Genomic DNA, 67,390 nt, shown 5'->3' with positions numbered 1-67,390 from the left:
AGTCACGTGATGAAGTTATAAATGAATCTTTATTAGAAACAGGAAAACTTATCACGTGACAGCTTTGCTCACTAATGTAAACATGGTATATTCACATTAAATTAATAATGGTGTAAATAGTGAAACTATTGAAATGTATTTGTAGATTATTCCACACAAATACAATTAGGTAATGTCAAACGTTAACTTATAGCATTCTCATCAATCAGTTGTTTCATTGTGAGCAAGCTCGTCACATCATATACACAACAATGACAGTCCTATCGCGAGATAATTGCAGAACTGAGCCACACTTTAAAACAGTATTTTACGAGAACATCTAGCACTCATTTATCAGTGTGTTATGAATGAAGTTGTTTATTTGTCATTACTTTCAGTTCTTTTACTTATTTCAGATTTGACTACTCCTCTTACTTCTATCATTACTAATAAACCCATTGCAGCTTCTGCTACTGTCAGACCTACTTATGCTCCTACTAAGGTTACTTTCTTTACTAATACTACACCCCTTACTACTAATACTACTAAGGTATCTTATGCTACTGTGAGACCTACTTATGCTCCTACTAAGGTTACTTTCATTACTAATACTACACCCCTTACTACTAATACTACTAAGGTATCTTCTGCTACTGTGAGACCTACTTATACTCCTACTAAGGTTACTTTCTTTACTAATACTACACCCCTTCTAACAATACACCTGTTAAACTTGCTGCTACTTCTGTAAGCATGAACCAAAGCTTGCTTTTTTCCCCAGACATTCCTACCACTTCTTCATCAGCCGACATTCCTTCATCCGATGAGAACAATGTGAGCACAGGCATGATAGCAGGTATTATAAACGGTATAATATTGTTGGTAATATCAGTAATAATTACCGTATATTTTCGTAAAAAATATTTTAATCGGAATCGTACATTAGTTGAAACGGAAATGAATTCGCCGTTAGTTTATTCTAGGTCTTAAATATTCAAAAAAGAAGGAACAAACATAATATTATATACAATGGTGTATATGTATGTTAATTTGTTATAATAATTTCAGATTTATCGCGAGTGGGGGGATCTAGCACAGTCGATAATGCTCGCTTGAGGTGCCGAGGTTGCTGTGTTACAATGTAATGCATGTATAAAATCTCACATCAATAAAATAAAATAAAAGTTCGCATTCTAAATGTATTTTTAAAAGTAAATTAAAATATTTAGTAAGAACTAAAGCGTTTAACTTGATGATAAGTGACTGTCATTGAAGATTTTAAAAATTGCATTGGAAACAAAGAAGTGTTTTATTTAACAACCCACTCGACACATTTTATTTACGGTTATATTGGCGTCGGACTTATGGTTAAGGACCACACATATCTGGAGAAGGAAACCCGCTGCCGTCACACCATGGGCTACTCTTTTCGATAAGCCGAAAAGGATCTTTTATATGCACTTTTCCACAAACAGAACAGTACATACCACTGCCTTTCTTATACCAGTCGTGGTGCACTGGTTGGAACGGGAAAAAGCCCAATGTTAGACATCCGCCGAGGAGGATCGATCCTGCGACCCCAGCACCTCATTTTTGTTTCTTTCACCACAGTCAAGTGCACTGGTGTAATAATTTATAATGTTTAGAAGTTCTTTGGCCTAATTTTTATTAATGATTAAAGAAATGTTTAGTTCATAATGTCGATAGACCAATTACTTATTGAAAAATAATGTGTTGAATATGTTTACATTTTGCCAAAGCCGAGAGAGAGAAATATTGTGCTCGGAGCCACTACGAACTATACTCCGCTTGTTGCGTTAAAAGGTCAAGCGTTCTCTGGGAGAATGTCAGAATAATAAACAGCATATGTCCTCCCTTGATTCTTAAAGGAGACAACTCATATTATAACAGATGACCGTTGCGCTAACCAACAAACGAGTTCACACTAAAATAGACTGCTTATAACATAATTAATGATAGCAAAAATTATGACAATGATAAGGTTATCAAATTTGACCTACCATTTTGACTCGTACAATATGAATGAAACAAAAAGTAATTAATTGTGTTATCACAGCCATTGTCTAAATTAATAAAATAACACTATGAATTTTAAAATGTTGCAGTCGCCACACAATAGCTGCTAAGATTCTAAGACATTCCGCCAATACGTTCTATGAAACAACATTCAATGAAAACATAATAGCAATAAGAATTTTAAAAAATTAAATACTCACTAATCTTTAAAAGTCCCGTCGAAGGCGTGGTATCTGTTGTATACTTTCTGCTTGAATAATGGCTTCCACGATTGATTTCATTCGAGACACGTTCATACAAACTTCAATTTGCGAAGTTAAAAATTTAATTTTTAATTCTTCAATGTCTCTTTTGAAGATAAATTTGGTTTGACAAATTTTGACAGTTAATACCGCACAGTAATCAGAGACACTGTTCTTGAATGTAAATAATTCTTGAAGAAAATATATAAACAAATCGTTAATTTGACTTTTGACGTGAGGACAAATTGTTTCACTAACAGTATTCTGGTGAACTTTCAAACTGTAATCCGCACCATTTGAAGGAAATGTTATAGTAAAAGCCATGCAATACGTTTTATAGTCGCAAAATTCATGACATTCATGGTTTCTCATGTGTACTAAATTAGCAAAACAAAAAAAGAGAGAAGTGTTTCATAGAATTTATCAACAGGGTCGTATGGTTTACATATGGTATAATATCGCTCAATAAATTAAAGGATTATATGCCCGTATTGGCTAATGTTTGATGTCATAATGCATACTAAATATTAAAAGAACACTGCGGTAATACAGCTTGATGTATTTACTGTATTACAATGTCGCATGGGTGTGACGTGAGGTTATTTGAGTGTAATATGTATACAGTTGCGTAAATGAGTCTTTGGAATGAACATGTGGCCTCCTATGGGAGCGGGGCGTAGTCCAGTGGTAAAGCGCCCGCCAGATGCTCAGTCGGTGTGGGGTCGATCCCCGTCGGTGGGCCCCTTAGGCTATTTCTCGTCCCAGCCAGTGCACCACGACTGGTATACTACAGACCGTGGTATGTACTGTCCTGTCTGTGGGATGGTGCGTATACAATATCCCTTGCTTCTAATCGAAAAGAGTAGCCCATGGTGTGATGGCAGCGGGTTTACTTTCTCCATATCTGTGTGGTCCTTAACCATAAGTCCGATGCCATATAAACGTAAATAAAATGTGTTGAGTGCGTCGTTAAATAACACATCTCCTTCCTTCCTATGGTGGAATACACAGATGTGTTCTTCTGATCCCACTCCCAATGATAGGCAACTGCACAACGAGAGAGCAATACTCTGGTCTACATTTATGCTTGAAAGAATCAAAGAATCTCATTGGTAAATTTCAATTTTAAATTCATTGGTTCAGCTTGATATATTTACTGTATTACAATGTCGCGTGGGTGCAACGTGAGGTCATTTGACACAGGTCATTTGAGTATTCAATTTGAGGATATATTACACAGGTGTGTTCAATTTGAGGATATATTTACAAAGCGATATATTACACAGGTGTGTTCAATTTACACAGGTGTGTTCAATTTGAGGATATATTTACACAGGTGTGTTCAATTTGAGGATGTTCAATTTACACAGGTGTGTTCAATTTGAGGATATATTTACACAGGTGTGTTCAATTTGAGGAGGATGAGGATGAGAATGAGGATCTGTCTTGTAGGATAAAGTTTCTATCTACTGGTGATGGAATACTGTTACCTAACCACCATTCAGTTTTGCCGATTTCCATTATACAAATGGCTCAAATTTTCCATTAACCACCACCTGCCACAAATATTTAGTACCATCCAAAGAAAACAAATATCTGATCTTCATATTTCTGTTGTTTCGTCAGTATATTTGTATAAGTTATAGTGGCGGATCCAAAAAATCTATTTAGAAGGTATCCCAATGACATTTGGCCAAAGGCCACAAACGTTCCCGCTAGGATTCTTCGGATTGTCCAATGTAAAAAGAACCTAAGAAAAACAAAAGAAAAAATTAGGAGGGGGCCTTTACCCCCTCCCAGATCCGCTACTGAGCTAAATGAAACGGAAGATATAATTCGAATAATAACTTTAATCAAAGTTCATAGCTCTGATGTGTCAGCAAATTAATATGGTCTACGTCTACTCTTTTAATCACTGCAGATACAAATCAACCGAAGTTAAGTTTGTTTTGTTTAACACCAATAGAAAAAAGAAATGTTTTATTTAACGATGCACTCAACACATTGTATTTATATATATCGCGTCAGAACACCAATAGAACACATTGATTTATTCTTCATCGGCTATGGGATGTCAAATATTTGGTAATTTTTACATATATTCTTAGAGAGGAAACCCACATTTTCCCATTAGTAGCATGGGATATTTTATATGCAGCAATGTGTACCATTCCACAGACAGGATAGCGCATACTATGGTCATTGGCTAGAACGAGAAATAGCCCAATAGGCCCATTGATGGGGATCGATTCTAGACCATCAGGCGAGCGCTTTACTACTGGGCTATATCCCTCCCCATAAAAATAAAACCATACCAATGGACGTACTTATAGAGTGAGATGGCACAGGGACAACTGCCCACTCGTAGAACATATGAAATAAAACCATACTAATGGACGTACTTATAGAGTGAGATGGCACAGGGACAATTGCCCACTCGTAGAAAATATGAAAAAAAGGTTGTCTTTTAGTTTAAATGTGTCTTATTGCTAAGCTGGAGACCACTTCTTACTTTATTCTGCGGCCCAGCTATATTTAACAAGATACCGGTGAAGTACATGATACATCCGTCAAAAGTAGGTCGCGGTGATATAGTTATGGTATGCAGCACACCGCCACCACATGGTGTACTTGCATGCAAGGTTTAATGATCTTATACGAATTGATAAGGAAAATATGGCCTGACAACGATTTCTTTTCATGTGCAGTCATGCATGAAAAGTAGATCGCGGTGACCTAATTATGGTACCCGATACACCGCTGTAACAAGTTGTACTTGCATGCAAGGTTTGGTGATCCTATATGAATTGATGACAGATACGCTCCGAAATCGAAACGTTTCCAGACGGACGGACTGGCAGACGTACGAACAGACAACGCCAAAGACGTACGTGTAAAATGTAATGTGACATGCAGTTATCTACAATGTTAGCGTGACACAGACGAAAGGAGTGCTTTTCATCGCCCAGCTGTGGCGTGCTGTTTGAACAAGGTTTTACCTTCAGGAAAGGAATGTTTTGTTGTAACGATACCCCAGTACACGGTCTAATGTGTGGCCGTTACACGTAAGTGAGAGGGGGTTTTAAGATGCAGCTTTCCATAGCTAGTATGATATCACATACACATGGCGTTTGATATGCCAGTCGTGGAACTGAAAAATCAACTTGACAAGCGAGAAGTTAATCCCTATTATCAGGGCTGTCGTAATCAATAGGAAGTGGGGTTTGCACAGGCTCACTACTTTTACCACGTTTTAAAAAAAAATTGTTATTAAAAAACAACAGAAAGAAAGAAAAAACAAAAAGAAAGAAAAAAGAAACTTTACAACAACAACAAAAAAGCGTAAATAGAATAAATGCACGAAAAATACATCGGCTATTGGGTGTCAAACTATGGTAATGCAAATAAATAAAGTGATGATCAACATCAATATAAAAATTCAAGACTTAAACAAAAACAGTGTAAAGAACTGTGCAAAAACACAAATATCACAGAATTTTACGGATACTGAATCTTACTCAAAACTTCAATTTTGTGCTGTATTGGCCATTCTCAAAGAGAATGTTACACCCCTGCACCACGGTGAGGTTACAGCACACGCAGGGGCGTAAATAGACGTCAATAAGATATGACCCCCCCCACCCCCCCCCCCCCCCCCCCTCTCGAATCCTAAGTAAATTGCAGCTTTCAGTTATCAAGTCATGTTCTCCCCACTCAACCCTAGTTTTATTTCGTGCAACAAACATTTTTATTTTCCAAATATTACACTGTTGTATGGAATTGGTTCCAAGTGTGAATGTCAAACTGTAATGGAATTGGTTCCACTTGTGTGAATGTCAAACTGACAAGCATTTCATTTCAACTTATTTTCGTGGTTATATCCAATTAAGGTTCAAGCACGCTGTTCTGGGCACACACCTCAGCTATCTGGGCCGTCTGTCCAGGACAGTGGGTTAGTGGTTACTTGGTTAATGGTTAGTGAGAGAAAAGATGGTGTAGTTGCCTTACACCTACCCATTGAGCCCTTAAGAACTCGCTCTGGGTTGGAGCCGGCACCGGGCTGCGAACCCTGTACCTACCAGCCTGTAGTCCGATGGCTTAACCACCGAGGCAAGCAATTATTAATTAGGTTTCTTTACATGACTTAGCTAAATACCAGATTTTAAGTCTTGCAGTCTTTACTCTTTGTTACGACCATAACCCAGTGATTCGGGATCTTTTTTTCTGAAATGCATCTCGATCAAATAAGTCATCTAGTAATTTGCACATACGTAGGCTACTGTAATCAGTATTCACCATGTACCCGCTGATGACAGTTCGTAGATGCATCCCAGAGGCGCAACAACAAAAAAACTACATTTTGTAATAATTTGCTTTTAAATCAGAACCGGTCTCGGTGGCACAGTGGTTAAGCCATCGGACAGGGTTCGCAGCCCGGTATCGGCTCCAGCCCAGAGAAACAAAAACCACAAAAAAACCCACACACACACCAGCGGATACATGCAGGCTGTAGCGCTATCCTGTCTGTGGGATGGTGCATATAAAAGATCCCTTGCTACTAATGCGAACATGTAGAGGGTTTCATCTCTAATACTATACATGTATATAAAAATTACCAAATATTTGACATCCAATAGCCGATGATTAATAAATCAATGTGCTCTTGTGGTGTCGTTAAAAAAAAAAAAAAAAATGCTCTCACCCCCACCCAGCGTTGGAGAAAATCTTCACATTGGGGCAAAAACGATGGAGATGTTTGGCCTGAAAACGTTTATTTCCATCATTCCACACACAATATAATTAATAGCAATTCATGTAACAAGAGTACCGGTGAGATACATGATACGCTCAGGAGTTTGATGGAAAATCATATCTATCTATTTTTGCAATTGGATGGATGAACAGTTTGTTTTGGACCCACCACCATCCCAAGTTGTTCCTACATGTGGTTTGATGGTCCTGTATGCATCTGTATGCAAGATATGGTCCGGACAAGGAATAACTGTTATGTGCAGTAGACTGTCAAAAGTAGGTCACAGTGACATAATAATCGTACACGACACACCACCATTCCAAGTAGATAGGTGTATAAATATGTGTAGTGATTCGTTTGGAACCCTACAAAGCAGTTTGGTAGTAATGTAAATATGAATAAATGTTGTAAATTCAGATTCAGCCATTTTCGTTTAGTTTGGTAGGAAATCTGCCTGTCACCCTATAAACACGTGAGCTGGTCTGCCTGTCCTGAGATTTACAATGTGTTTGCTCTTGCTTCTTGAAAACATTCAGGAATATCATCCATGCACCAGAACAGTTTCGAATACCGTATAACCAGACAGTTTTGGTGAAAATATAAAACCTTAAAAGTGTGAAAATATCAACAAACTCTATGAAAAATATTCATAATATTGTTATCATTATAATAAACTGACAAGTTACCATATTTTATTTTCAAAGTAAACTATACAAATATGAATGAAACATGTCAAACTCAGATTACACACTAGATGTCATACAATCTTAATTGGCTTTATAAAAGAATCAAACACTCATTAGTTGTCTTGCTAAAACAGACATATTACGCAATCGGAAATGAGTGCTCCATTGTTTAACTGTAGCACCAGCGATATTCAATATGTTAAACCACAAAAACTCATTTCAGTTGCCAAACCTCAAAAATAAGAAAACTTTAAATTATTTTAGTCCTCAAACCATGAACATTTTAGACCACAAAAGGTTCTGGTTATATGGTACATGGAAAATGTTTACTGATAAGGATTAATTAGTGTTAACTTTATTTTGCCCAGACCTGGCTTTCTGCCAGAAAATAACTAGAGGGTATGTAATCAAAACGAATTTGGATCAGTTATGGGTTTGAAATTTGACACTACATTTCATTTACTTTGACAAATTTTAAACTGCAGTTCTCTTACTATAATCTTTCTGAAAATTAAAAAAATGTATCCATTAATTTCCAAGATTTCAGGGTATATAATTTCACCATTCGAACCTTCTGGCAGAAAGCCTGTCAACAAGTTTTAATCCTTTCAAAGCGTGGCAGCACACGGTACACCATCAATCAATTTGATCACGTTGTAGATGTGTTTCCTACGTCCCAGTATTAGTCGCACAGAGGCTTAGTCTAAGATATCCTTCACCCACAAAGTAGAACAGGTCAACATCAAATGTGAAATAACAAATGTATGTAAACACAACAACAACATATTGCCAAGGACACTCAGTCTGTTATTCCATTTATTATTTATCACAACTTGCAGTTGCTTGGTGACCGCGGAAAGGGAATAACATCTCTGATATTTGAAACACCAAGCAGAAACTGTAAATATCGCTCGAATCCCATTCCAAAACCGCCATGAGGTGCTGAACCAAACTTCCGCAAGTCAAGATACCTGAAAACATTTTTTTAAATACTATTGTGTGATGTCCAAAAATTGTATTTTACAAAATAGCATGAAATTATGTACATATTTCTCTTAAGCTTTTTGACAATAAGAGAAATTAGTGAATAAAGTCTGAAAACTATTGTTTACCTTACTGCATGAAATTATGTACAGATTTCTCTTAAAGATGCTTTGTCAAAGTTGCAATAATGTTGGTTCCCGTAAAAAATATTTATTAATTTTTAGTTTATAGCATTATATTTACACCTTCAGTTATATGTCTATAAAAACAATGACAATCAAATAATTCCATTTACTAGTAGAATTTGATATTTATTTTAGGGATGGGGGGGGGGGGGGGGGGGATCTTGACAGTGTGTCACACACATTACCCTGTAACTAGTGTTCTAGAGTTAATTACGGGAAAATTATGCGTGGGATCAATTAATTTGTAATTATTTATTACAAAAAACGAAAAGAAAGAAATGTTTTATTTAACGACGCACTCAACACATTTTATTTACGGTCAGACATATGGTTAAGAACCACACAGATATTGAGAGAGGAAACCTGCTGTCGCCACTTCATGGGCTACTCCTTTAAATTAGCAGCAAGGGATCTTTTATATGCACCATCCCAGACAGCCTTTGTTACACCAGTTGTGGAGCACTGGCTGGAATGAGAAATAGCCCAATGGGGCCACTGATGGGGATCGATCCTAGACCGACCATGCATCAAGCAAATGCTTTACCACTGGACTACCTCCCACCCTTTATTTATTAAAAATAAATGTGAAAATAACGAAATATTGTAGTTTGAACTTTGAAATAGGACCTTTTACAAGCTTTTTGTCAAGAAGAATACAGTCTGAAAAATATTGTTTATCGTACCATGTTATGCATGTAATTCTTTCACAAAACAAGAATTCTGTGTGCAGCCACCATAAAGGTTTTCAGTGCACTATAATGAACATCCACAGGTGCAACAAGAAACCAAGTTTCATTCACCTATGTTTCATAGTTTGTAAGAAATTGATCTAAAAAATTTAACATTAAATGGAAAAGTTGATTCTGTCACTGCTACTATGTCAGAAAGAGTAATACCTTTATCTTGTCCTTCTACTTCATAATGACGGAACAAAAATAAATCCCTGGGCCCAATTTCACAAAACCTAGTTTTGCACGTAAATGTAAATTTATAACTAATCCACAATTCTTATTACTACTAATAGTAAAACTAATATACATGTAGTTAGAAATATACATATATTTCAATTTCTTTTGTCCGTGTTCTTTTCCCACATATAGTTTTCCGGATTTAAAAAAACAAAATGTCTAAAGATATTAAGCTGAAATTTTGTGTAAGGCTTTATGAAATAGTTACTTATCATGTAATAGGTATCATATTCAATGTAATGAAAGTATGTGATGTTTTTTAGATCACATACTTTCAGAATTTGATAATATTGCAAATTAAATGTCAATTAATGAAATCGCTACCCTATATTTATTGACATATAAGCCAACGTACTACATCAACACTCCATGGAGAATTGACGTATGCATCAACAATGGTCAAACAAAAATATGTAAATAACAACTTTACAGAGAACAGAAAAACATCATGCATTAGTTTATTTTTGTGAAAGGATATCCGACATTGTTCCCATGCATTCAAAATAACACCGCATCACATATTCATACATCATTTGAATATCAAATGATGGCTGACTGAAATTAGAGTTGCATATATAGTTTACAAAAATATGTTGTATTCAGTTTGAGATTACATGATAAATAGATTATTATACGATTATAGTGTGTTGCAGTATTATCAATATCATATATTAGGAATGAAAATAATGTATTGTGCGAGCATAATACAATTTATATTCATAATATTGATATTGCTGATACTGAAACATACACATGTACTCTAGTAACAACGTCTATTTTCAAGTTTGTTTTTTATTTGAATTGACAGTTATGACCCTTGAACTATGGATACATAAAACATGTTTGGACCTGGTAAGGGACATGTATTTCTTTAGCAGTTCTCTTGTCATGTCATAGGGTTTAACGTGCACATTCAGAGCAAGCTGTTGTAGCGCACGCCTGTCGTGGGCACAAGTGCTTGTGGAGCAAGCTCTTTCGTCCAAGACAGAAAGTTGGGGGGGGGGGGGGGGGAAGGAGGGACCACCTGCACTGGCAAGTGCAAGGGAGCACCAGCAGTCCGACCGGGATTGGTAGCAGGCGGGGGTGGGTGGTGGTGCTATGGAATTTTTGATTTGAAGAATGGAGCAGTTAAAGGCTATGCCAAAGAGAAAAGGCTTGCGCAGTTTTTCTTTAGATTTGAAGGAATTTTGGCGCGAATTTTGACCTGGTAAGGTCAGTCTAAACGTGTAAAGGGTACAGTTCTCTCTCAAAAGGCTTGTTAAACATGGTTGGACCTGGTAAGGGACATGTATTTCTTTAGGTAAGGGACGTGTAGCAGTTCTCTCTCAGAAGGCTTGTTAAACATGGCTTGTTAAACATGGTTGGACCTGGTAAGGGACATGTATTTCTTTAGCAGTTCTCTCTCAGAAGGCTTGTTAAACATGGTTGGACCTGGTAAGGGACGTGTATTTCTTTAGCAGTTCTCTCTCAGAAGGCTTGTTAAACATGGTTGGACCTGGTAAGGGACGTGTATTTCTTTAGCAGTTCTCTCTCAGAAGGCTTGTTAAACATGGTTGGACCTGGTAAGGGACGTGTATTTCTTTAGCAGTTCTCTCTCAGAAGGCTTGTTAAATATGCTTTACAAACATGACTCACTATAATACAGACCTCACCATTTAAGGGGAACTGTCGCTCTCCATCATTCCCGAGATGTGCTCAATGAGAATAATGTTTTGCACCCCTAAGCATTTAAATGTATATTGTATCAATATGGTAACATCTTAACTAGCTCCTTATAATCATTCCCTTTCAGTTTGTTCACTTTGAGGTCTGTAATTCAAAAGACCTTTCTGAGAGTATTGTTAAAGCAATACATGTCCCCTACTTGGCCCAAATTGTTTTCGTATCTCTATGAAAAATGGGTAACTTGTTATGAACGTCAAACTTGATCTTTAACAGTATACGGAAAGGTTATAGACATAATTTCACCTCAATATCTCACGGTATTGTGAAAACACATCTGGAAAACTCTATGTGGGACAGACAGACAGCTGGATAGTTATAGACATAATTTCACCTCAATATCTCACGGTATTGTGAAAACACATCTGGAAAACTCTATGTGGGACAGACAGACAGCTGGATAGTTATACACATAATTTCACCTCAATATCTCACGGTATTGTGAAAACACATCTGGAAAACTCTATGTGAGACAGACAGACAGCTGGATAGTTATACACATAATTTCACCTCAATATCTCACGGTATTGTGAAAACACATCTGGAAAACTCTATGTGGGACAGACAGACAGCTGGATAGTTATACACATAATTTCACCTCAATATCTCACGGTATTGTGAAAACACATCTGGAAAACTCTATGTGGGACAGACAGACAGCTGGATAGTTATAGACATAATTTCACCTCAATATCTCACGGTATTGTGAAAACACATCTGGAAAACTCTTTGTGGGACAGACAGACAGCTGGATAGTTATAGACATAATTTCACCTCAATATCTCACGGTATTGTGAAAACACATCTGGAAAACTCTATGTGGGACAGACAGACAGCTGGATAGTTATAGACATAATTTCACCTCAATATCTCACGGTATTGTGAAAACACATCTGGAAAACTCTATGTGGGACAGACAGACAGCTGGATAGTTATAGACATAATTTCACCTCAATATCTCACGGTATTGTGAAAACACATCTGGAAAACTCTATGTGGGACAGACAGACAGCTGGATAGTTATAGACATAATTTCACCTCAATATCTCACGGTATTGTGAAAACACATCTGGAAAACTCTATGTGGGACAGACAGACAGCTGGATAGTTATACACATAATTTCACCTCAATATCTCACGGTATTGTGAAAACACATCTGGAAAACTCTATGTGGGACAGACAGACAGCTGGATAGTTATAGACATAATTTCACCTCAATATCTCACGGTATTGTGAAAACACATCTGGAAAACTCTATGTGGGACAGACAGACAGCTGGATAGATGGACACAGACAGACAGAGATGAAAAGTTATACACATAATTTCACCTCAATATCTCAAGGTATTGTGAAAACACATCTGGAAAACTCTATGTGGGACAGACAGACAGCTGGATAGATGGACACAGACAGACAGACAGAGATAAAACTGGTACATCCACTTAATGGAGACCATCTCACCAATCATAGTTTTCTCTCTTCTGGATGGAGTCCAGCTTGGAGTCGAGAACGCTGAATCGGTGCTCGCGAAGAGTTCCACCAATCAGCTCGCCAACTGATGGCACCAGCAGGTCAACTGCTGCCACCTAGTGGTAGGTTTTAAACAAATAAGTTATTACAGTCAGCAATACTTCAAATACATTATTATAGTCGGCAATACTTCATGTATGTTATTAGTCAGCAATACTTCAAATACATTATTACAGTCGGCAATACTTCAAATACGTTATTACAGTCGGCAGTACTTCATACACGTTATTACAGTCGGCAGTACTTCATACACGTTATTACAGTCGGCAGTACTTCATACACGTTATTACAGTCGGCAGTACTTCATACACGTTATTACAGTCGGCAGTACTTCATACACATTATTACAGTCGGCAGTACTTCATATACGTTATTCCCTAAGTTGCCATTTCAGGTTGTATCATTGTTTCGAAAATATTTAAACAAATTAATATTTTCAACTTTTTATGTTGTTGCATGATGTGGATTATGTTTTCCACGTATGATTAAATGAGTTTGTAGTGAAATGCTTATGAATCGTTCTAGAATAAACCACAGCTTATAAAATTAATGATTTCTTACTGTAATTATATGGGCAAGAAAAAGAATCAATCACTGTTGCGAGGTGTAGATATAGAGATTATTATATGAGCTTGTGTGTCATACTGATATTACGAAAGGAGTGTCAGGATTATTGTATTACCCTCGCTCTCGCATGGGTAATATATGAATCCCGACACAAGTTTTGTAAAATCAGTACGATTCACACGTGATTGTAATAATTTCTTTATTACCCACATTATCCAAAATATAATTTTTATGAATAACAAGCTAGGACCATGTCAAAACGTTTGAAACGTAACTAAAAAGAGACGACGAAACGACGTCATTTTCCGAAATGATGTCATTTTGATAAGCCTTTACACTGAGGAAGCCACATTAAGTTATGACATTGCTTCACAAAATTAAGTCATTCGTGGTACACGTGAAATCATTATGACATACGTGGGTCATACTGATTATATTTCCCTGAATATCTTGAACTATGTGGATAATAAAAGGCAATTCCTACACTCATAAAGAAACACTTTGTCCTTTGGGTTGGAATTGCCTTATCTACACCTCACAACAGTGATTCATTCTATTATTACAGCAACTTTTACACTGAACCACAAAGAAACATCTAAGGAATGAACATCCACTGCTTTATTTCCATTTTTTACAATAGGTACCCAAACTTTTAACCCACACATGTTTTGCTGTTACATTGTTTTAACCCTATCCATAACCCCATCCCTAAAGACGATGCTACATGGAGTGCCGTGTATGAGAATAGCTGACTGCATAGCAACTGTTGACATCATAATGCTGTCTTGTTACCACTGGCACTCCTATCAGTTAGTGTTGCCCTCACAGTGTGTTGGTGAACAATCTGTTGGTGAAATGTTGAGCCACGAGGATTTATGCCTTACTATACTAAATAACAACATACAGTTTGTTTTGTAAACAACAGATGCTTTTGTAATCCCTGTAATTAGTTTGATCATGGTGCATACACACACTGGATCTGAACATGGATACATCTATCTCTATATCCATATGTTTGATAAATCAGTAAAGATATTTTCAACATACAATTATTAGTTGTAAAAGGTCTGTTTGTAATTTTATTTAATGAATTTATCACTGTATAATATTTACAAATTTAGTATAAGATTGATTTGCTATGCTACACATGTTTATACATCAATGAATCAACAAAACATTACTAATAGTAGAGTTTATTTAGTTCAAAATACCCATAACTGTGTTTCTGATGTCCTTTCCATGACCAGTTTTACGTAATGATGTCCCATTTTCTGTAAAGTCAGTTTCTGCATTTTATCGAAGGTAAACATTCAATTTTTTAGTGACATCAGCAAATCAGGATCGCATAAATTATATAACGGTAAATTGTGTGTAATTATATAACAATAAAAGTAAAGTCTCTGTTTGAAACCAATCAACTCACAGTTTTGTCATCACTGTTCATCTTTGCGTAAAAAGGTTTGATTGAGGCTGGGAAGTCTGTTATGAAGACTGGAATCCCTCCAACAATGTGTGTTAAGTATTTCTCATGTTCCTTTTGGAAATCACAGCCCCACTGAAATATATCAAACATCAATGTGTGTTAAGTATTTCTCATGTTCCTTTTGGAAATCACAGCCCCACTGAAATATATCAAACATCAATGTGTGTTATTATTTGTCATGTTCCCATTGGAGATCACAGCCCCACTGAAATATATCAAACATCAATGTGTGTTACTACCTGTATGTGTCATGTTTCTTTTTGAGATCACAGCCCCACTGAAATATATTGAACATCAATGTGTGTTACTACCTGTATGTGTCTTGTTTCTTTTTGAGATCACAGCCCCACTGAAATATATCGAACATCAATGTGTGTTACTACCTGTATGTGTCATGTTTCTTTTGAAGATCACAGCCCCACTGAAATATATCAATCATCAATGTGTGTTAAGTGTTCCTCATGTGAATTTTTAAGATAACAGCCCATTCAAAAACAGTATTCAGTACAAAGTAAACAATATTCAACACATTAGTAGTGGGTTTCTCTTTTAAAACTCTAAATATCGGACACCAAGGAGCAGCTCATTTTCAAGGTTCAATCATCAAAGAAAGAATGAAAGAATGATTTTTCATTTAAAGGAAAAAAGAATGATGTTTTATTGAAAGAAAGAATGAGCTTTTATTTATAGAAGAAAGAATGTTGAAACTAAAGAAGGAAACAATAACAATATTTTATTAAAAGAAAGAATGGATTTTTTATTTTAAGTAGAAAGAATGAAATGTTTTATTTAAAGACTCACTCAACACATTTTTACTTATGGTTATATGGCATCATGATAACCAGAGGAAACCTGCTTCCGCCACTTCACAGGCTACTTCTTTTGATTAGAGCCCATTGGGCTATTTCTCGTTCCAGCCAGTGCTCCACAAATGGTGTAACAAAGGCTGTGGTATGTACTATCCTGTCTGTGGGATGGTGCATATAAAAGATCACTTGCTGCTAATCGAAAAGAGTAGCCTGTGAAGTGGCGATAGCGAGTTTCCTTTCTCAATATGTGTGGTCCGTAACCATATGTCCAACGCCATATAACCGTTAAAAAAATGTGTCAAGTGCGTAATTAAATCAAACATTTCCTTTTGATTAGCAGCAAGGGATAATATGTGTATTTATATGGACAGCTCACAACTTTTGTTGTACCAGTTGTGGAGCACTGGCTGGAATGAAAAATATCTCAATAAGCGACTAGATTGACTGCACATCAGGCATATGCTTTATCACTGGGCTACATATCCCAGCAAATCAAACAACTTGTTATTCTATAATATTTACTAACTTCTCATCCATATGGATCACAACACCATGTAGCGGTGACTAGTGAAATAAATATATTATGTTTTTAATGGTCAGACATGCAACAGAATTAAACTGATTAGGTTTAGTGTTGATATCACCGTCAAGACACGTACTGAAACTTTGAACTGAAAACTTGGATTGTTTATCTCCAGCTGATGAACTGCCTCTGTATAGGACATTCTGTAAATAAACAAAATGACAAACAAGTTACTATTAAAACAAATCTAACAATTGGTCTTATATACATACCTTGTTCTAGCCAGTGCACCACAAGCGGTATATCAAAAACTGTGGTATGGTGCATATAAAAGATCCCTTGCTACTAATGGAAAAATGTAGTGGGTTTCCTCTCTAAGACTATATGTCAAAATTACCAAATGTTTGACATCCAGTAACAGATGATTAATATACAATGTGCTCTAGTGGTGTTGTTAAACAAAACAAACTTTATATACATACATAATATTAAAAAAACCCAAATATAATTGTTTAAGCTTTCATTAGAATCAGAATTTATTTCACATTGTTTCTGAGATGTAATTATGAACACTGAATGTGTATGACAGTTTTGTTGCACACTAAATATAAGTACTGTCAATGGTTATGTATCCTAAAGCTAGGGTCAGACTACCAACTGCCAGCAGAAATTTGGCCAAATCGATGGTTGCGTTGTAATTTCCCCAACTTCCAACTTAAGAAGGGTGCACTCAGACAGACAACTGTGATAATGCGAACTCAGACTAGCAACAAATGTCGGGCCCCGATTCCTTTTTTGAACTGAATACGATGGCCGTCGTACAAGTTGTGAGAGCAGAAAGTTGGTAGTCTGAGCCTAACATAAGTTAGATATCTGGTGTTACCTTATTGTTAATGCTTACCTTTCAAATTTCTTTGACAAGGATTTCTCAACCACCTCCTGCAAATTAATTTACATTCATATTACCAACCTTTACAATAAAACACAAGACGTCTGTGGAATTAATGTCCTACATACCATAAACTGTTGTATTTTCTCATGTCTTTCTTTGATGTAACATAATTAGTCTTATTTAAAAACAAATTATATTAATTATTAAAAATGTAATTTAATTCATCATGTTTCATAAACATACACAACTCTGACCCACACAAATTTCATCGACATACTTATATAAACTCTATCAGCATCAAAATGTATTTATAAAGTACAAAGATGTAATGTGAGACTGAATGTCGGTAATGTGAGACTGAATGTTGGTAATGCGAGACTGAATGTTGGTAATGCAAGACAATATCAGTAATATGTCAATAATGTGAGACTAAATGTCAATAATTTAAGACTGAATGTCAGTAATGTCAGATTCAATATCAGTAACGTGAGACTGAATGTCAGTAATGTGAGACTGAATGTCAGTAATGTGAGACTGAATGATTGAATGTCAGTAATGTAAGACTGAATGTCAGTAATGTAAGACTGAATGTCAGTAATGTGAGACTGGATGTCAGTAATGTGAGATTTAATGTCAGTAATGTGAGACTGAATGTCAGAAATGTGAGACTGGATATCAGTAATGTGAGATTTAATGTCAGTAATGTGAGACTGAATGTCAGTAATGTGAGACTGAATGTTGGTAATGTGAGACCGAATGTTAGTAATGCGAGACAATATCAGTAATATGTCAGTAATGTGAGACTGAATATGAGTAATTTGAGATTAAATGTCAATAATTTAAGACTGAATGTCAGTAATGTGAGATTCAATGTCAGTAACATGAGACTGAATGTCAGTAATGTGAGACTGAATGATTGAATGTCAGTAATGTGAGACTGAATGTCAGAAATGTGAGACTGGATGTCAGTAATGTGAGATTGAATGTCAGTAATGTGAGACTGGATGTCAGTAATGTGAGATTGAATGTCAGTAATGTGAGATTTAATGTCTCTATAGATGAGTGTTTTGACTACTGTCCCTCTTTCCCATTAGTGTTGCTGTGATACCATATTTCTTTCCATCAGTTTAGTTTGTAAGAAACTGGGTCGTGTTTACATCTGGAGCCTGGTGCTTATAAAACTTTCAAGTTTAGACTCAAATCTCTAATAATGTCACACGCCTATAATTTGTATGGTGTTGCCACAGTGTTACCATGGTGTTAAAGTCTCAGACTCAATTGGAGTTTTGAGTCTAGACTCTAAAGTTTTAGAAAAACCAGGTGCCAGATGCAAACATTTGATAATTCTGACATCTACATCTATTCCATTAGGGATCTTTCATATGCACTTTCCCACCAGGCCCTAGTAAAGAATGGAAAAAGCAGGAGAAGAAACTTCTCCATTCCCAGAAGAAAGGGAAGAAATTTTATAACAATAGGGGAAGTGAACATTTATCGTAGGTTTTGTAATATTTCACCATGTTCCGCGATTATTTGGAAAATTTCCAAATTATACACATGGTTCTAAGCATAATATTTCAATATAAAATACTACTACTTCCGGTAACAAAATTTAAACAAAACAATTTAAGTTTAATTAAAAATGTGGTATTAATAAGTACCGTAGTTGATAATGTCTTGCTAAGTTAAAATGAAAGTAATAACTAGTATTTTCTGGCATTACTAAAATGAATGTGACTAAGAATTAACAATGCTACATGGATTACTGCAAACGGCACGACATGGGTCAGTGTACAGTCTGGCTACAAAGTAAAAACACGGACCGACAAGGTGCCAAGTGAGCTATGATACTAAACAAGTTTTTATTTTTAAATGAACAGCAAATAAGTACTCATGCCCCCAAAACACAATTAAAAAAATATTATTTTAAACTCTATGTATGTGAGTGTTCTCACCAAATGACTGGGTTCTGTTATGTGTTGATGGTAAAACTTGACATCGGCCAGTTCCAGTAGGTGTTGACCAGTTGTTTTTAACAAGTCTTCCATGATCTGTCAACAATGTAAACAGAAATCAATAAATAAATCAATAAATAAATGATATTTGAAGTGCAATGCTACGAGTCAATTATTGATTGGATACTTTACAACAATATTAAAACATATGAAAATTGTCAATTCAGAATGAAAACATGCCAAAATTAGTTCTAAATTAAAAAAAACATCCCCTATACCAACAGCAATATTTCTTATCCAGTGGCAAACAATTACGATTGGCAATTCATATTGCAGCTATGACAACTGCCATTGATGCTGTCATTAAGTTAAAGTCCTGTGGAAACAATTACCGGTATGCACAAAACCTGGTCATGTCTAAAATAAAACAGTCGTGATTCTTACCTCCATCAAATCATCCAGCTTTTCAATAAATGCGACTTCTGCTTCAATCATATAAAACTCAGACAGGTGGTGTCGTCCCCGGGAATTCTCGGCTCGAAATGTTGGACCAAAATTATACACTTTAGAAAGGGCACTGTCAAAAGCAAATATTATGGAATGTAAGTATTCTGTGAAATGTTTCAAAACACAACTAGAAATTAGTTTTTCAATGGTGGGAGGGGGGCTTGTGACTGGGAAAATATACGTTATAAAAAATGTTATCAATTTTAAAAACATCTGGCGAATTTTATTTTAATTTGGCAAAATAATTTTATATAATAATTGATATTTTGGTACAAAATAACTGGGTATCTATAAAATTTGGAAATTGAAATTTGGTGAAATTGCAACCAAAAAAAACCCCTGACATCTTATATAAAATATTTGATAAAGTATACAGACAATGTAAGAGAGATCACACAATAATGTGAGTAACACAGACAATTGTTTTTTAATGTTTCAAGATTTTTGTAAAGATTACAGAGATCGTGACAATGAAACAATATCCAAGATGTAAAATCACTTGTCAGTTTAGGTGGTATGACCAGAGAGATCCTAAAATTCAAAATAGATATCTATTAGTAATATATACTACTCAAAAGAATTTAAGGGTCAAACATTTATAACCAAATAAGTTTCAGAGTGTATTACATTGATGATGTAAACTACACCAATTTTTTATTTATTGTTCCATATTTACAAAACCCCACAAATAAACGTCACTGTATACAAGAAAGTCACATGACATGCTGTCAAAGTTGAAGGTTGTCAAACATGGATTTTACACATTAAAACATTCGTTTAATAGTGTGTGAACCACCCCTGGCGCGAATACACTCGACACATCGTTGCCTCATGCTGTTGATCAGACGTCTGAAGAACTCTTGGGGAATGGCCTGCCACTCTGCCATAAGAAGTTGACCCAGATCATGAAGGTTGGCCGGAGGGGCATGGTTATCCCGAACTCTCCTGCCTAATTCGTCCCAGGCGTTCTCTATTGGGGCCAAGTCAGGCGAATATGCTGGCCAATCCATCCTGGCGATACCTTGTTGTCTGAGAAAGTCTGTTACCACCCTGGCGTGGTGGGGTCTGGCATTGTCATCCTGCAGAACTGCCCCGCCGCCAATCTGCTGAAGGCCTGGGAGAACCAACGGCCGGATAATCTCATTCAGATAGCGGATTCCATTCAGATTGCCATCCACCACATAGAGGGGGGTCCTGTGGTGGATAGAGATGCCGCCCCACACCATGACGCTGCCACCACCGAACCGGTGACGTTGTCTAACATTAACGTCAGCGAAGCGCTCCCCAGGACGTGTAGACACGAACCCGACCGTCGTTGAACTGGAGACTAAACCTGGACTCATCAGTGAACATCACTCAACCCCACTGAACACATTGCCACAGCAGATGAAGCGTGCACCAGTGACATCTGGCCGTTCTGTGACATGGTAGGAGTGGTGGTCGAACAGCCTGGCGACAGCAGCGTAGATTATTGGCTCTCAGACGATTGCGTATGGTTTGATCAGACACTCGAGTTCCAGTCGCAGTCCGCAGATTGTCACGTAATCGGCGTGCAGTGGTTGTGCGTTGATGTAGAGCCATATTGGTGATGTAGCGGTCATCTCTATTTGTAGTGCTTTGGGGTCTTCCCGAACGTGGACGATTTCGAACAGAATTCGTTGCTTGGTACCGTTGCCACAGTCGGCCAACGACACTCTGACTGACACCAAGTCTCAGAGCAACATTTCTTTGCGTATTGCCATCCTGAAGCCAAGCAATAGCCCTTCCTCGATCTTCGATAGTCAGTTGAAGTCGTACCATTGTCGAATTTGGAGTGTGCACCGTACACGAACGCAAGCTCCAATTATACGGAAATTCAGCATTGGGAACATGGAATACACGTGCAAAGTGTGCAAATGAAGCGCTTTGTGAAAAAGCAAGTTATGGGCACTTAGCAGACCTTTCGCTTTCGCCCTAATTTACGTGCAAATGTAAGCATGTTTTCGCCATTAGAACTAGTCGACAATGTCAATGACAGTGGATTTTAATTCATTTATGGGTTGCTTAGACCCACTTTCGTCAAAATGGAACAATACCATGCGTGACATTATGGTCTAGCTAATATAATTGACATTAAAAAATAATGTCGAAAATATCGTCTGACCCTTAAATTCTTTTGAGTAGTATATATAATATGACTAATCTGTCATCACAATGTGGTGGACCCATTGGGCTATTTCTCGTTCCAGTCAGTGCACCAGGACTGGTATATCAAAGGCCATGGTATGTACCGGTACTACCCTGTCTGTGGGATGGTGCATATTAAAGATGCCTTGCTGCTAATTAAAAAGAGTAGCCCGTGAAGTGGTGACAGCGGGTTTCCTCTCTCAATATCTGTGTGGTCCTTAATCATATGTCTGACGCCATATAACCGTAAATAAAATGTGTTGAGAGCGTCGTTAAATAAAACATTATTTTCTTTCTTTCTACCATCCATCTTCAATCAATCAAAGACTTGTGTTTTAATGATTTGGGCGAACTGTGGCTAGATGTATCTAGAGGACAGAGTTTCCCCGTTTCAGATTTTGCTGATTCCATGGTTTTTGTTACCATTTTTCTAAAGTTTCCAATTAATGTCAAGTGACATTTTTAGATTTTGCTACAAATAATGTGAAATTCTCCTATACAAAATAATTATAATGGATATAATCAGAGTTGTATGAATGTAAATTAATTCTGTTGTTAGATAAATGTGTCACGTGATTCAGATATGTTTACGAATGAACAGTTAAAAACCTATCAAAATGGACAGTATCAGAAATCAGCTGCTGTGTAAGTAACCCAAAAATCAAATATATAGCCTCCAGGTACATCTTCATTTGAAGCTAAACTTATTTCACTATATTCAAATTGACAGTTCTTTGCATCAGAATCTGCATGTGAAAATGTTGCAAGTCTTTTATTAAATAATAGTAAATACATACCAAACTATAATAAAAAATTTTAACTGTATTTGAGCATGTTCAAACTAAAAATGCATGTTAAAATGAAATAATACTAAAACAAAACAAAGAGTGCTGGTGAGGTACATGATAAATGCCCGTCAAAAGGACACAATGACCTTGGTCCTAGTTATGGTATGCAACATATCGCCATCTAAACTTGTTCATAAGATACAAATGTACAATGTATGGCCCGTGAAGAATTTCCTATAATATGAAGTAATGTGTGAAAAATAGCTTGTGGTGACCTAGTTGTGGCACGCGACACAACGTCATCTCAAGTTGTACTTGCATGCAAGGTTTGAAGATATTATAAGAACTGATAAGAATGATATGCTCCAGAAACTAAATGTTTATAGATGGATGGACGGACAACACCACACCATAATACGACCTGTCAAAGACAGGTATTTACAAATCTGTAAAAATCGGAAATTCCATTTTGGTTACTGAGTATTCCGTGATTCCATCCATTTCTCAACAATCATGGAAAAACATTCTGTGTATATCAAGAATAAAGGCATTAAAAGGAGTAATACTATATAAATAATTCTGAATAAGAATAGAATTTACCTGGCCACAGTTTCCAAGTGAAGTTGTCCAGAAACAGTCAAGTAAGCTGGTTTGCCAAAAAAATATTTCTCAGATTCTTTGTCATCAGAAGTATGTGACGGGGTTAAGCTAGATGGCTGAAAAATTCAGATTCCTTGTCTTAATATTTAAATCTGAATATACATTATTACTTCCACATTTGGTTTACAGTCGAGAACCATAATTCATGATACCAAGTCAAGAATAGATGTTCAGGTTACCAGGAAACCCATTTCATTTGTAATTAATCATCGGCTATTGGATGTCAAACATTGGATAATTCACACATGTAGACTTAGAGGAAACCCATTTCATTTGTTTTATTAGTAACAAGAGATCTTTTATAGACATTTTTCCACAGACAGGACACCAAATAATAATGGCCTTTAATATGCCAATCGTAGGGCACTGGTTGAAATGGAAAAAAAGCCAATCAGAGAATAGCTCCACTGAGGGGATTCGATCCTACGAACCAAGCGTACGTTTTACCGACTAAGCCAAATCTCGTTCCACTACTAACACAAATTTATCTTTTGCTAATCACGAATATCTGAGACTACCCTTATAGCCGAGTAGTGGGGTCCATGACAATATGTTTGAACCATAACTAAATAACTAGATAACAAGAAAACCTAGAATTACTTCCTTGTAAAGTTTGACTGAAACTCACTTCTATCTGGAAAACTTCTCCTGCCCCCTCGCAGTCACTCGATGTCAGGATTGGAGTGTGTATAAAACAGTAGCCATGTTTCTACAAATAATCACACACCAAAGTCGGCTTAAATGGTCAATAATAGGAAATGTGCAAATGATGGCTTAATAGCCTAGATTTTGTTATGAACAAAGACAGACAAGGATGGCAAACAATGTTCAGTTCATAAGTTCAGGTCATATTAAAGCCACAGGATTTCATAGAAATTATTGTTTTCAGTAGTGTCTTGATATCTAGAATATTGGCAAAATCACTGAACCAAAAGTCAGTTACCCATTATCATGTAACATAATCTACTATTACGGGAACCATGATTTCTGAAATACAGTTTCTGATGGATTCCAGTGATCACAGAGCACAGAACTGAAAAGGTGTTCCCATAAAATTTGAAATCCTGTTCCTAGATATTATATAAAATTTGGACTTGAATGCAAAAATTAATATACAGCTAGAAAAATGCTAAATGCCCCAGTATTTTTCAACCATGGATGGTGGAACATGTTATCTTTCAAAACTAGACATTATCAAACCTTGAAAAATTAATGTTAACTGAAATTATTCATAATTGATACTTGGGTTTATTAAAGTCCTTGAAGTAAAAAGAGCAGACCTAATAGAACATAACTTAACAAAGCCTCCAAGTTATTAAAGGGACAGTCAACTCAAACAAGAGCCTTACGTGCTGGAAAGATGCATACCCAGACCACCAACACATACTGACACTTTAACAATCGAAAAACGCATAATTTTCGAGTTAATAAAAAAAACCATGATTATTCCTGCTAACTGGGGGCAGCCATTTTGTTTAAATTTTTGTGACGTCCAGTGGTATAGCTTGGGTCGAAGTGACGTCAGCTCTGTTCAACTCCTCTATGCATAGTGTAAACAAACGCTCTAATTTATGACTAGGCGCTTCACTTTCATCAACCTGACTTGTAAAACAACATAAATGACTTGATAGCATAATAAACTATTTAACTAAATATATTTCAATTTGCATCAATAGAACGAAATGGAGTTAATAGTAATTTTTTCTTTTAAAAAATCCAAAGAAAAAAAATGCATATTATTAGGCCTATTGGTAGAGTACGTTCAAGCAAAAACGACCACTCATGATACCCAAGTGATAATTTTCACTTCGTTGGGACTAATTGGTCAGTTTTGTCTTAATCAAGGGTTTAACACAATTACTTACAGTAATTAAGCAGGACGGCTGATAATGTCCATTACGATTTGAGGGGTGTCCGCGCGGTTATCACACAATACCCTATGATCTTAATAAAAGAGGCACGTCTTTTTAGTGTTTTAGTCACAGTGTGTGGGGACCATCTAAATATACACCTGCCAATCAAGAACCACAGGTACAGACCACGGAAAGACCAATTAACCAAGAAAACACTCCTATTATTATTTCAGTACGTGGGTTAACTTATGTACAAAACATAATACAGTTATTTCAACATTTTGACAATGGTGGTTTATTTTGTACTGAAAAATAATATATACTTGTTGCTGGCTTACTGGGATGGATATTGTTACAGAACATTGCGATGCATCTGCAAAAATCAGGTATGCTTTGTTTCTTCAGTTCGAAGACTAATTCCTGCTGTGACATGTTAGTTATTACATAACCACCAGCTTGCCAGAGGGCGTATTCACTGGGATGGTACAAAATGGCTGCGCCCATTATATATAATAGCCATCACATTTAACCATTTTATTAATTAACTATATGATTATACTTGCTGATGTTAAGCAATAATGTGCATTATATATCGTTGACTATGCATACCAGGCCAAATGCCTTAATTGTCCCTTCCTTTAAAACCAGCAAATCATTCATATGATATTACACAAAATGTCATTGTTACGCCACAGAATTATGTAAATCATGACACTGGTTGAGACACATTCATAAGGCTAAATGCTCGCTAGACTGGTTTCTGTGTGTATGTTGAATGAATGTGAGAGGAGAGTATAAGATGGAAACCAGTCAAATTGTTTGTAAATGCTGATCTGCTGTAACACACCACTGTGTGACAAAATCATGATGAATATTATAACAGGTCTATCGGAACTGTATTACCTGAAAGAAGTTGTGAACAGTGATGGTTGCTGTGTTTCTGATTCGCAGAAGAGCAGTCATCAAATTGGTTCTGGGTCGCAAGTGAGGATAACTCCGAGTGTAATCCAGTGGATGTCGTTTTCTAGCTTTGAATGGATACTCCTGAAAGTTTTTTTAAAGAAAAGCTTAATTACTGCATAAAAGTTACTCATTCCAAAGCATTATATTTATGGTATTATAGTAATATTGCATACAAAGCACTAAAAATACTATAAAACCTTTGTATTTAAAAATCTCTTTGAATCGACACAATAATAAACCAAACAAGTTGACTGTTTTTCTTCTGCCACAGCAATACCAAAACACTACTATCCTGGGTGAAAAAAACCATTCTAGTTTCCAGCGTTGGTAAGAACTAATTTATAAATGTCAGTAAAAGCATGTAACATGTTTGTTGATTACCACAGGATCACACTCCCCCAAAACGGTCAGTTTCTCTGCAATTAGTTCCACTTCCTGTCCGCTGTGTTTGCTCTTCACCAGTCGACCTTCCACGGAGACGCAGCTTCCATATGTAACATCGCTGAAATACAACAACGAAAAAATGTTACGACAGTGGGGACAAATTTCGTAATGCAGGGTTATGGTGCACCAATTAATTTAATAAACACGCTTGGCAAGTGTTGGCCAAATTTACGAAGCATGTTTTAATTAAAAATTGAAAGCCTGTTTTGTTTAACGACACCACTAGAGTGCATTGATTTATTAATCATCAGCTATTGGATGTCAAACATATGGTAATTCTGACATATAATGTAAGCTTAACTACATTTTTCCATTAGTAGCAAGTTACTAACAGACAGGATAGCACATACCACTACCTTTGATATAGAAGTTGTGGTGAATGGTCTGGAACAAGAACTGACCCAATAGGCCAACTGACGGGGATTGATACCAAATGGACTGTGCATCAGGTGAGTGCTTATCACTGGGCTATACATCCAGCATCCATATTTCTTAAATTCCAGTGTCCCATTTTACAAAACAATTTTAGCACTAAAATCACCATTAGCAGCTACTACCTTATGCACTTAAGGTACTTTTAGCACTAAGATCGCTTCATAAAATGGAGTCTTGGTGTTTAACTTTAAGCCTTGTAAAAACAAGTAGTTATACATGAGCAAGTCAACAACAAGCTTTGTAAATTCAGCTCTGTTTGTTTTACCAGGCTTATTTAATATTACTGGAGACATACTTGTTCAAAATATTTGGATCACACACGACTTGTAGAGACTGCATGGATGATCCATCAGACAGATGCAGAAAGATTGTGTCTTTGTGTTTTCTAACAGCCTTCAACCATCCCTGTAATAACAAAAAATATAGACTCTTGCTAGGTTATTCAGGGCTTCTAGAATTTTATTAAAATTCACTAGCCATGGGATCAGTGATTTTAAAAATGTACTAGCCATTATTAAAAATGTACTAGCCCTACTTTAAATAAATACCATTTTACTAGTAATAGTAATAATCAGGTATGTCACCTAAAGAGGGAGATTGAGCTTAAAAATCCTTAGATTGGGGTAGAAAGAGGGGGCAATTGATATTTGTATTTACAAACTATGTAAATGCAGCATTTGACAAGGGTTTTTTTCCACTAGCCGTCGGGCTAGTTATACTTATAGTAATTATTTACTAGCCCAACACTAACTATTACTAGCCATGGGAGTGGGACTACTATAATCTAGAAGCCCAGCTGTTATATCAAATACATGTATACATATATCATGATAAACAATTTGTACAGTGTATGATCACTAAAACTATGTGGTTTAGATGTTCCACACAACATTTTGAACGATACAAATAAAAACATCATTACACAATGTTATTCTGTTTCAATTTAATATATACAAACATTTTTGCTAAATATTCACATCGGTAAATGTACATGTACAGTGCATGGCTTTGGATTTAAACAAATCCACGTTCTGTATTTTCAGACACATTTACCGATTTAGAAAAATACCACATTTTTAATATACGGTATCTATTAATATTTACTATATACAGACACAAATATTTAAATAAAATTTGACCAATGCATCGAAATGACCTGACTATTGGGGCAAAACGACCAGTTTGGACGAATAAAGCTACCTGCAAATGTGGATAAGGACGAAACAAACTGATATCAAAAAAGTTTGTTTTATTTAACGACGCCTCTAGAGCACATAATGTCGGTGCGACGAGTTACCCAATACTACCCAATACTTACCCAATACTACCCAATACTACCCAATACCCAATACTTACCCAATACCACTACTAACCACTAAAAAAAAATTATAATTCTAATCTTGATGATATGGACAATTTTTATCACATTACTGTGATCAGAAAACATAAATTTTTGAAGCGTCTGCCAAATCAGGTACAAGACCTTTAGTCATTAGATATTATATATTTACATTACCAGTTTATTAGATGCAGTTTTTGAGTGGGCAAGTCTAAAAATATTTTTTAAAGATATTCTACAAATTTTAAAACTTTGATGAAAAAATTGAAATTACTTGTGATTGTGCTCAAAATTCACACCCCTCGTTATGTTCCCAAGACGCAAAGTGGGAGTGCGTTTTAAGCAAACATTCAATAAATAATATGTGATTTATTCAAATATGAATGATTGTTGTTGTTAATATCAATATGATCATTAAACATGTGTAACTAATAATAAGGTTTAGGGGTCCTTGCGTGATGATATAGTAGTTAGTAGTGGTATTGGATAAGTATTGGGTAGTATTGGGTAAGTATTGGGTAGTATTGGGTAAGTATTCTGTATTGGGTAGTATTGGGTAAATCGTCGCACCCCATAATGTCATCGATTTTTATCTTATCATCGGCTATATGACGTCAAACATATGGTCATTTTGACATATTTCTTCAGAGGAAACCCCCTGCCATCACATAGATTACTTTTTCTGATAAGCAACAAGGGTCTTTTATATGCACTTTTCCACATACAGGACAGCACATACCACAGCCTTTGATGAACCAGTTATGGACCGCTGGTTGGAACGGAAAATAACCCAAATTGTAAATGGGTCTACTGAGAAGGATCGACCAGACGACTGACTGCTCAAGCTACATCCCACTCCCGAACTGATATCATGCCACTTTATTATTATTATTCATTAAAAAGACCTGTGGCCAGTGTGGAAACGACTTCTGAACTATCACTAACCTTAACCTAAACCTGAATGAAGTGAATGCTGGAACATTCGTAAGTCTTGCCGAAAAAAGTTCAGGAACTAAAAAAATTATGGCTTTCATTGTAAGTATAGGTGTCAAAAACTTGCATAAGATTTATTAATATTATAAATATGATTTGTTATAACATAAATAAAATAGCCGAATGGGCCCAACCTCTATTTTCTGCACTTTATTGTCCGTGACAGTCGATAAAACACTTTCAACTGATTTACGGACTGTTGAATATCTGGAAAATGTACACCAATTGCTTTTCAAAAGTCTTCGAAATGATTTTTGTATATTTAAAGTGCAAAGTGTCATAATGGACGCAGACATGTTGAATTATGACTGTCCCGCAGACGTATTTGTCCATTTCCTTTCAGGTCCACTCTGGTTATTTAATGCATTAGATTATATTGGGTTTTTTAAACAAATACACCTTATTTTTTCAACAAAGCTATTAATAATGGTAGATAATTTTTAATTAACGTAATAGTAGTATTTCGATATAGGGTGGTCTATTTCCTGTTTTGTCCGGCACTATTGTCATGTGAAGGCCGTTTCTTCTTTCACAAAATGGGATGCTGTTTCAGCAATGATGATGAGAAAGATTTAGGAGTATGCAATTATTACTTGTCGGTTAATTAGGGCCAGAAGGTTTTTGAGTAATTTAATGTTTTTATTTAGACTGCATTCTCATAAAAAATCGTGATTGTATTTTATTTGGAAAGATAACGTTTGGCATTTTAGTCGGTGTCATCCCAGTCACCCAGTGAATCACTGTCACTGTGATTGCTAATGTCATGTTGTCCTTCCTCACTCAGCGTGTATTAGACACTTAGTTTTAAAGGGACATTCCTGAGTTTGCTGCAATGTTTAAGATGTTATCGACTAACAGAGACTTTTTAACGATTGTAATTGCATATCAAATATATTTTTCTGCATAAAATATTGGTGGCTCTATTATGTATCGTACCGTCATACAATTTCGATGGACATATGTTTTCGATACTTTGTTTGTAACTGCATGTATCGCGAGATTATGCGAGATATTACGTCACTATCAGCCTAAACATAAACAACGAAGTGTCTTTTACCTCACAATATTAAAAATGCTTCAAGTCAAGCTGCCAACTTTATGTTTTAATTATAATACCATAAATAGTGTGCATGTTATCAGTTTTTCGTAATGCAATATTTTGGTACTAATGAAATGCCTCACATAGCGAAATCCAGGTATCACAAATCCCTGCAAAGTTATCGTCTGCAACACTGACATCTGACTTGCCAAAGTTCGAAGATATACCATGTGATCATTACACTGAACAATAAAATTTATGGAAGGCTGGTTGGGTTACCTCTTATGTTATTCACAGCAAAGATCTTTTCGGTAATTTCTGATGGGGACATGTTTACATGTGCATTTACATTTACTACAAATAAAGGTGGTTTGGTGGAATTAGATTTTTTGAAAATATATAGTTCTGTATCTCTGTCAGAGTACTTAAGGTGACAGTCTGAATTTAGGTGTCGTTGATACGTATAACAAGAGGAGTAGACATTAACCTATGACGAAAACATAATGTAAATATGTTTTAAATGAACACTGTCTATTGGTCTGAAGATTATTCAATATTTTTTACAAGTTACAAACATTATATGATTTTATTTTCAAAAGAAGATTTTGATGTAAATTATTGCACGGAGTATAGATCCTTCACTGCCATAAAAAGGACAAAAATAGACAGCCAATGAAACTATCGAAAACATATGACGTTTGTGAAAATATAGCGGATACACCTGTACAACTTAGCAGCTAGTGTTTTTGGAGGAAAATTTGGTGTTCATGGGAAATTATCACTGTTTTTTTACAATAAACTAATGTGACTTGAGAAAGGTAAAGTAGTATTGTATGTACGAAGTATTGTTTTTATTATATTTAAATTTTTTGCTTATCGTATCGAAAACATATGACGCCAGGATATATTAAACATGTTTCTGATCCAGTGTTTCCTCCAGGATTTTTGTTCAGAGGTTTGGCAAAATAGTTTGTTGTTAACTGAGCCCCCAAAGGGTGCGAAAATGCTAGTGGAGTTGGGGGCATTCTCCCCAGTAATGTTTTTTTTAACTTCCAGTTGTTTTTAGATGCATTATCATTATGGAATACATGAAGGCGATTGAAGGTGTTACGTACACTTATAGAACAAGATATTTTAAGATAGATTTTAATATTATTACCCATATGGGCTCAAATATATGGGGTAATATTTTTTCGATCTCTGCACAGTGTGCAGATTGCTTCTACAGCCACTGATTGATTGGCTTAAAAATCACGATGTTTGGTTGGTTGCTTGCCATGATGGGAACTTCACTTTCATTCATATAATGTTTCCATTCATGAGTTGGATTACACATACGTTTTACGATCTACAAAGATTTACAAAAACAAATAGACTCATTTGTTTCGTAAACATGAAATGGTATATTTTCACAAGCAGCAGCTATAGTAATATATAAAAATAATTATTTTCAAATGCAAATACAGTTGTATTATTTTGTACTGTAAACATTTGGCTGTAAAAAGAACACCGTTATGCTATGGCGTCACTTACATTACATCATGTAATGCGCATAAGATTATATGACGTAATGGCAGATGGCTTTGTTGTAGACTGCAGAGGAATTTTTACATTAAAAATCAGTTAAAATTGACAATGGGTAATAAAGAGAATAGCCAACTTGCTATGAGGAGAACTTTACGAATTCTCTGTCCCTCGTGAATGAATGCTGTAAAACCGTCGCCAAAGGTTTGGGTTTACAACATTCAATCACTTGAGACAGTTAATTTATAATTCCTCGTGGCTCGTTAGTTATTCTCTAAATAATTTTTACTATTAAATATTTGCATAATGTCAAAACAATAATTTGAAAAAGAAGTATACAAGTATTAGACGAAGCACAAACACATAATACATATTACTGAATTACTGATTGTAATATGTATTATCTGTTATCTATCTATTTATCTAAAAGTAAAACCCCGGTCTTCTAGAATTAAAAAAAAATCCACTAACCATGGGATTGGTGATTTAAAAAAATTAATTATCCATGATTGAATAGTCATTAGCCCTACTTCTCTATGTATATCAGGGGTTCTAGAATAAAACAAATAAAAACTTCCCATACTGACCAGTCGATAAAAAATTTACTGGTCATGATAAAAAATTCACCTGCTAAATTGTAATCTCTCAGTGACTGATAAAACAAATAAAAGAAAGTAAATATTTTTTATATATGTAGGTACATTTTTAAATTTGAGTTAATTCATCATATATTGCACTTAAAAATAATATCGTCTGACCCTTAAATTCTTTTGAGTAGTATACATATTTGTGGAATACTAGTATATTTAGGACTACTAGCATTTGCATTTTATTTTTTTATATAATATCTGCGAATTAATCACAGAAGTGAACTCGTCCCTTTTTTAAATGGTTACAATTTTTACGGTCCCGGTAAAGAAATTCACGGGGTTGGTGCGGGGTCCTTCTGGCCCCTAGGGGAAACACTGTGATCATTCTAATATTTGTACTGGGTTAAATTTTGTTTTATTTCCCAAAATATATTTATATCGTACGTACAAAATTATTTGAAGACAAAATCCAGTTTGGGCTTCCTACAAATATTAAGACGACCAGAAACACATTGAATATACAGACACTGATATTCTAAACAAAAAAATATATTTAATATGAAAAAAATCAACTGACAGGTTGCTGACTAGTCAGTTCACCTTATTTGGTCAGAAATAATTAAGTATCCTGGACCTATCAAATTCTGTCCCATTTACAAGAAAATGCTACTGCGCATGTTCAATCCAATAACCGGATAAATTTAACGACATCATTGTTTACCTTGTCCAATACAAAGTAAAATAATAATAAAAATTTGGTAATTACTTACCTTTGTTGTCAACGAATGTAAAATTTCCACCAGGAAGTGAATATTTGTAATTTTTTTAACACCATCGAAATCCGTCCCATGTGAATGTTACAAACGTGGAATGCATGAAAGACTACAACCATAATAAAATTGATGGAACATATCACATGATTTACAACAGATTGTCAATGAAGCCAATGTAAATGAATTGCCGTATGAACATATATATATATATATATACACATTTTTGGTGAACATTGGTTGTCGACCAGCACCACTGTGTTCGAGACTAGAAAGTTCCCCTTGCATTTTTGTTCTTTAGAGTTTGTTTTGGATTTTTTGTAAACAGTCATTCCACTCTTAGAGCTTTTTAAGTAGACAATAAATTTTCATGAATATAGGAAAATGGGTGTCTTGTGCTGACAACTTTTGTAGGTGACTGAAAAAAGAAGTAAAAAATCTACTAATGTTGTTTTCCAATATCAATTGTGGATCTGACACAAACAGCCTTTACACACACACCCACTAAGAGTGTCAGTCATGTGACTTGTTACTAAATATAGACAAAACTCATGAAGACGACAGTCATTATACCGATCTGTCGAATCTAGTCTTCATTTATAAAGGTTTTAATATAATAGAATCACGAGTACTGTACATTGGGGAGAGGAAACAAAATCTTACCTTTTACCATCATCATTTTGATGTTGATCGATCAAGGCTTGGTTAGTTGATACATATGCAGTGGTATTAAAGTTTGTGCTTGCACAATGTGATTAGAGTGTGGAAGTGACATGGGACTGAATTCGATAGTTTAGGATATGTCCCTTGGCCACACAGTGGATCATCAAGTAACACTAACAGTAACACTCAGTTACACTGCATTTTAATATTTATAAAGCTCATAGGTGTTTTGTGTCGGAATGAACCGAACATCTACAGAATAAAACAGAAGTTTAGTCCTGTAATTCCAGATCCTGTCTTCTCTGTTAACTTTCCAACATTAGTGGCGGATTCCGAAAATCCATTTAGGGGGTCCAATGACTTGAGGTGGAATGCTAAAGGAACTTTGGGGGAGGTTTGGAGGGGGATTATAAAAAAAAAAATTGGGGGGGGGGCTGGATCCCATCACCCCACCCCCCACCCCCACCCCCGATCCTCCTCTGAACATATAAGCCTTTAAAATAACAAGCATCAAGATGGAGCACGTTTTACACAGAATATCCAAAATGTCTTGATTTTCCAAGGCAAAATGTAGACTAGTGATGATGGATTATGAAATTTAAAACTTCTATTGTTTTTATAGAACAAAATGTGTTAAAGGGTATAATTGTATTTAACTATCCCTCATCCTATCCTAACCCTAACAAATATTTTGAAAATATTGTTTTGGGGTAGCATAAGGAAGTCTTGCCAACACGAAAATTGGACATTGTTGACAGAAAAATGAGTGGTGCCCTAATTAGTTTACTATTGTGCCGTTTCCATACATTTTATTCTTACCTACCCAAAAGTGAAAATAACAGTGTATTAAGTCAGTGTCTTCAGAAAATGTATATCAAGTAATTTAAAAAAAGAAATTTATTGCAATCTCAACTCCACTATGAGTATGACGTTCTTCAGTGGAGCTTTTCTGATACTGATTTTTCTTTGAAGTCTTCTCAAAAAGTTTTGATCGTATAGCCCTGAAGCTTGGTATGATAATTCTCTGGGGTAGTCTTCACAAACTAATAGAGAATTATTTTGAAAAATTTTAACTTTTGAATTGCCAGTAAATGATTTTTAAAAAGAATGTAACCAGTGCTTTAGATCTCTCTAATTTGGGCACAACAGGGACTTTTGTCTATTCTGAGGAAGGTTGTTTTATTTGAGTACTGTCATTAACAGAGTTCTGTGTAAAGGTGTCAATATTCAGAAATGCATTTAAGTTATTTTAATCTAATTAAACAACATTTCAGTGGTTTTGAGTTTAAATATTTTAAGGTCAGCATTTTTGTACTTAATTTGGACATATATGTATTTTGATGCAATCTAAAGCCCTGTGTAACATTGAAAATTTAAAAGTTTATCTTCTAGAGTTTTTATGTACATAATAGTTCTAAAACTTGGTACAATGATTCTCTGTTGCTGTTTTCACAAACTAATAAGATATTTTGAAATTTTGTTTTAAATGTAAATTTAAATACAAATTTAACATTATGTGTTATTTATAAATTAATGAATTAATGATAAAATTGAAAATTAAATAGCAGAGCTCTATAGGCCTCTTGTTTTGGTCTTGGTTTTATTCTATCATCCATCAGCTTGTGATACTATTTGATTGTACGTGTAACTTACTTTTTTCAGGTTTCTAGCCCTAACGAACGCACACCCCTTCTTGATCCAGCAAGGACAGACCATATACAGCCAGTACCAGGGTAAACAAAATACATGTTTTTATTAAAACTTTTCAGACAAAATATTGCACATTGGTAAGCCATTTCAAATCAAATCTAGCATCTGTGGTGGATGGTGAAAACTGTTTCACTGTTCAATGTTAGCGTCTCCTACAGTGATTTTAAATTTCATCTGAGCTAGTGGCTGCTGGAGAAGCTGGCAAAAGACAGGCAGCAGTGGTGATCCCTGGTTACAGCCTTATGTGCTTCTCAGCATGAAGGGGATTAAGTAAAGTAAGTGAGATGATTGGGATGGTGTGGTCGCGAACAAGCTTCATTCTGTCAAGGAGTCTTGGGAAAGTGGCAGTCCTACAGGTGGTGCAGGAGGGATGAAATACATGTAGTATTGTTTGTGCCCGAATCGGCCATACATATTTGACTCATTCATTTATTTTAAAGAAGGACCCTCCTCCTCAGTGTGAACATTGTCAGTGTACACTGACTGCACTATATTTTGTTAGAGTGTGATCATCTGACGCCAACGAGAAATGATATATTTGGTGACAGAAATGTTTTGGAATCTTTGGTGGTCATTTTAGCTAAATGGACTGTTGTCTTGGCACTGGGATGAGTGTCTTCCCATGATATATTTTATAACCAAACCCTAATAAGTTAATACCAAAATAGAATCAAAGTTATAAAAAATGAAATTGTCAAATTAATGTGTGTGTATGTACATGTAAACACTTGGAATAATTCAGCATTAAAAACGTGCAGCCTCTAAATCGTCTAATAATTATATTTTCGATAAATTTCCGACCCTCTTAAAAGTTCACTTCCCAAGTTATAAAATAATATTTTGATTTTTAAAAGTTGACATATAGGTGAAGCTGTACAGTAAGATGATAAAAATGATAGGCAGTGGGTAAAAAAAAGAGAAGCCAATTGAAAGAGATTTCATACCATTTACATGAATTTGAATTTATTTATTTCTCTTGCATGCCTAAATATACAGGACCATTGTTATTAATATTATTTGTGACATGAAGCTATAGTATAATACTTAAGGATTGTCTGATATTTCTTTTGCATTCATCAGGGTATGAACAAAACAATTCATCGGCAAACTGCAATCAGTGAAGCCGTTCACACATAGGTTTACGCAGTATTATTTTTTTCATACCCACATGAACATAAAAAAAAAAACAGACAATCATTATAATTAAATTTAAATCATACACTGTAATTGCTAATAATAATGCTAAAAGTTCATATTTTATTTTGAATTACAATACCACTTAAGAAGACACAATTTACTAGAGCTGTAATGATACAGCGATAAAGTGTCAAATTGCGATACATCGATTCAGGATAGCTGTATCGCTATACAATATGATACAGCGATAAAGTGTCATATCGCGATACATCGATTCAGGATAGCTGTATCGCTATACAATATGATACAGCGATAAAGTGTCAAATCGCGATACATCGATTCAGGATAGCTGTATCGCTATACAATATGATACAGCGATAAAGTGTCATATCGCGATACATCGATTCAGGATAGCTGTATCGCTATACAATATGATACATTCACATTTTAATAATTTTTGGTAATAAATTTGAAGCAGAAATTGACACAGTAGAGCAATAAAAACGTAATTTCAATGTTCAGTTACTGGAATTTCCCAGCATTTGCTCAGGTGTCTATTAATAGTCCTCACCGTTGATATTGTCACATAAACCATACGTTTATTTTTAACTGCATCGAACAAGCATACGGTATTATGTTCATTTTTCTGAAGACTTCTCATTTGTATTTCGAAACATTTTAATTTTATTTTATTGTCAGGTGACAAACTAAACAGTTTAATTTCATTGATTGATTGATTGATATGAAAAGTTAAGTATCGCGACCCAAGTATCGGGATACATACATGTGTATTGTATCGTAATCTCCCGTTTCATTACAGCTCTACAATTTACCAATTTAGTGTGACGTCATCAGATATGAATTTCCCTGACGACATAATTTTTATGTTCATCAAGAAATTAACAAACTTGTGTTGCTACAACTGGACCAATGAGATGGCTTTATATTATAATGAATATAATAGAAATCTAATTATAAGAATTAATAATAATATTAGAATATATACTCTTCAAAAGAAGAAACGCAAAACCACATTGTCGTAACATTTGGAGAATTGATTTAATTATTGAATGGTGAGTCCGATAATTACCAAATGTTGCAGGATTGTTCACAATTCACTCTAGTCCATTGTGAGTAAGTGATAGGACACACCACCAAGGTCAAGGTCATCTGGAGTCAATACCAGGTGTGGCCTCCGCGTGTGTTGACAACTGCCTGGCACCGCCTGCCCATTGAAGCAACCAGAGTACGGATGACGTCGTGGGGGATGGTGGCCCACTCGGCCTGCAAGGCTGCTGCCAGCTCGGGCAGGGTCTGGGGCTGTGGTTGTCGCTGTCGGTCCAACTAGTCCCATAGATGCTCAATTGGGTTCAAATCCGGTGATATCGATGGCCAAGGAAGGACATTAATGTTGTTGTTCTGTAGGAAAGCCGTTGTGAGACGTGCTGTGTGAGGCCTGGCGTTGTCATGTTGGAACACTGCGTTGGCGTTGGCCATAACTGGAACGATGTGTGGCCGGAGGATCTGGTCAATGTAGCCCTGTGCATTCAGGTTGCCCTGCACGTGGACCAGGTCAGTTCTGCCAGTGTGTGAGATGGCTGCCCACACCATGACACTACCCCCGCCGAATCTGTCCACTTCCTGCACGCAGTTTGCTGCATAACGTTCACCACGACGCCTATACACGCGACATCTTCCATCATGACGTCAGTGCAGAAATCGGGACTCGTCACTGAACCACACCTGTCTCCATCGCAGTTGAGGCCATTGTCGATGAATCTGGCACCACTGCAGTCGGAGTCGACGGTGTTGTGGTGTTAAGATGACACCTCGAACTGGACGTCTGGCACGAATTCCTACCTCACGTAGGCGGTTCCGTACGGTCTGGTCAGATATCCTGCGCAAACCTGGTATTGCTGCGGCTGTGGAGGTGGCAGTAGTCAATCGTTCCCGAAGGTGGCGTACCCGGATGTAGCGGTCCTGCCCGGGGGTAGTGACCCGTGGTCGACCGGATCTAGGGAGGTCACGTGTTGATCCATGTTGCTGGTAACGGTCCCACAGTCTGGAGATGGTGCTTGGGGACACATGGAATGCCCTGGCAACGGCCGTTCTGGATTCGCCTGCGTCTAGTCGGCCGATGGCATTGTTTCTCTGCGGTTCACTGAGACGTGGCATGTCCTGGATTGTCAACTGTCGGCCAGATACAGAGGCCAGGCAAGCGAACACCCTGCACTTTTATACTGTCGGTGTTCATGTTGCACGTGCAGACAACGCACGTGCAGTGGTGACATGGTTTGCACGTGGCTGCGTTTTTGCGAATATTCACATTTTGGAACTTTATTGTACAGTAGCTGCGTTTTATCGAATGTAACCGTGGGAATGTGTTTGGGACATGCAATGACCTTATATTCACAAAGCATGAACCGGTAGGAAACATAAAATCGGAGTTATAACCCATTTGTACCCTTTTGCATTTCGTTTTTTGAAGAGTATATATAGCGTACATGTATGTTGTAAAATAGCATGTGTTTGGTATTATACTTACATTGTTATTATGAGTTATTTTCACACTTCTTTAATGATCTCCAAATCAGTTTTTAGTCTTCAGATAGTGTTGCACCTCTTGCTGTGTTCTGATTAAGTGATGTTATTTTGACATGTGCTAATTCACCTTTATTATATACACGTACATGGACTTTGAATATAAAAATGTATTTAATGGTACTGTACTAAAAGAAACACTGGCATTAGTGGGGTGGAGGGCATGGGGGTTGCCTCCCCCCACCTAACATGTATATTTTCTGTGACCCAATACTTATAGACATTGTGGCTGGCCAGTGGCACTAACCTAATATAAAACTCTGGCTACTTCAATGTTAAGACCTGACTGTTGTGAAGTGATCACGACACATGTAGACCTGTACAAAATGATCTGGTAGGACCTTGTTAAATAATGACCAGCAAACAAGGTGTAATCCCAAATCTGATATGTGTATATGATTTGAACTATTTTTAGCTTGAATTGTGCTGTCTTGGTCACCAGACCAGGAAGTTCTATTTAGTGCTTTATCAAGTTTGTATTTTCAGTTTTTCCATAGTTCACCTTTTAAAGAACTGAACTCTAAAGCTTTATCAAGTTTGTATTTTCAGTTTTTCCATAGTTCACCTTTTAAAGAACTGAACTCTAAAGCTTTATTACTACTGGTTACAATGTATATTATTATTATACATGTACTATTCAAGTGAAAAGCTAACATCTTCACATTGGTACCTTATACTGCAGGCATCGATCCATGTCGATTGGACTATTTCTTGTCCCAGCCAGTGCACCATGACTGGTGTATCAAAGGCTGTGGTATATGCTATCCTGTCTGTGGGATTGTGCATATAAAAGATCCCTTGCTACTAATGGAAAACTTTAGCGGGTTTCCTCTCTAAGACTATATGTTAAAATTACCAAATGTTTGATATCCAATAGCCAATGATTAATAAATCAATGTGCTCTAGTGGTGTCATTAAACAATTTTTTTTTTATTATTGCAGGCATACACATGGATCACCCTATGAACAGCCAGGAAAGAAAGGCGACGACCAGTCAGCTTTAAATAGAAGTTTACATCAGATGGCCAGGTTTGTCGGTCTTTATTATTTGTATGTCTAGACAATATTTGCTGATGGGGTACAACAGTACAGTCAAATTGAGATACAGCAAAACCATATTGCAATATAGTTGATAGTATTTAATATTTGTTTCTTTTTCAAATTAAGGCAGACTGTACTCAATAGTTAATCCTTGTCATAAGGTGGACGGGAGCTATTTACGAATAAGGGCCCATTTGATTATACATGGGCTTATTTCCAGTAAAATACGTTACAAGCAAAATAATGTGTACATATCAAGATATGTTGATGAAGCATTGTGGTATTGCGCAACACTAATTTGCTGTGACCAATCCAACTTGTAACAATTGTCTTTGTTATTCTTAGTTTTGAAAGCTATCTTTGAATAAAAGTGTTTTGTGTAATGCTAGCGATGTTCAGTTTATAATGCTTTCTATATTTTCAGAGATGTTGTGGACGTGAAGTCAGTGTTCAGTTTATAATGTTTCTATATTTTCAGAGATGTTGTGGACGTGACGTCAGTGTTCAGTTTATAATGCTTTCTATATTTTCAGAGATGATGTGGACGTGACGTCAGTGTTCAGTTTATAATGCTTGCCCTATTTTCAGAGAAGTTGTGGACATGACATCAATGTTCAGTTTATAATGCTTGCCCTATTTTCAGAGAAGTTGTGGACATGACATCAATGTTCAGTTTATAATGCTTGCCCTAATTTTCAGAGAAGTGACGTGAAGTCAGTGTTCAGTTTATAATGCTTGCCCTATTTTCAGAGATGTTGTGGACGTGACGTCAGATTCCCAGCCGCTAGAACAACCAGAATACCACGACAGAGCGAGACAGTACAGGTGAGATTTCACCATGACGGTGTTTGATTATATATCAGCAGGGATTGAAATTAGCTGCAGTATGAATTGTTATACATCAGCGACTTTACCGATGTCAGGGCTGGACATAGCTCAGTGGTAAAGCACTTGTCTGGGGATGATTCCCAGTGGTGGGCTCATTGGGCTATTTCTCGTTTCAGCCAGTGTAACACGACTGGTATATGAAAGGCCATCATATGTACTCTCCTGTCTGTGGGATGGTGCATATAAAGGTACCTTGCTACTAACATGTGCAGGTTTCCTCTCTAAGACTACATGGCAGAATTACCAAATGTTTGACATCCAATAGTCGATGATAAATAAATCAATGTGCTCTAGTGGTGTCGCTAAACAAAAACAAAGTTTAACTTTACCGATGTCAGTTGTTTGTCACTGAATAAAATTTATTGTAATCTGTTGAAGGGATCATTTTTGTTTTTTAAGTTATACTTATGTTTTGCCAAAGTTAGTGATTTAAAATGGCTGTATGCAGACTCAAAATTGCCATAATTAAGTGAGTGTTTTGCCTGTGGCAAAAACATTTTAAAACTGCTGTAGGTAACCCATTTTAAAGTTTCAGCACTTCATCTGTCAAAGAGGCTGATTATGTGGGTTACTTCTTGATTTATGTTTTTCTCTTTGTTACCTACAAGTAAGAGAATATACTGTAAAATTAATACTCTCATATAATGTAACTATGTGGGACTCGAAAGAGTTTTTAAATTTGAAATGTGTTTTATGAGGTCTATATTGTGCTAAACTAATACCATTTATTATATACATAGCAATGAAATATATAGATCTACAGAAACCATAAAAGTGATATCCCGTGAAAAGTAATATTTTCACTGTATTTTAGCTACAGTGAAAATTATAGAAATCGTATTTACTTTGTTGTAAAAGTGCATGATTAAATTATTTCCCTTTGTCTTATTTCTTTGTATATAAGTTTGATGATAACCAATGCATCTGATCGTATTTGAAAAATAAAAAAATGTAATTTAAACATCTGTACCTATAAAAAAGAGATACAAAATGCAATTATGATAAAATATCCAAAACAAATTGAATTAAAAGCTAAATAATGATGACACAATGTAGTGTCATTGAAGGTAAGTGTTCGATTTGTTTTGTTTTTATTGGGGTTTTTTCGAGGATCACTTTGTCAGGTATGTTTGCACAGCAGTATTATTAAATAAATGTTAATATAAAGATAATTTTTATTCAGATTTCTTTTTCAAAGGACATAAAAAAGTTTATTCGAAAAAACCCATGAAATAGCCTCTATATATTCTTGCCTATTAGTCGATCTTGCCTATAAATCGACTCCCCAATCTTAAGCAGTAAAATGTAAGAAAAAATATTGACCTGCTTATAAATCGACATAAGATTTTGCCAAAAACTGAAAAGCATCTTACCAGCATTTTTTGGTTATGTGTGTGTATATATATATTCCATTAAAATGTTGTGAAATTCTATCTTTTTATTTATTCATCCGATACACTTCATTCTAATAACTTTTCTATATATATATATATATATATATATTACTTTCTTCATGTCTGAACATAGCTAATGATCTGTGAACCATTCATCCACCACTACTGATACACATGAACTCCATGAATAGTTTGTTAGTTTATCGTTTCCTGCATTATTTTTGGAGTACTTTCCATACTAGGGCTGCACTATGTAATATCAGCAGATACTACTGTTACATGTAAATGTTATTAAATATTATTTTTATATATTTAATTTGTTATTCTGAATTTGTGTCAAGACTTCCAACTCCCCGCCCGTTTCCCCCTCCCCCCCTCCCCTCCCCCCCAAATCCCCATATCGCTAACATGTAACATGGCATTTCATTCATCCACCACTACTGATACACATGAACTCCATGAATAGTTTGTTAGTTTATCGTTTCCTGCATTATTTTTGGAGTACTTTCCATACTAGGGCTGCACTATGTAATATCAGCAGATACTACTGTTACATGTAAATGTTATTAAATATTATTTTTATATATTTAATTTGTTATTCTGAATTTGTGTCAAGACTTCCAACTCCCCGCCCGTTTCCCCCTCCCCCCCTCCCCTCCCCCCCCCAAATCCCCATATCGCTAACATGTAACATGGCATTTCATTCAGACTGGTTTATGCGCTTCACAGTAAACCATATGGCCACGTCGGGAACATATCAAATACATGTGCCTGGGTCAAACATCCCTGATATGTGGATTATTAAACAAAGGCTTGTTTGTTGTTTTAATTAGCAGTGAACAAGTTGGTCACTTTTCTGGCTTACATCTGTCACACCACGGAGTATATTCGAACATACATACACACGCTGTCTGCTGAGAGGCTATGGATAGGCCAATTAACAAGGCTACAGTTGTCATGACATCATAAAAACTGTCAATGTTTTTTTACTTTTTTATTTGACTTGGCTGTAAGTCAATCCCTCCAAATTTTTTATAACATTTTGATCCTAGTCAGATGTTTGTAAAATTCTCTTTATAATATTTGTTCTGTTTTATGACCTGTGAACAAGAATAATTTGTGGAAAATAATAAATGTCTCATAAGATAATATTTTATGTCTCATGAAAACTTGATTACCCTGATAATGCTTAATGGATGATTTAATATTCAGAACTATAGTTTCCCATATAGAACTTAGATCATATTTGACAAGCTGATGGCTGGTACGTTTCCAAGTTGTTGTAGATTCATAATTATTCTTTCTTGCTGCTGTATTGACATGACTGGTCTAATAATAAGACATAAAAATAAAATTAAAAACAAAACATGTTTTAATTTCAGTAACCGTCTGAACATGGTTTTGTCTGGTTCTGGAAGGTCTCGGATCCACCGACCAAGTCTGCCCAATGGAACAACAGTCCCACACCAAGTGCTGTCAGCTCCGCCGGTTTCTTTAACAGATGTCCAACTGGTAAAAGTTTCAGTTAAATACAGCTTTGTGTGCACATTTGTCTGCAAACAGTAACGTCAGTCTATTATAAGGTGTACATGCAGGATTCGCACTCATCCTGGAAAATCCTAGAAAGTGCTTTAAACAAATTTCACCATGGAAAGTGCTTAAAACACCTGGAAAAATAAATTAACCTTGAAAGTCCTGGAATTTTATTTATTTATTTTATTTTGGGGGGGGAGTGGTGGGTAGCAACCAACATAGTGTGTGACAGAATGCATGTACAAGTGTATAACCAATTCGAGTCTCGGTGACGTATTATTTCATGCTTCTAGCTTTAAAGGGACTGTCCTCAGTTTGTTGCCTTTGTTAAGATTTTACCGACTAATGGAAATGTTTTAACGACTATAATTACATATAACCAAACATTATGACACATCACTTTAAATTCTTGTTTATATGTTGTATCTGTTTTCCAGATAACTAGTGTAACGGAGAAAGTTGCGAAAGCAATGAAGGACGTGAAGGTGCAGCACAGAGAAGACTTGGTGGTGCCCTTCGGAGTTCCATGAAACGTGTGATGTGTTGTACAGTGAACTGTCTTTATTCTTCATGAACACACACACTATTCATAGGCGTCGGAAGACAACAGTGACTGCTGGGAAGGTGTGGGGGAGTTCAGCTATCTAGTAATGTGATTTTTGACTGGGGCCGGACAGTGCACTATTTTCAGAGGTGGGGCAGGCAGTATTCCCGCCGCCCCTTTTCTTCCGACGCCTATGCTATTTGGACATCAGAATTCAACAGTTTTAGAACTCGCTCCTTGCACCTCCATGGCTTAATGCTCACATGCTGTCACTGTTACCAGCAGGTTGTGAACAAGGCCTGATCATAATCGGTTCTTACACAAAAAAGTAATGGAAATCAGAACAGTGGAGAGTCACGATTACTCTTCATGTTATATGGATCATTATGAAATGGCGAAATTAATCACCAACCCACAATTTTGAGGTGGTAGAAATTACAATAATTTTTAATCAGGAGAATGACCAAATCTGGAATGAATATTTTCTTCTACAGTATCTTATGTGGAATGCCTCATTTATCAGATACAGAACACCTTTTTTTACTCTCTCAACCCTTTCAACATAAACACACCAATATATTGGTGTCGGTGAACCACTGTGTATATATGGAGTATTTTATGTATACATGTAGTCTTTGATGTGGACTTATAAATAGTATATATTGAACATTTTATGAATAAATTGACCATGCTATAGATTCCCCATTAAATCGACTGATTTTTCCACAATAAAATATGACTGATATAAAAAATAAAATATGACTGACTTACAATCATAGCTATGTGATTCAAATTGTTTTCACAGTTTTATTGTAGAGTGTTAAAGCTAGGATTTCATTTGTTCAGGATCGTTTACATATCTGTCTATGTCTGTGGTGCATCTGTAGTTAGAGTGCCTTGGTGGGTCTGTTCAGCTGATTGTTTTTTCTCTCGTTCCAACCAGTGCACCACAACTGGAAAAAGGCCGTGGTATGTGCTTTCCTGTCTGTGTGAAAGTGCATATATAAAAGATCCCTTGCTGCATCAGGAAATATGTAGCAGGTTTCCTCGGATGACTATGAGTCAGAATTACCAAATGTTTGACATTCAGTAGCGGATGAGTAATTTAATCAATGTATTCCAGTGGTGTTGTTAAACAAAACAGACTTTAATTTTTAACTGTAGAGTGATCCCATTAGTGCTGTCAGATACACATCTACCAGGCTTTGTTCGCATGACCAGCGAGATCAGTAGTTACATTTCTCGCAATTTAAAAACAATAAAACCTACTTTGATTTTATTTAAAGTTTATTGTGTTAGAACAAATTTCACTCCAGAAATTATTATCCATGACTTCTTTCCCCTTTATCGTGGATATGCTGTCCCACATATTATGTTCATCTTTGTGTTCTTCACTCCTGACATCGTATATGGGGGTTCTCTCTTATCTCTCTAAGTCAATAAGTGCTTCAGTATCTTTTTCTAGAAGAAATATTTCGAAACATGACTGCAGCTATGTGGATCAAATGACACTTTAACTTGCCAGCCATACGGTTCATCCATACCGATCACTACAAGGATCAATTGTAAATAACCACATGTGTTTCGGCCTCGCTCCAGCCAGTGCAATACGACTGGTACCTCAAAGCTGTGGTATGTGCTATCCTGTTTATGGGATGGTGCATATAAAAGATCCTTGCTGCTAATCGAAAAGAGTAGCCCATGAAGTGGCAATAGCAGGTTTCCTCCCGTAACCATATGTCCGCCACCATATAACCGTAAATAAAATGTGTTGAGTGCATTGTTAAATAAACCATTTCCTTCCATCCTATATGGTTCAGCAAATGTACCACACTTATGGAATCGGCCTCGTTTGTTGTCCGCTGGTTTAAATGCACCACAGACGTGAATCTAGGGTGGGACATAACCCAGTGGAGAAAACACTTGCCTGATGGTCGGTCGGTCTATGATCGATCTCCATCAGTGAGCCCATTGGGCTATTTCTTGTTCCAGGCAGTGCTCTAAAACTGGTGTAACAAAGTCTGTGCTATCCTGTTTGTGAGATGTATATAAAAGATCTTTTGCTGCGAATGGGAAAGAGTAGCCCATTGCCTGATGGAAGTGGATTTTTTTCACTCATTTTCTGTGTGGTCCTTGATCATATTTCTGATAACAAATAACTGTAATTCAAATATGTTGTGCATCATTAAATCATACATTCCTTTCTTTCTTTTTGCAGAGGTAAACAGATTTGCAAACACAGCCAGACAAATAGAATCCAAGCTTAATTTGCTAATTGTTAAATCTAAAGAAATCTACAATATATTATGCCTATTTTGTATTGCTTTGAAGGTTATTTGTCTAAAATAGGTTATGTGTCTAAAATGTAAACAGACCCCTCCCTAACCCCATTGTTTTGTATACAGTTGACTAACTATTCAAATGTAAACAGACCCCTCCCCAACCCCATTGTTTTGTATACAGTTGACTAACTATTCAAATGTAAATTGACCTCTCCCCAACCCCATTGTTTTGTATACAGTTGACTAACTATTCAAATGTAAAATCTTAAAATCTCTGTAGGCTCTTTTATCAATGTATCTAGTCAAAATGAAAATGATGTGACTCCAAAGCTTAATTTATTAGTTTTTGTCTTGCCTTTATGAAGTAAAAGGCAAAATGTAGATATTATTTTTTTGTACATTTGCACAGCAGCAATGTCAGCTTTTGAGTGAAAAAGTTCAGAGGTTAGATCAGTTTCTCAAAAACTAAGTCCTAGGTCGATAAGACTCTTGTTTATAGTTGAACCTATGGATGTTTCATCACAGTGCACTGAAAACGTCTATGGTAGGTGAATCATTTACTTTGGCAGAATTCTTAGTCTCATACCTCAGTTTATCTTTTTGTTATTGTGATTCATTTCTCTTAAATTCATTGAAATTGATCAATACTCATTACATGCATATCTTGAACCTTAAAGATCATGTCCATACGATAACATTGTTATTTTTCTGTTTTATCTCATTTTCATATTGTTTTTTAAGAGTTATATAGATTCATTGTATTATTCAGACGTATATAGGGTGTCAAAAACGTCAATGTGTAATTAATGCCATTTGTTCCAAGATAGTGACTTGTAGCTACTCTTTTTCTCAAAATATAATTTTGATATTGAAATGTTTTTGATTTAATATTTACTAAATGTATTAGTGTAGGTATACTACAGCTATAGAAATTTTTAGCAGTTATAATGTTAATTCATGAGAAAATCATATTGAAAGGTCTCCATGGTGGAAATGCATAATATGGAGCCGTGTGATTCTGAGGCAAGGTATGGATCATTTTGATTCAGAGGCACAATATGGACCCTTGTGATTAAGTGGCAAATTATGGATCTTTGTCATTTAGAGGCAAGGTATGAATCATTGCGATTCAGAGTATACTTTGTGTACCCATGGCTCAACAAATACTCTGTGTACCCATGGCACATCAAATACTCTGTGTACCCATGTCACATCAAATACTGTGTGTAGCCAAGGCTCATCAAATACTGTGTAGCCAAGGCTTATGAAATACTGTGTAGCCAAAGCTCATCAAATACTGTGTGTAGCCAAGGCTTATCAAATACTGTGTGTAGCCAAGGCTCATCAAATACTGTGTGTACCCATGGCACATCAAATACTGTGTGTAGCCAAGGCTCATCAAATACTGTATGTAGCCAAGGCTAATCAAATACTGTGTGTTGCCAAGGCTTATCAAATATTCTGTGTACCCATGGCACATCAAATACTGTGTGTAGCCAAGGCTCATCAAATACTGTGTGTAGCCAAGGCTAATCAAATACTGTGTGTTGCCAAGGCTCATCAAATATTCTGTGTACCCATGGCACATCAAATACTGTGTGTAGCCAAGGCTAATCAAATACTGTGTGTTGCCAAGGCTCATCAAATATTCTGTGTACCCATGGCACATCAAATACTGTGTGTAGCCAAGGCTCATCAAATACTGTGTGTAGCCAAGGCTCATCAAATCCTGTGTGTTGCCAAGGCACATCAAATACTGTGTGTAGCCAAGGCACATCAAATACTATGTGTACCCATGGCACATCAAATACTGTGTGTACCCATGGCACATCAAATACTGTGTGTAGCCAAGGCTCATCAAATACTGTGTGTTGCCAAGGCACATCAAATACTGTGTGTTGCCAAGGCACATCAAATACTGTGTGTAGCCAAGGCTCATCAAATACTGTGTGTAGCCAAGGCTCATCAAATACTGTGTGTACCCATGGCACATCCAATACTGTGTGTTGCCAAGGCACATCAAATACTGTGTAGCCAAGGCACATCAAATACTGTGTGTACCCATGGCACATCAAATACTGTGTGTACCCATGGCACATCAAATACTGTGTGTAGCCAAGGCTCATCAAATACTGTGTGTAGCCAAGGCTCATCAAATACTGTGTGTTGCCAAGGCACATCAAATACTGTGTGTAGCCAAGGCACGTCAAATACTCTGTGTACCCATGGCACATCAAATACTGTGTGTAGCCAAGGCTCATCAAATACTGTGTGTACCCATGTCACATCAAATACTGTGTGTAGCCAAGGCTCATCAAATACTGTGTAGCCAAGGCTTATGAAATACTGTGTAGCCAAAGCTCATCAAATACTGTGTGTAGGCAAGGCTTATCAAATACTGTGTGTAGCCAAGGCTCATCAAATACTGTGTGTACCCATGGCACATCAAATACTGTGTGTAGCCAAGGCTCATCAAATACTGTATGTAGCCAAGGCTAATCAAATACTGTGTGTTGCCAAGGCTTATCAAATATTCTGTGTACCCATGGCACATCAAATACTGTGTGTAGCCAAGGCTCATCAAATACTGTGTGTAGCCAAGGCTAATCAAATACTGTGTGTTGCCAAGGCTCATCAAATATTCTGTGTACCCATGGCACATCAAATAATGTGTGTAGCCAAGGCACATCAAATACTGTGTGTAGCCAAGGCTAATCAAATACTGTGTGTTGCCAAGGCTCATCAAATATTCTGTGTACCCATGGCACATCAAATACTGTGTGTAGCCAAGGCTCATCAAATAATGTGTGTAGCCAAGGCTCATCAAATCCTGTGTGTTGCCAAGGCACATCAAATACTGTGTGTAGCCAAGGCACATCAAATACTATGTGTACCCATGGCACATCAAATACTGTGTGTACCCATGGCACATCAAATACTGTGTGTAGCCAAGGCTCATCAAATACTGTGTGTTGCCAAGGCACATCAAATACTGTGTGTTGCCAAGGCACATCAAATACTGTGTGTAGCCAAGGCTCATCAAATACTGTGTGTACCCATGGCACATCCAATACTGTGTGTTGCCAAGGCACATCAAATACTGTGTAGCCAAGGCACATCAAATACTGTGTGTACCCATGGCACACCAAATACTGTGTGTACCCATGGCACATCAAATACTGTGTGTAGCCAAGGCACATCAAATACTGTGTGTAGCCAAGGCACATCAAATACTCTGTGTACCCATGGCACATCAAATACTGTGTGTAGCCAAGGCTCATCAAATACTGATTGTACCCATGGCACATCAAATACTGTGTGTAGCCAAGGCTCATCAAATACTGTGTGTAGCCAAGGCTTATCAAATACTCGGTAAGACTGTTACATAGAATTCTGGCTACTAATACTTTTCTTCATATGATACATTATGTTGATTCAAATAAATGCTCTTTTTGTAATAATGAACCGGAGACATTGCAACACCTTTTTTACGACTGTATTGAAGTAAGAAATCTTTGGGAAGCAGTTAAAAAATTGATTTTTGAAAACAAACTGGTCTTTGCATCCCACTAAGCAAAAATGTAGTTATGTTTGGAATGACAGATGGTGATCTAAGATACGTAGTAAACTGGATAACTGTCAATATAAAATATTACATTTACAACATGAAAATACTTAAACAAAGTTTGCACAAAGGCCATTGAAAATATCCTGAAAACTAAATTCCAAATAGAAAGATGTATTTATTTTAAAAATTGCCAGTATTACAAATTTAATGAACATTGGGAGAAATGGTTGAATCTTTTTACTTGAAAATCGGAGAATTAATTGATACTACTTTCTTCAATCTCATAACTGCACATTTTGTTAACCTAAAGGAAAATCTGGTCTTGTTTGGATATACAAAAAAGTCAGTAGAACAAGAAAGCCAATCTTAATCTACAAATAATACAGCTTCTTTCTCTCGTTTTTAGTTTCTGTTTATCTTTCCTCTTTTTTCCCCCATTCATTTCATCTGTCCATTCTCTATCCCCCGTCCCCCTCAGATCAAAACCATTATTGTATTCATATTTATGTATTGTTTTTAACAAATTCAAATGTATGTAACTAGAGGGTATGAATATATACATGTGTCACGGGGGATCCTATAATACCCGTAACTGAATGAAACGCGATTGTCCAAATATCTCCTAACTGTATATCTATTAGATCTCTCTGTAACAGGCAGTTATACCCGCTGGCTCGTCTAGGTATGATCAGAGATAAGATCTTATATAAGTATATATTATTATATCACGTTTAGTTCACTAGAAAACACAACAAAAACACAATACACTTTGGAATCTGTATTAACCTACGCTGACAAATGTACTGCCGCAGTAGTTAATTAACAACAACAAATAATAACAACCCAGAACTGATCACTTAATTAGTTGATCTCTAGGTGTCTAGTTTACACAATATGCTAATCACTTCACCGTGACACAACACACACGCGTGTGATAATTGAGAAACGCTTCCAGGGGAACTTAATTAATAAAGGAATTACAACTCTATTCCTAACTGGTTAATTTTTAATTAACCCTTACTACTCGTTCAGTAACGTGTGATAATTGAAAAATGCTTCCAGGAGAACTTAATTAATAAAGGAATTACAACTCTATTCCTAACTGGTTAATTTTTAATTAACCCTTAACTACTCATTCAGTAACCTTGTAACACAGAATTAATACTGGTACCTATCACAATAAAGACAATAACCTACAGTTTACCTAGGTCCTCTAGGATGAGTGGATAATCTTTATATATATTTAGGCAGTGAGCCTACAGTTTACTGCGTCAGATGACGGGCAGCACATCAAGGTTATACACAGAACAGAGATAAAATTATTTACCAGTCCGGACGGACAGCGATCCCTGGAAGCCTTCCTATGTTTCTCCCCGATATGTCTAAACCCTAGCTATTTATCATAAAACCAAATATCGCCTGGGGGTACATCGCGGCACCTCACGTATCATGTGAATTTTCCACAGCCACCACACCGGCATATTTTTCTTAGATCGCCCAGACTGGCTGTCGCCATTCCGCGAGCAATCCACTGGTCATAAACAGCACTACCGGAGTTATTACGTAACTACTGGCCACATGGCCTCCACATCTGCGCTGGGTGTGTATTAGAAAAGCTCGACGACCGTCGCGCAAAAGTATCACGTAACAAGTTGCCCATCTGGGCTTAAGTGCATATTGGAACTGCACACGGCCCTCTAAAACAATTAATATCGCCACAGGCGAAAAGAAATTAAGAGCATGTACCGTCACAACATGTATGTTTGTAAGGCAATGATTCAAGGCTCCCCTACCTTAACACTGTCAACTGATCTGGGGGCAATAAACTCATTAATAAAAAAAAAAAAAAAATGTAAATGCAGCATTTGACAAGTTTTTTGGGTTTTTTTCCATCAGCCATCGGGCTAGTTATAGTAATTATTTACTAGCCCAACACTGAATATCACTAGCCATGGGAGTGGGGCTACTATAATCTAGAAGCCCTGAAATCAAACATTTGTTCATAAATTCAGGTGCCTTTGTGCTATAAAAATTTCTCTGTGAGTTTTTGATAATATATATTTTTATCTAAATGATGCTTATCTCAGTTTTCTTACTTTTATCAATATACATACATACATACATACATACATATACTCGCGGAAAAAAGTTCCTGTGCACCAAATAATTGCATATAGAATATAATTGACTTGAAATCTAGTTATAAAAATTTCAGTAAATGAATGTGTAACCACTCACTTCGATATTCCAGTGGTGTCAGTTGCACGAGCTATTCATGCTTTGTCATCACAAGTCGCATTACTATTATCCTGTTCAATTATTTAGACCCAAAGTTTTTTGCAAATGTTACGTTTATTTCCTATTCGATATTTGTTTCTTTGCATTTACATGAAAACAAACCCAAACCCCGACAGGTTTTATATACAAATCATCATATAAAATGCACGAAGTTGACTTAATTCCACTTTTTAAAAATCTCTGTGTGTTCGGAATGCACGTTATTTCTCCTATAAATAACTAAGGTCATTTGCATATCAAAATCATCATTCTATAGTGCGTTTCAAACTAATGTTCGGTTCTATCGTCCTATCCGCACAAATCGTAGTATGACCTATATTTAAGAAAATATCTGTAAACATGAAGCAGGCGCGGATTCAGGTGGGGAGTTCAAGTGACAAAACCTCAGTTTGAAAAAAACAATATGTATCAAATATTATAATTATATTGTGGAATACACAAGCGCGCGCGCTGAAGGGAGAGAGATACATACAGAGAGAGAGAGAGAGAGAGAGAGAGAGAGAGAGAGAGAGAGACGTCATTTATGTAACGACGCACTCGACATATTTTAATCTATGGTTATATGGTTATAGGGAGAGAGAGAAGAATATGGTATGCATGCGATTGGTGGAGGTGTGACCCTCTGCACAACCCCAACCCCACTTACGGCTTCTTTTGTATATGGAGCGGGACGTAGCTCAGAGGTAAAGCGTTCGCTCATGGTAGGTCGACTGATCGATCCCACATGGTGTACCCATTGGGTTGTGTCTAGTTCCAGCCTGTGCACCACAACTGATGTATAAAGGCTGTGGTATGTGCTATCCTGTCTATGGGATGGTGCATATAAAACGTCCCTTATTGCTTATCAAAATTGCTTATCGGAAACAGTGGCCCATGTGGCGGTAGCGAGTTTCTTTCTCACTGTCATAATGCTCCTTAACCGTTTTGTCTGACGCCACATAAACGTATGTCAAATGCGTTGAGTGTGTCGTTAAATAAACATTTCTCTCGTATGTATGTGTAGTCTATATGCATTTCTAGTCGATTAGTTTATAGGTTGTTAGGTTGTTTGATAGTGAATGATATGGAAATAAATTGTTTTTGGTGTTAAAGAGTTCATGCATACATTAAAGTAATACTCCTGATGGGTATGGAGAAATAACTTAATCAGTCGACAAACTCATTTCTTCATCACTATCTTCGTTAAGGGGGACTATCACAGGGGGTATTTTATTTCTTATAAAACTATTTTGTTTTCTAAAATCTTCTTCGATCTTTATTACATGTTTAACTGCGTCAGAGAAGTGTGTAGGTGTTACAGAGTTCAATGCATGTGCAAGTTCTCTCCGCACCGTGGTCATTTTACCATCATTATGACGAGCTATGTGCCCTTTGACTTGACTCCAGATCAGTTCTATCGGATTGAGTTCAGAATGTCTTGGCGGCAGTCTTAGACACAAGTGCCCATGGCGTTCAGCAATATCACCAGTAACAAATTGCTGTGCACATTTGTTACTTTTCACAATTTCATAAAGAACTGGCTTTGTCATGTTACTCTCAAAAGGTATATTTTTGTTTCGTAGCCACGACTGAATTTCTTCCTTTTTAGCGTTTAGTGCAGGACATCGTGTAATCTCAGTTAATTTGTTGTGGTAGCTTGCGTTATCCATGACGATAACAGAAGGTTCTGGTAGAGAAGGCATAAGTTGTTCTTCAAACTATTTGATGAAATTGTCATGATTCATCTCACCATGATAGTCTCCGTCTGTGTTTTTTAGCCTCAAAGATCAATTCACAGCCATCTATCAATCCATATTTATCACAGCCAGCATGACAAATAATAAGTCTTTTTCCCTTCCCAGTCACCGAACAGAGTTTAGGAACTCTATCAGCAGCGTCTGATTTCGGCAGGTGATTGGCGGTACTTGTGCCCGGGTGGATATCTGTCCAGTGGTGGGATGTTGTGTGGTTGACATTCACCCAGGTCTCATCTTGATACACTATTAAATACCCCAGTTCTCGTAAACTGGATATTTCATGGAGATAAGACAGTCTCCTGTCTGATATATTGGCGTCCTCAAAAATCACTTTTCCGGTTGTAGACATATGTTGGTATTTAAAATCGAGGTCATGGAGTGTTCTTCGTAAAGTTGATATGGATATGTTGATTCCACATTCCTCCCTTAAAGCCACGTTAATCGTATGTAATGTAGGTAATTCGCCCTCTCTATAAAATCTGTATACTCGTCGTCTAATAACATCTTTATCAAATAAATCGATGAGTTTTCGGTCGCATTTTTTAACAGTGATTTCTGTGCTCGGATTCGTAGAGCTTAGATTTTTCACAGTTCTTTTTACTGTTGAAACCGAAACTTTAAGTGCAGCGGCAACTCGATCGACAATTCGATAAGAAACATACCTAGGTCTACCGCGCTGATATTCATCTTCACAATAATCGAAAACGTTCTTAATACACGATTTTACATCAACTGAAGTGTTTTTCGATTTACCCATATTTTTCCTCAAATAACAATAACAAGAATGTCGACTAATACATTTTCAATGAATTTATATACCCTACCTAACTTGTATTTTACGTGGTTTACACATTGCTACAATAGGACGTGCAGTCATAGATCGAAATAATGATGTTATTGACCAAGCAATGCTATCGTATTTTGGACATTCAGGGCTGTGTCTGCGGGATGAAAAAGTGGTTGAACCCATACGAGTCCGAACAATAGCCCTTTGGTTTTTCGCATTACAAATGTAACACCCCACCCCCAAACCCCAGCCCCTAGCACCACCATAAATACTATATATATATATATATATATATATATATATATATATATATATATATGAGTTCCCAATTTAGAGGCAAATTAAATAACATTTTTATTATTAGTTTATGTTGGTGGCCTTTGACATTTTATCCCCCCCCCCCCCCCCCGGTCTTCTGGGTCCGGCCCTGCATTAAATTTATTTATAAATTTGGAAAGCACATTCCTGCGGTGTGTGAGGTGATTTGTGTTTATTACTGTGCTACACCTCAGTTGTGTTAGGTTAGGTATGGTATGCTAATATATAATTGATATAATAAAATAAAAATACATAATACATTAGCTAAATTGATTAAATATAATGCACCTACAAGAAAAATGTTCTGTTTGTTTACATCTATGTTTAACGGAAAGATTAGACAATGCTGTTACACACTGCAAAACAATAATAACCTTGATTTAGTGAAACAAGCTATAATGGTCTTCACGTAGCCTCAGATCCCAATCTTTTGATATGCAAATGACCTTAGTTATTTATAGGAGAAATAACGTGCATTCCGAACACACAGAGATTTTTAAAAAGTGGAATTAAGTCAACTTCGTGCATTTTATATGATGATTTGTATATAAAACCTGTCGGGGTTTGGGTTTGTTTTCATGTAAATGCAAAGAAAACAAATATCGAATAGGAAATAAACGTAACATTTGCAAAAACTTTGGGTCTAAATAATTGAACAGGATAATAGCATTCTTGGTCACGTGCTCCTGTTTGACGTCATTTTTCTTATCATTGGACTCTAAAACGTTTGTATGGATTTTCATCACTTGTCACGAGGATCCTATAATACCCGTAACTGAATGAAACATGATTGTCCAAATATCTCTCCTAACTGTGTATCTATTAGATCTCTCTGTAACAGGCAGTTATACCCGCTGTGGCTCGTGTCTAGGTATGATCAGAGATACGATCTTATCTAAAGTATATATAATATAGCACGTTAGTTCACTAGAAAACAACAAAAACACAATACACTTTGGAATCTGTATTAACCTACGCTGAAAAATGTACTGCCGCAGTAGTTAATTAACAACAACAAATAATAGCAACCCAGAACTGATCACTTAATTAGTTAATCTCTAGGTGTCTAGTTTACACAATATGCTAATCACTTCACCGTGACACAACACCCACACGTGTGATAATTGAGAAACGCTTCCAGGAGAACTTAATTAATAAAGGAATTACAACTCTATTCCTAACTGGTTAATTTTTAATTAACCCTTACTACTCGTTCAGTAACGTGTGATAATTGAGAAACGCTTCCAGGAGAACTTAATTAATAAAGGAATTACAACTCTATTCCTAACTGGTTGATTTTAATTAACCCTTAACTACTCATTCAATAACGTGTGATAATTGAGAAACGCTTCCAGGGGAACTTAATTAATAAAGGAATTACAAGTCCATTCCTAACTGGTTAATTTTTAATTAACCCTTACTACTCGTTCAGTAACGTGTGATAATTGAGAAACGCTTCCAGGAGAACTTAATTAATAAAGGAATTACAACTCTATTCCTAACTGGTTAATTGTTAATTAACCCTTAACTACTCATTCAGTAACCTTGTAACACAGAATTAATACTGGTACCTATCACAATAACGACACTAACCTACAGTTTACCTAGGTCCTCTAGGATGACTGGTTAAGCTTTTTATAATTATTTAGGACAGTGAGCCTACAGATTACTGCGTCAGATGACCGGCAGCACCGTCTAAGTAATATTGGTATAATACAGTATTAAAATATTTAAAGTCACATCAATCACATCAAGGTTATACACAGAGCAGAAAATATATAATTACCAGACCGGACGGACTAACGTTCCCCATGGACGCCTTCCAATATGTTTCTCCCTGATATCTCTAAAATCCTAGCTATTTATTCAAAACTCTCAGAGACCGCGAATATCGCCTGGGGGCACAACGCGGTACCTCACCTATCATCTGATATTTCCACCTCTCCCAGAGTCGGTATATTTTCTTAGATGACCAGACATTCTGTTGCCAGTCGCCAAAATCACGGTTGTAAAACCCGCACTCGCGGAGGTATTACGAAACTACTGGCCAACCGGGCTAAGTGCATTTGGAACTGCACACGGCCCTCTAAAACAATTAATATCGCCACAGGCGAAAAGAAATTAAGAGCATGTACCGTCACACACCCCCACCTCAAAAAGGATATTTCCTCTACTCTAGGAATAGGGAAATATACTACATTAAAACAAAAAGGTGCGTTAACCGACGCATACGGGCATTTATAACACATGTAATAATAAGGTGACTACCAGTAATCACACTGAGTCTCTGAGTCCCTGGTATACAAATAAAATATATAAAAACAAAACAGAAATCAAGAATGTCAACACATTATCATAACGTTCAACTTCGGGACAGGGCATCAGCGATTACATTAGAAGTGCCCTTGATATGTTCGATGGTAATTGGGAATTCTTGCAGAAGAAGACTCCATCTCAAAACTCTCTGGTTGGTGGCTTTCATTCTGTGAATGAAAGTAAGCGGATTATGATCAGTAAAGACCACCACTTGATGCACTGCCGATTTCACGTAGATCTGAAAATGCTTCAGAGCTTGTACCATGGCCAAAGCTTCCTTCTCTACAGTGGAATAGTTCACCTGGTTTTGTCAAACCTTTTGGAGAAGAAACTTACAGGATGGTCCAGTCCATTTTCGTCTTCCTGGAACAGCACAGCTCCAGCTCCCACGTCAATGGCATCCACAGCCAGCTTGAACGGCATTCGGTAGTCTGGTGCTGCCATCACGGGAGACGAGTAGCGCATCTGCTTGAGACGGTTGAATGACTTCTCGCATTCACCTGACCACTGGAACTTCGTTTCTTTCTTTTTCAGTGTCGCACGTTTTCCAGGTTTTCTCCGATAGGCATGCTGTCGAATCGGTGTAGCGTTAGGTTCCAAACGCACATCCTGGCTTAAGGTATTGGTAACCGTTGGAAGGTCCTGACAAATGGAAACATTGTCTTGTTTCGACGTAGTCAACTTTTCTCGCTGGGGGTTCAAGTCTGCTAGAATCTGGCCGTTGGCCAACTTGACCTCTGCAGTCTTGATGTCATCACAGAAAATTGAGTGACTCTCAATTTGGACAGGTAGCACTGGAACTATCGGCAGTCTGTCAAAATAACCTTTTAGCAAATTGATGTGACAATACCTACTTTTCCTAACCCTATCAGGAGTGTTTATCACATACCCTGTCTCATTAACCCGTTTGTGCACAACATAGGGCCCGAAATACCTGTTCTGCAATGAACCCCGTTTAATGGGAAGGTACAGCAGCACCTTATCCCCTGGTTTAAATTCCCGACTCCTAGACTTCCTATCAAACACTGATTTTATTTTGCTCTGAGCATGGCTCAGTTGCTTCCTAGCCTTCCTATCTCTAACTTCTTTTTCTCTATCCCTCTCTTCTCTCTCCTTCCTCTCTCTCTCTCTCTCTCTCTCTCTCTCTCTCTCTCTCTCTCTCTCTCTCTCTCTCTCTCTCTCTCTCTCATGCACGTTCTTCTCTTTCGTACTCAAGCTTTTTAAAAGCTAACTGTTGTTCCATACTCAAGTCATTTATCTCTATCTCTGGAAGAATCTCACTGTCTTCCATAACAGGCCTATCACCAAAAACTTCCTGGATAATAATTGTCTTTATATCACCTAAGGTTTTAGCTGATGTTAAATCAATTTCTCGCTCATCCGCGATTTCAACTAACTCGGCCTTACGTGCTCGCTTAATCTCCACTACACTGAGCGTAGGCCTATCCAGCAAATTCTTATCTATGTTTAGATATGACGCACTTATTATTAATTAATTTTCTAGTGAACAATGTTGCTACTTCTAATTATTTGTAAAAATAATTTATAAAGCCCCCATTTACAAACAATACTTTTTTTAAATATGCATGTCCCGTTTCAGATCCGGGACGAGCGCCCCAATTTTCACTCCTGTCACGGGGATCCTATAATACCCGTAACTGAATGAAACGCGATTGTCCAAATATCTCTCCTAACTGTATATCTATTAGATCTCTCTGTAACAGGCAGTTATACCCGCTGGCTCGTCTAGGTATGATCACAGATAAGATCTTATATAAGTATATATTATTATAGCACGTTTAGTTCACTAGAAAACACAACAAAAACACAATACACTTTGGAATCTGTATTAACCTACGCTGACAAATGTACTGCCGCAGTAGTTAATTAACAACAACAAATAATAACAACCCAGAACTGATCACTTAATTAGTTAATCTCTAGGTGTCTAGTTTACACAATATGCTAATCACTTCACCGTGACACAACACCCACACGTGTGATAATTGAGAAACACTTCCAGGGGAACTTAATTAATAAAGGAATTACAACTCTATTCCTAACTGGTTAATTTTTAATTAACCCTTACTACTCGTTCAGTAACGTGTGATAATTGAGAAACGCTTCCAGGAGAACTTAATTAATAAAGGAATTACAACTCTATTCCTAACTGGTTAATGTTTAATTAACCCTTAACTACTCATTCAGTAACCTTGTAACACAGAATTAATACTGGTACCTATCACAATAAAGACAATAACCTACAGTTTACCTAGGTCCTCTAGGATGACTGGTTAAGCTTTTTATAATTATTTAGGACAGTGAGCCTACAGATTACTGCGGCAGATGACCGGCAGCACCGTCTAAATAATATTGGTATAATACAGTATTAAAATATTTAAAGTCACATCAATCACATCAAGGTTATACACAGAGCAGAAAATATATAATTACCAGTCCGGACGGTCTAACGTTCCCCCTGGACGCCTTCCAATATGTTTCTCCCTGATATCTCTAAAATCCTAGCTATTTATTCAAAACTCTCAGAGACAGTGAATATCGCCTGGGGGCACAACGCGGTACCTCACCTATCATCTGATATTTCCACCTCTCCCAGAGTCGGTATATTTTCTTAGATGACCAGACATTCTGTCGCCAGTCGCCAAAATCACGGTTGTAAAAACCGCACTCGCGGAGGTATTACGTAACTACTGGCCACCTCGGCTAAGTGCATTTGGAACTGCACACGGCCCTCTAAAACAATTAATATCGCCACAGGCGAAAAGAAATTAAGAGCATGTACCGTCACATCATTCACAAAACTACTTGTGTTGGCATCTGATCGTTGTCAGTGTGATGCCACGCCTCCAAGAAAATGATCTTCGAACGATGGGTATTATTGAGGTTAGAATGGCACAAACGTTGTTGCTAGTCATTTTGGTGTTCATTGGTGTTTGTGAGAACACTATGCAGTGTCTGTGGAGATGTTCTCGACAGTTTAGGAATATTAGGGATCTTCCATATGTAAGGAGTCAACACCTAACGTCACGTTAATAAATTGTCAATATTAAGCGGGTTTGCATATGAAATCATTTTGAAATGACACGTTTAAAAGGCCAATCAGTGGAAGAACTGTACGCAACCGATTAAGTGATTACAAAATACGACCATGACCGTCCATCAGTACGTTGTTCACCAACGGCGCACCAAGTATTGTGTAGACCGTACTTCAGGTTCAGAAGGCAGGAGAGGATCACTGTACTTTGAACAAATAAATAGTGCACCTATGTAAAACACAATACTTTAAAATTTTAAAAGATAAGTTTCACTGAAAATGTAATGATTTACAGGAACGTTTTCCCGTGAGTACATAGATTTAATTATCCCCTGTGCCAGTGCGTTAATATCTATGTATGTAACATACATACAATATATAGATATTCATACATCAATAAATATAATATAATATACTTTGCTTGTGACCCACCGCTAGAGACTGCCCCATTATTAGATACTGTGCTCCTCACTCCAGGTATCGTTCACACGGGCCTGCATCATATCATAAACTGGATTATATATATTATGTAAAAGAACCTTATTTATTGGTTGATAGAGGATACTTTGTAATATGAGAGCACACAAAACATCACAATGTCTGAACATTTCTGATCATTGGTTACACAAGGAGCGTACATTTGTTTAATGGAAATTTTCTAAATACAATGAAAAGCACGAATTTTATTAACTAGACACTTGACATTGGGATAGATAGTAACCTATGTATATTTTAAATATTAATATTTTATTTCAATTTCACAAGGCCTGAAATGTTTTTCGTTCAGGGTCGTAGTGCCTATTAATAGAGACCGCACAGGAATATTGGTAGTGCCACACATTGCCACCAGTCCATTGCAGGGTTTGTTTGGTTGAAAACCACGTTCGTTTACGATAATTACAACATGTATCTGTAGTACTACAAGAATATCAGTAATTGTATCTGGTACAAAATACATTAAATTACCAGGGTACAAAACACAGAACTCATTTTAATTGCTAATTTATAATTATTCAGTGCCAAAGTCAGAAATTAAGGAGACCGCCGTTAGTTATTGAAAAACAGTGGTGTTGTCATCGTGACTAGTGCCTATTTTTGTGATATAAATGTTCTTAATCCATTGCTGACTGACTACAACACAAAATTTAGATGTTTAGAATTATTAGATAACTTTGATGGCATGTAACACATCTCCCTGTTGGTGCATTTTCTGTGGGTCCAAATTGGCGGACATTTGTTTATGTTTTAATTAAGTACTAAGTTTCAAGTAACTTATCCATCTGATGAGGTTAACCATCCAAAAATTATCTATTTTAACAAAACCTTTTGTCATATTATTTCAATATGAGCTGTGGTGAATAGACATTTTTTATCTTCAATGTTTAAATATCTCCAGTTAACATCAACTGTACAAGTATATTAAAATGTTGGTAATATCAGTCACTGTATTATTGAACTGGGCCATATACATAATATAATGTATATTATCAGGGGTGGATCCATGATTGTTTTAGGGAAGGGTGCAAGGTTTTAAAAGGGCAGCTATAGTACTCATAGTGTAGACGCAATGTAGAAAAAGAGCACCCAACTTGCAATACGTAATAAACGTCTGCAAAAACATTACAGCTGACCAATATATTACATAACCCCACTAATTGTATTATTTTTAAATTGTACATGTATGTATTTATCTGTTAAACACTAAACAGTGGATTTTCAGGAAATTTTAAACTGTGTGGGGGATTACGCCCCTAAACCCCTTCCCTTGGATCCGTGGTTGATTATTATATATGTATTATGTATATAATGTCAAATTACATTGATTGAATTAATTCAGAAAACTTATTAAAAGGGATAATAGAACGGAATCCATGTACCATCTATACTTGAAGCAAGTGAATGGTAATTTTTTGGCACTGCAAAAACATTTGGGACTATTTTAATAACAATTTAGTGGAAATGTTTATAGGATAAATGTTAATAAAGGTATTAAAATCCAAAATAAGGCTTAAATTTAAAAACATTTCACTATGCCATTTTTTAGGTCTTCTGTCAATTTTTGCTAAACGGAGTTATTTCCCCGTAATGGATAATTTTAGGGACAATTAAAAAATGTTGTTGTTGAAAATACTTCTTTTGCTTAAAATGTATTCCATCAGTGCAGCAAAAATCATTATCATTCCGCGGTCCCTACTATTAATACCTTTGACTGTCTGGAAGTAGTAAACAAATGACCTAAATACATGTATTTCATGTTGTAAAATCATATAGGCCTACATGTATAACAATTATAGTTCGGCTACGAGTTTTGCTTCTTGTAGTCTGGAGAACTTCCCAACACTGATAAAGGTCTCTTGCCCAGACATTTAGGTTAAGTTTCAGGATGTATCAAGTCCGTGTATCATTACAGTACAGATTCTGAAATTTATTTTAAAAGCTGTGCAACTGTCCGCTGTTGGTTAAATGCAATTTTTGCGTTGTGCACTTATCTATACATCATAAAAAAAACTTTCTGTCTATCATTTAGGACAGGATCGAAGTTTGTTTTACTTAACGACACCACAGGAGCACATTGATTAATTAGTCATTGGCTGTTGGATGTCAAACATTTTGTAATTCTAACAAGTAGTTATCAGGGAAAACCCGCTTCATTTTTCCTAATACAATAAGGGATCTTTTTTATGCACCATTCCACAGACAAGATAGCACGTACCACGGCCTTTGATATACCAGTCGTGGCGCACTGGCTGGAACGAGAAATATCCCAATGGGTCTATCAACAGGGATCGATCCCAAACCAACCGCGCATCAAGCGAGCGCTTTACCACTGGACTACGTCCCGCCCCCCAGGCAAGATCGAATGCCACTCTCCGAGAACTCTGATTTAGTTTCATCTTTCTTAGAGCCACTGTATGGGTTACTCGGTTACTGCGGATGTGAACGTTGGACGATTTTTGGTACGGCGTTTTGTTTTATTTTTGATAAGGAGTTTTGACATTTTTACTAATTAGAGTCAAAATGAAGAAAGGGCGCGAAGAAGAAGACCAAAAAAACTAAGAGAGAGAGAGAGAGAGAGAGAGAGAGAGAGAGAGAGAGAGAGAGCGAGAGAGAGAGAGAGAGCTAAAACTTATATTAACAGTGGAGCCTAAAAACAAACAAATGTCATACACATAAAAATTAACATAGAGTTTAACAATATATATAAATTGGGCGTCTGCTAAGACGAAGAGTGAATTATATGTATTTATGAAAATGATGTTTCCTCATTATTATTATTAGTTTAAAATATTTAACGAAATGATCATTTATATATTGTATTTCGAAGTAGATACCACAAAATGTTATGACAGAAATGACTAAATTTAATTATTATAAATATTGAAAATGCTACGGAACAATTACGATATAGATACGAAATTTTGTCGATTTCGAATGTAGAGTTACGGACTTGTTCAACAAGATGCAAATAATAATATACATGGATTATTGTATAAGCGGGAGTGTTATACACAATTTATGGAACGTGTTTGGGGATTATTTTATTCCTCGAGTGAGAACGAGTTAAAAAAGTTGGTATTTGTATAAACGCTGTGTGTCACTTAAACAAATTATTTATTTATTACCTACAAACTGTAATGTATAACAAAAGTTAAGTGTACATACGATCGCGACAGAATTGATGTTAATATCATCCAGGTTAGAAAGAAAGAAAGAAAGAAGAAAGAAAGAAATGTTTTATTTAAAGACGCACTCAACACATTTTATTTACGGTTATATGGCGTCAGACATATGGTTAAGGACCACACAGATGTTGAGAGATGAAACCCGCTGTCGCCACTTCATGTGCTACTCTTTTCGATTAGCAGCAAGGGATCTTTTATATGCACCATCCCATAGACAGGATAGCCCATACCACGGCCTTTGATATACCAGTCGTGGTGCACTGGCTGGAACGAGAAATAGCCCAATTGGCCCACCGACAGGGATCGATCCCACACCGACCGCGCATCGAGCGAGCGCTATACCACTGGGCTACACCCCCCCCCCCCCCCCCTCCCCCCAGGTTATAAAGATGCTGATTTACACACACGGTAAAGAGTTCCCATCTATATGAATAAAACAACATAAATTCAGGTACCATTCATTTATTTGTTCATTCAATTTAAATTTTATATTTTCGTTAATGCAAGTCGGTGTCAAAGATACACCGATGGAGTCAATTTCACTAATTGTAACTGCTACAAGCTTGCAGCTGCAATGCAGAATAGCTACATCAGAGATGTACTATACTGACGGAAAAAAATAACGCAAGGTTGCTTTTTTTGGTGGTAAATATTTCAAATGTTTTATTGATGATTATCTTTTTTTTTCTTCTTTTTTTTAGGTTATTTCTTCATTACTGAATACATTTCTACAAATTTTATTGTGTTATCACATACGGCGTTTGCATGGATAATGTTGAAATGTGGGTACCTACGCCATTTCCTGATCCAAACCAATAGCGGCCTGCAGTGGATAATTTAATTCTCCTTACCACTGACCCAATCAAGTTGTTTATGATCGTTTGTGGGATGTTATTCCACTCATGAAGAAGGGCCTGCGTGAGCTGAGCGACGTTGTTTAGGACGTTGACGCGCTTCCTGTCCCTCCTGTCCAGCTCGTCCCACAAATGCTCGATTGGGCTTAAATCTGGACTGTAGGGTGGTCACTGGGACATTTGTTTTGGTTGAGGAAGTTAAGACAAACCTAGCAAGGTGCGGCCTCGCATTATCCTGCTGAAACGTAAGGTTACGCGTATAGATCAGTGGAAGGACGTGAGGCATGATAACCTGATCCCTATATCTTACGGCTGTAAGATTGCCCTGGATGACCACGAGAGCAGGCCAAGGTCGGCACCTGTGCTCACGACAGGCGTGTGCTACAACAGTTTTCTCTGAATGTACACGTTAAACACTCTGACCGGACTTGACCTGAATGGAAAAATGTAGCGGGTTTCCTCTCTAAGATTATGAAAAAATTACCAAATGTTTGACATCCAATAGCCGATGATTAATGAATCAATGTGCTCTAGTGGTGTCGTTAAACAAAACAAAGTTTAACTTTAAGCATTGTAAATGTACGTAGTTACAGGCGTGTACAAGTCGTAAACAGGCTTCGTAGATTTGGTCTCCTGTTATTACGCTCCTCTAGATAATCTTCATAAAAAAAATCCTGGAATGTCCGTCATTATAACAAGGCATCTCCAACAGGTGCTCTACTATATAGTTCTTCGCACACGAGGTGCCGTTTTCTTACTATGGTAGTTGTAAGCACAAGTTATTTATTTCTGAACAGATTGGTTTTTAAATTGGACACAAAAATAGTGAAAAAAAAAACCCCAAACATTGTTCATGGACGCTGGGGCGGACGGGTGGGGCTGGGAGGGCAAAACAAGATATACATAGGCATACGGGCTCCCATTGTTATGTGTGTTGGGATGGGGTGAGGGTGGGGGGTGATTTTTGGCCGAATTAAACAACAATGCCCGAATTTGGATAACCAGCGATACACCAAACAGCCATATAAGGCTGCAAACGAATTACTACGTATTTTTACATGGCTACATCTAATATTGTGGATCAACAAACTTGTTATTGTGCTAGATCATTGACACGGGAGGTTCAGTAAACTGTTTCCAGGATGCCTCTCCTTAAAAGGGTATAATATATAGAGAATAATACGAGTGGCCTTGACATACCATTTATCCCACAAGTTGTTTTAAAATGTATCTAACGAGCAAAAGCGAGTTATGAGATAAAGGGTATCTAACGGACACGAATGTATTACTCTATTTCTTGCATATCCCCAAAAAGCAGATTTTAAGTAAATTTTAACATCTTTTTCGATTAAAAGGTATTTACAACCGTTGCACTTGTAACTGACTTACGCATCACAGACACATGAATGTCAGCTTAAAGGGACATTCCTGAGTTTGCAGCAGTTTTTCAGATGTTATCGACTAACAGAGACTCTTTAACGATTGTAATTACATATCAAATATATTTTTCTGCATAAAATATTAGTGGCTGTATATTAAACATGTTTCTGATCGTTCTAATATTTGTACTAGGTTAAATTTCATCTTATTTCCTA

At 36.6% G+C, this 67,390-nt stretch overlaps 2 protein-coding genes across 2 annotated transcripts; one reads left to right on the top strand and one right to left on the bottom strand.

Annotated features, from left to right (window-relative positions):
- Positions 1 to 7,013: 7,013 nt before the first annotated feature.
- LOC121375674 (probable asparagine--tRNA ligase, mitochondrial) lies at positions 7,014 to 29,773 on the bottom strand. The gene is made up of 13 exons (XM_041503247.1): positions 29,599 to 29,773; positions 27,428 to 27,537; positions 26,635 to 26,755; positions 26,194 to 26,334; positions 24,066 to 24,146; positions 23,378 to 23,493; positions 19,761 to 19,893; positions 19,317 to 19,412; positions 17,371 to 17,408; positions 16,606 to 16,672; positions 15,078 to 15,209; positions 13,019 to 13,143; positions 7,014 to 8,668 (listed from the first exon to the last, which is right to left on the bottom strand). Exons 1-13 carry the CDS (start codon positions 29,758 to 29,760, stop codon positions 8,524 to 8,526), a joined length of 1,467 nt encoding a protein of 488 aa, XP_041359181.1. The 5' UTR covers positions 29,761 to 29,773; the 3' UTR covers positions 7,014 to 8,523.
- Positions 29,774 to 29,970: 197 nt separating this feature from the next.
- LOC121374931 (ragulator complex protein LAMTOR1-like) lies at positions 29,971 to 45,685 on the top strand. Its single transcript, XM_041502070.1, has 6 exons — positions 29,971 to 30,042; positions 35,713 to 35,783; positions 40,441 to 40,527; positions 41,290 to 41,364; positions 44,204 to 44,333; positions 44,792 to 45,685. Exons 1-6 carry the CDS (start codon positions 30,001 to 30,003, stop codon positions 44,882 to 44,884), a joined length of 498 nt encoding a protein of 165 aa, XP_041358004.1. The 5' UTR covers positions 29,971 to 30,000; the 3' UTR covers positions 44,885 to 45,685.
- Positions 45,686 to 67,390: the final 21,705 nt, after the last annotated feature.

The sequence above is a fragment of the Gigantopelta aegis genome, chromosome 6 (genome assembly GCF_016097555.1).
Source record: "Gigantopelta aegis isolate Gae_Host chromosome 6, Gae_host_genome, whole genome shotgun sequence".
Lineage (NCBI taxonomy): Eukaryota > Metazoa > Mollusca > Gastropoda > Neomphalida > Peltospiridae > Gigantopelta > Gigantopelta aegis.
This window is presented reverse-complemented; position numbering and strand designations above follow the sequence as displayed.

What these genes read in the sequence shown, in the direction of transcription:
- LOC121374931 (XM_041502070.1), top strand. Translation starts at nt 30,001, where the DNA reads ATGGGATGCTGTTTCAGCAATGATGATGAGAAAGATTTAGGA. An exon ending in AGTTTACATCAGATGGCCAG is followed by an intron (nt 40,528 to 41,289) that starts GTTTGTCGGTCT and finishes CCCTATTTTCAG; the next exon opens with AGATGTTGTGGACGTGACGT. An exon ending in GACAGAGCGAGACAGTACAG is followed by an intron (nt 41,365 to 44,203) that starts GTGAGATTTCAC and finishes TTTTAATTTCAG; the next exon opens with TAACCGTCTGAACATGGTTT.
- LOC121375674 (XM_041503247.1), bottom strand. Translation starts at nt 29,760, where the DNA reads ATGTCTGCGTCCATTATGACACTTTGCACTTTAAATATACAAAAATCA. An exon ending in GATCCAAATATTTTGAACAA is followed by an intron (nt 26,756 to 27,427) that starts GTATGTCTCCAG and finishes GTTGTATTTCAG; the next exon opens with CGATGTTACATATGGAAGCT. An exon ending in CTGTTCACAACTTCTTTCAG is followed by an intron (nt 24,147 to 26,193) that starts GTAATACAGTTC and finishes GATTATTTGTAG; the next exon opens with AAACATGGCTACTGTTTTAT.